Source organism: Capsicum annuum, chromosome 4 (genome assembly GCF_002878395.1).
Source record: "Capsicum annuum cultivar UCD-10X-F1 chromosome 4, UCD10Xv1.1, whole genome shotgun sequence".
NCBI classification, from domain to species: Eukaryota; Viridiplantae; Streptophyta; class Magnoliopsida; order Solanales; family Solanaceae; genus Capsicum; species Capsicum annuum.
In genome coordinates, this window is record NC_061114.1 from 17,960,260 (window position 1) to 18,032,348 (window position 72,089).

Here is a 72,089-nt window from a genome sequence, read left to right on the forward strand (position 1 = left end):
TATTGACTTAGAAGACCTTGAAAGCTTCAAGGTTACCAAAGAACAACAAGAGGTAGTCCAAACTAACGCACATGCTACAAGTTTACTTTTATGTACAGTTAATGGGAAAGAATACGATAAGATATCAACCTGTAAACCGCAAAAGAAATGTGGGACAAACTGGAGGAAACCTATGAAGAAACCACCAAAGTCAAGAAGTCAAAAATTGTTGCCTTGATCAATGAATACGAGTTATTTAAAATGAAAGAAAATGAGGACATCGAAATAATGTTTTTCCAGATTCAGTAAAATTGTGTGTGAACTGAAATCACTAGGGATCATCTATCCACACAGCCTGTAAGTCCAAAACCAGGTCCAAAGCCTTCCAAAGAATTAGGAAATCAAAGTTGTCATTCTGAAATATGGAGATCTTCACAAAAATTATATCAACAGATTTTACAAGGATGAAAATAAAAAACTAGTAGCCTTCAATGCTGCTCCAATCAAAGAGGAGGATATTCTGGAAGATGTCAATAGTGAAGGAATGACCTTCATCAACTGTGGGGTAAGGTAGATCATGAGACAGAGAGAACAATGATCCCAAAGAGGAAAAAATAATGATCCCATCAGAAGTGATGAACGCTGCTACTACTATGGAAAGCCTGGCCACTTCAAACAGAATTGTCCAGAATTTAAAAGAAGAACATCCAGGAAGAATCAAAATTTTGGAGCCTGAAGTGATAAAGATGAAACTGAAGAAGAAGTATAAGCCTTAAATATGTGTTTCATGGCAATAGGTGAATCTAGCGAGCTAAGACTACACAATTGTTATAATTGTAACATTGAATCTAACTTAGATATGATTATTAACGAACTTCAAGAAGTTATAGATGAATATAACTAACTCACTCAAGAGAAGAAAAATTACAAAGCTCGATTTAAATGAAAACTCAAAGAGGAACGACGAAACTGGCAATAGAAATTGAGACATGTCAAATTGAGATTGACCTACTCAATGAAGAGCTTGATGAGGCAAAAATAAAATTAAACAATTTTAAGGCATCCCCAAGACATAGTTTTGTAAGATCAAACTCCTTCAGAAACTATTTGAGTTCCTCATCAGGGTCATTTAAATCAGCTAAGAACTTTTTCCCCTATCAAGGGCCAGTTTGTTTCATTTGTAGATAGAGAGAGCACAAATCCTACAGCAGCAGGCATAACCCTAGAAGTATGTGAGTTTGGAATCCCAAAGGAAGTACATCTAACCTGCAAGAACCCAGGACTGTTTGGGTACCTAAGCAGAATTAATTTTCTTATTTTGCAAGAACATGTCTGCAAAATCTATAAAAAAGAGTGATTGATCGCGAATGTTCTAGAAGTATAGCTAGAAAGAAAAAAGTTTCTTCTATTTTAAATTACAGGCAAAAAAATTGTCAGATTCAGTGACAACGCCGAAGGCAATGTCGCCAGCATCGACTATACCCCCTTCAGATTTTACTCTTGCATCTAAAATGATAAAATAGAGATAAAGATAGATTCCCTCTAGGAGGATAATGACCTCAATAAAAAATTTTATTCCTATGACAAGGTCAGAATCAAATACGAATTGTCCTTATCTATTCTTACTCTCAAATATTTTAAGCTGCTTCATTTTTAAGAATTTTTCATGAAACAATCTCTAGAATTTAAAAATCTATTTTAAAATTTTCTTCAACAAGTGGGGGGGCAATTTCTTTAAGTTTTTTTTAAAATCAATTATTGTTCTTACTACATGCTTTAACATTATTCCTGATAATTCTAACATTTTCTTGTGAGAATTTTGACATTCTGATGAAAGCTTCATCTCATGAGTAGTGCCCCAAACTTTAGTTGACTCACCAACAACCGAAGCAGTATACACAACTCTTAGAAGTTGTAGCTCTAAAATTCTCTAAATCCTGCGTCAACTACTTAATTTTAATCTGTCTCTTGAGATTGTTCCGAGAACGTGTGATAATGCAGTGCTGATCTCATATTTAATTATTCTGTGTAATTAGGGAAAATTATGTTAGTGTTAAGTACTTTATGTCCATGATCTTGAAGAAAAATGGATCTTATCAAAAAGTCTTGATTTCTCAAAAAATTTGGTGTTAATAGCTTGTGTGTCAAATTTTTGGTCACGATATTTTTTACTTAGTCCAATTTTACCCACTTTTTAGAAAAATATCTTTCATATATTGTTGATAATTTTGTTTGTAGAAAAACTCGGTGCCATATATTTTACTGAATCTCTAAAGGATTTCTAAAGACTTATTTTTGGCACAAAAATCGTCAACTACCTTCTGCCCCCCCCCCCCCGGTCCTTTCATTTCAAATCTTTCCCTTCGCACGCCACTTTTTTCTCTTCCTTCATAATTACCTTCTCTGCCCTTCTCACTTCCCAACACTTCTCCGCCCTTTTATCTTCAACCCTAACCCTCGGTTCTACTCTTTCAATTTATCTCTTCCCCTCCTACTTTTCCCTTTATACTCATTCATCCCCATTTCCTCTACTATGACAAAAAACATAATCAATGGCTAATCTCACTAAAACTTCTCCTAACCTAAATTCCTCCAAATTTGACCCTGTTCTTCTCTCTGAATCCGCTGAAGAATCCTTCTCACTCTATCCAGTCGACTGTGTCCAAGAAATGCACCGCTCCTAGTCCTGTGTCGTTCTCTAACAAAAAGGATCCTCTTCTCTAGAGTTTCTTTCTTCGGACAACATGCATAAATTCTGGACTCTCACTCACAAGGAAAAGTTTCTCACCTTCAAGAACCGCTCTATTGTTTCTAAGCGAGTCATCAATCTCTCTCTCCTAAGGAATCCCACTGCAATATCTATCACTTTCTCAAAGCTCTAGACTTGTCGATGATGTTTTGGCGATATGGCCTAGAAGTCTTTGAGGATCCTATCCGTATGTTTTTCGCCAATCTTTGCCTTTTTCCTAACAACGAGGAATTGGAAACCCTGGTTCGTGCTACTCATATTGTTCTAAATGACTTTTTATTTAAGAAGGTATTTGACACCAAATTCCCTGGCGTTGTCCCTTTCATGAATGGAATCTGGCCTGATAATTTTAAAGTTAGTTTTGATAAAGCAAAGAAGATTGTCTAAGACCATGACATAAACTGCTCTTCTTTTGGTCCTCTGTCCCTCAACTTCCGCAATAGAATTTTGGTTCATATAGTTCCAACCACCTTGATTCCTCAAAAGGGTTCTCTTAGTAATGTGATTTGTAGAGATGTAATTGTTCTCTACTGCCTGATCAAAAAGTACAAAATCAACTAGAGTGCCTGGATTCATGAATACATGATAGAAAGTGCAGTTGACTCTCATGCCTCATCAAGTTTACTCTACGGTTTTCTCATCACTAGGATTCTTTTTCACTATGGAATTGATCTTTCAGCCTATACAGTAGTAGAAGTCTCTGTCACTTATAATTCAAAGACCTTCGCAAGCATGTGCTATGTTCTGGTTAAAAAAGAATGGTGTAAAAAGAAGTCTATCAAGAGCCGACCTGACACATCCAGGGTAAGTAAACCTGTGCCAAAATGTCAGGGAATAAGGAGAGGCGGGATAAGAAACTAGGTCGGCCAATTAAAATGTCAGTTTGCAGCAGGGTGGAAAATGGGGTAGGTAGTGGTCTAAGAAGAAAATTTGGAGTAATGCTCACACTTCAGCTACTGTGCCTGCACCAGACCTTCAGGTGAGCAGAGGTTTCATTCAAGTGGCGGGCCACGAAATCAGGGCACTCAATCTCAGGGAAGTGTGACCCAGCCCTCTAGACTTTATCCACACTGCAATATTTAAGGGAAGAATCATTCTGAGAAGTGTTATTTTGAGATTAGGACATGCTATTCATGCGGGAGGACAAGCCATATCCATAGAGATTGTCCCTCATCTAAGGGAAACCCAATGGGTTTGAAGGTCTAAAATACTTCCTCAACTCCTCCAGCTAAGGGTACTATTTCTGCTACAAGGGGTGGTCGTAACCGTATGTATTCCCTAGCTACTCACCAGGACTCAGAGGCTTCACTAAATATAGTTGCTGGTATATTACAGATTTTCTCCTGTGATGTGTATGTTTTACTTGATTTCGGTTCTACCTTATCTTATGTGACCCCTCATGTGGCAGTAATTTTTGGTTTTAAGCTCGAAAATATTTTTGAACCTTCTCCGTCGCTACCCTTGTTGGTGACTATATTGTTGCTAGAAGAGTTTATAGAAATTAGGTGGTGTCTGTTTTTCATCAAGATACAATGGCTGATCTTATAGAACTCAACATGGTTGATTTTAATGCTATTCTGAGATGGATTGGCTCCATTAATGTTATGGTACATTAGACTGTAGAACTAGAAAGGTCAGCTTCTGTTTTTCTAAAGAGCCAGTAATAAAGTGGAAAGTGTATTCTCTTACACCTAGAGGGAAGTTCATATCTTATCTTAGAGCTCGGAAGCTCATATCTAAGGGTTGTTTGAATCATCTTATTTGGGTTAAAGATTCTAGTGCTGAAAATCATACCCTTCAGTCAATTCCAGTATTTAATGAATTCCTAAAAGTATTTTCGGATGACCTCCCTGGAATATTCCCAGATAGGGAGATAGACTTTGGTATTGACCTGCTGCCGAACACCCAACTATTTCTATTTCGCCATATAGGATGACTCCTACAGAAATGAAGGAGTTGGAATAGCAGTTAAAAAACCTTCTTGACAAAGACTTTATTCATCCTAGTGTCTCCCTTTGGGGTGCTCTTGTACTCTTCGTACGTAAGAAAGATGGCTCTCTCTGTATGTGCATAGATTATCATCAGTTGAACAAAGTCATAGTCAAGAATAAGTGCCCACTTGCCAGAATCGATGATTTTTTTTACCAACTTTAGGGTGCTAAATGTTTCTCTAAGATATACCTTCGTTCGGGCCATCATTAATTAAAGGTTAGGGAGGCTCACATCCTCAAAACAGCTTTTCAAACTTGATATGGTCACTATGAGTTCTTAGTCATGTACTTCAGACTAACTAATGCCACTGCAGTATTTATGGATCTCATGAATAGGATGTTTCGTAAGTTCTTGGATATTTTTGTCATAGTTTTCATTGATGATTTTTTTATTTATTCTAAGAGTGAGAAAGTTTATGCCAATCACCTTTGAATCATTCTTCAGACTTTTAAGGATCATGAGTTGTATGTCAAGTTTTCTAAGTATGAGTTCTTGTTTAGTGCAATAGATTTTTTGGGGCATATTATTTCTAGTGAGGTAATTAAGGTTGATCCCCAAAAGGTTGAGGCAGTAAGGAAATGGCCCAGACCAACGACTCCAACTGACATTTAGAGCTTCTTAGATTTGGGGGATATTATTTCATCCATAACTGCTCCACTTACCAAATTGACTTATAAAAAGGTAAAATTCTTGTGGTCTGACTCTTGTGAGAATAGTTTTGAGATATTGAAAGACAAGTTGACTACTGCATTGGTGTTGACCCTTCTTAAGGGTACAGAAGGTTTTGTGGTATATTATGATGCATCCCGAGTAGGACTTGGGTGTGTACTTACGCAACATGGTAAGGTGGTAACCTATACATCCAAGAAGTTAAAGGTCCATAAGAAACTATCCCACTCATGATTTAGAGTTGGCAGCTATAATGCTTGAACTCGAGATTTAGCGTCATTATCTTTATGGGGTGCATGTTGACATCTTTACTAATCATAAGTGTTCGTAGTATGTATTCACTTAGAAAGAGTTGAATCTCAAGCAGAGGCGATGGTTGGAACTATTGAAGAATCATGACATGAGCATGCACTATCATCCAGGTAAAGCTAATGTGGTTGTTGATACTCTAAGTAGGTTGACCATGGGTAGTCTTTTTCATGTGGATGAAGGAAAGAAGAGTTTGGTCAAGGATATTCATAGGCTTTCTAATTTGGGAGTTAAACTTCTAGACTCCGAGGATGGAGGTGTATTTGTATAAGAGGTAGCTAAGTCATCCCTATGTGTAGAAGTTAAGGAATAGCAGGTCAGGGATCCCATATTAATGCAGATTAAGAAAGATGTTAGTCAACAAAGGGTGATGGCTTTTGAGATTGGAGGAGATGGTATTTTGAGATACCAAGATAGGTTGTGTGTGTCGGATGTAGATGGGTTACAAGACAGGATTCTTGATGAAGTTCACACTTGTAGGTATGTCTTTCACCCTGGCTTCACTAAGATCATCATGACCTAAAAGAGAATTATTGGTGGAACAACATGAAAAGAGATATTGCTAACTTTGTAGCTAAGTGTTTAAATTGTCAAAAAGTTAAGGTGGAGCATTTGAGGCCAGGTGACACTTTCCAAGACAAAGCCTTGCCTTTATGGAGATAGGAGATGATCAACATAGATTTTATTACAGGACTTCCGCAATCCCGAAACCAATACGACTCTATTTGGGTAATTGTAGATAGGATGACCAAGTCTGCTCACTTTTTCCTAGTGAAGACTAATTATTCGAGGGATGATTATGCAAAGTTGTACATTCAAGAAATAGTTTGATTGCATGAGGATTTGGTATCTATTATATCTGATCGAGGTACACAATTTTCTTTCTAGTTTTGGCGATCCTTTCAGATAGGTTTGGGTACCCAAATAAACCTTAGCATCACTTTCCACACTCAAACGGATGGGCAAGAGAAGCATACCATATAGACTGTAAAAAATATGTTAAGGGATTGCGTGATTGACTTTAAGGGTGGTTAGGTTGATCATTTTCCTCTAGTAGAATTCGCCTATAACAATAGCTACCACTCTAGTATCAAGATGGCCCCGCTTGAGGCTCTTTATGAAAGAAGGTGTAGGTCACTGATTGGTGTGAAGGATTCTTTATCATATGAAGAAGTACCCAGAGTTGTACTAGATTGGCAAGTTCATAAGTTGAGAAGTAAAGAAATAGTTTCAATTAAGGTATTATAAAAGAATCAAAAAGATGAGAAAGCTATTTGGGAGTCGTACGATGATATGCGCGCAAGATACCCATCACTCTTTGAATTCGCTGATGATGATATGGAAGGTATTGATCTTATCTTACTCATTTAGTTATGTAACGCTTTAAATCGTGCTTGACGTATTTCGAGTCATCATTCGGGGATGAATAATCCCAAGGAGGGATAATGTAACATCTCGAATTTTTATGTCACTCAAATGACGCATAAAATTAGCCTTTAGGACCCCTACATCGATGGTAAATCATGTTAAGTTAGGATGGAATGCATTGGGGGTGTTTTTATACGTTGAAAAGGGGTTGGTGTTACAAAGGGATGCTCCACAAAGGCTCTGCACTGCGGAGAGATCGCGAAGGGCCACTAAAATGGGTTCGCTTTGGCCTCATGCCATGGACAATGGGGTTTGCAATGGCCCCGCTCCACGAACCTTGTGGTTCGCGATGGCCCCACACCGCGGACCCCCTCCGTACGTCAAAAAAATATTCTGTTTTTTATATCTTAAGGGAATTAAGGTCTTTTCATATCCCTAAACCATTTCCAACCCCTTGTTAACGAATATAGGGTCTTAAAACATGTTATTTCACCTCTTCAAATCCTTAAATATCATTTCATAAGCAAGGAAAAACTACCTAGGGTTTGAGGATTTTAATCTGCAAGGGTCAAATTTCTTTACGTTCTTTGTTTTCAAGATATGTGGGACTATCCTAACTCTCATGGGTGTAAGTTTATCATTTTAACAATCTTTAAGGATATATAATTATTATATGTGATGGATTTTGGAAATTGTTTGAAGAGCATGCATTCATGAACCCATTTTGATGAAAGTATGTATTTATCATGAGGTTTTTCCATAAACTTGAGTTATAGTCATGTACATATATGTTATGAGTTTTGAAAAGTGATTGATGAGCATGAATTATGAAATTCCCTCTCTTGTAATGAAATCTGTTGACTTAACATGTTATGGGTCATTCAAATGCATGATTAAAAGATTGAATTTAAATGTTTTACTATCATTTATGAATTGGCATTGTTTTATGATCCAATGAGAGGGTATTTTATTATTTTATAAATATTCCTTATGTTCAATGGAAGAATTACATGTGATTTATGGAAAAGATGACCATAATATGTTAAAGCCTTGAAAAAGGAGACCATTTTTGCATAAGATTCTATGTGCTTTCGAAATAAGAGCTCTCATGCGATATGATAAATCTTTTGGTGGTCATTAACATGCTTTGAATGAGAAGAACAATAAATATGATGTGATAGGATATGACTTGCAAGTTTAGGTATGACGAATACCTATTATGGAATACCCTTAATATGAAAGATGTGAATGTTTATAAGTATGAACTATGATTGTCTAAAACTGGGCTTAAAGAGAGTTAGATGGTTACCCAAAAAAAGCACGAGTTGAAAGACTCATCATTGGAAATCCTATTTTTGCCAACATGGGATTATGGTACCCTGTTGTATGATCTTGTGTGCTTTTAATTCATGTCATCCCAATTTGGGACTGTGGTTAGGAGCCCTATTATATGATCTTGTGCACTACTGTGAAATGTTGACTTGATTGGGGATTACGGTACCCTGTTGTGTGATCATGTGTACTCTCCTTACAGAAAACTCCAATCCTTGCGACAAACTTGGATTGGAGGTTTGGACGACGAGTTAATGATGGATCTCATATAGCCCATGGTATTATAGAGATGTAGGGCGTACAATCTAGCTCAGAAGTAAAGTAAAGAGTTGAGTCAATGTTTATGCAAGAATGTTTTGAAACTCATTGATTATGCCCATATGTTTTTATCTATATACTGAACTAAATTATGTTTTTTATAATGCTCTCTATTATGTTACTTGAAATATATGTTATTTTTGGTTAGTTACACATACCAATACTCTCCAAGTATTGACCCCCTATAATACAGGTTTTGAGGCACAGTCCCGTGGTCCAGTTCAGCAGTAGATTACCCTCAGATATTCAGAGTTGGTGAGCCTTCCTTACTTTGGAAGGCATTTTATATATATGTTAGTTTCAGTCAATTCTATGGTCCAGTTGGGGGGGGTTTTCCCGGCTTAGATAGGCTAGTATTTCAATAGAGGCTTCATAAATGGTTTGGACGAGATTTGGGTTTTTCATGGATTTGTCTTAGAGCCCATCTGGATGAGCTTATTTTTTTGGCTTATAAGCCAAAAGTCAAAAACTAAAAAATCTAGCTTTTGGCTTTTGGCTTATTTATGCCTTTTTTTAGCTTAAAATAAAGTGCTTGTAAGCACTTTAAAAATTTATCCAAACACTATTTTTGGCTTAAAATCTATTTTTGGCTTTAAAGCTCTTAAAATAAGCCTATCCAAACGGGCCCTAATGTATTAAGTACGATTATGGACCCTTTGTATTTTTTAGTTTATCTTCTGCACCTGTACTTATTATGGATTATGCTTATGATCGTATGCTAAGGGGTTCTCGGACCTCTGTGGTTCAGGATATTCATAAATAGGAGATGCTATGAAGGCTAACAAAACAGCAACAACAAAAAAAAATAAGGATGAAAAAGATAATAGTTATAGAGGATAAAGATGTAGATGTTGTAGATGTAATTGAGGAGGGGGAAATTGACACTAATATTGTTGTTGTAACAACCAAAAGGAAGAAGGAAGCATAAGAAGACAGGAAGACCAGGTCCTCTGGGGAAAAACCGAAAAACACTACTCCTAAAAAGCATATAGTAGTGAAGAGAAATGTATCTGAGGGACCTGATCCCTCGCAAGCAAGTTTAGCAGAAGAAGAATAGAGTAGTGCATCCAAGAGAAGAAAAGTACTGAAAGAAGGAAAGGTCTTGTCTAGGAAACAAGGAAATGAGATGTTGAAATCTTAAAAAGTGTTGTTATGAAGGGTGTTTGACCCAAGAATTTTTGGTTGAGGAATGGTTGAGTTAGTTGAATCTGTTAGGCATCAGGAGTGGATACACTTATTTAAAGAATCAGTTCCTTCATTATTTGAAAAGAAGGTAAGGGATTTCTACACCATCAAGTTTACATAGGATGGGTTGAGTTTGACAGCAATGGTGCAATGGATAAAAATGGAGTTGAATGAGAAAATTCTTGGGAATATTTTTGTCAATAAGGTTTTACTGTTCAGGTCTGAGAAGAGAACTGTGGCCTCAGCAGTAGACCTTTTCTTGATTGAGTGCTTGAGTAAGTTTGAGTTAATAAGCCTGCCTTTCTTGATGATTGAGCACATGCATAAAATTATACATATGAAGGATGAAAATATGGGATGTCGTATGGTTATTTTTTTAGCAGGGTATTTAGTTATTTTAAGATAGTGTGTGAAAGAGGTGTACCTGGTACTATAAAATAAATGTTTGTATTAAACACCTTGATTAAGAATGAGTGTGTTGAAGAAAAGGTTGGGACCAAGTCTTAAGTTTCAGAATTGATAGATATGAAAGAGAAGTTGAATGTGGAGGTGGAAGAGCAGAGGATGGCACTGGTAGCCAAAGATGCAGAGATTTCATATCTCAGGTTACAGATTCAACAGTTATCAACAGATAGACCTGGTGCTTTCGAGGAGTTGAAGACTAAAAATGCAGGATTGAAAGCCCAGGTCACTACTTTATCCGATGAGGTCAAGGAACTTAATGTTGAAGTAAAGGACCTTTCAAAGCAGTTGTTGAATAATCAGATTGTTGGAAGTGCCAAAATGAAGATGCTTCGTAGATTATTTGCTCCCAAACTCCACCCTCTTAGCCTCCCTCCATAAATTGTGTTTTTTTAAATCACCCTTGTGTCAGTTTTCCCTGTTGTTCCTGTGGCTTTTATAATTTAGTTCTTTATATTTTTTTGAAAATGTTATGTATAGTAGTTATCCTAGTTGGAATGAATGGAACTCTTTAATTTGTGTCTATGATTTATTCATTCATATCAGTGTTGTCCCAGTGGACCTGAGATAGCCGACTGTGTTTTTTATTATCTTGGTTTACTGTCTTCACCTTTTTATGATACCAAAGGAGGGCAAATGAGTCTCACTTAAGAATTTAGTCCCGGGATCTAGACTCTGTGGTACTACTGATAAGGAAAAGCTAGTTAATAGGGGGAAGGGCTGGTGATAGGGGAAAGTGCTATGCTGGTGAAAGGGGAAAGTGCTGGAAAAAAGAAAAATTTGAATGGTCTTGTAAGTACGGTTTGTCATCTTCAAAAGGGTATAAAGTGTTGTTATATGTTTTGATGATGACTAATTAATACATTCAGGGACAAGGTCCGTCATATGTTACTTTATGAGGACTGTTGAAGTACAACTGTACACTGTTGCACTCTGCACGATTTTGCCATGTAGCATCATCACTATGAAGGTGGGCAGTGTATAATGTGGGACATATGGACCAATCGAATTTCCACTCAGATTATCTCACAACATATATAAGCAAAGACGATCAACTTGGTGACCTAGTTTTTGCGAAAATCATCTTCTCCAATAGTAAGCAAAAGTTGCTCTTGCTTAAGATCAAAATCTGCTCCCTAAATTTTGTTCTCTTGATTCTTGTTCTAAAATTGAGTTTACTCAAGTGATTGTGAGTACCTTTGATTATGTTGAGTGTTTGCTTAGGTAAAGTTACCTAAGGTCAATTGACTAGAGCTAGTTGATTGAGTGGAAATGTGTAGAGTTATCTCACTGATTATTAATAGAGGCATTACAAGAATTAGGATTTAGGGTTAAATCCCTTGAAGTTTGTGGAAGTCTGTAGTCAAGCGTTTGCTTGATTATAGTACAGCTTGAGGAATCCTGTGAGGATAGATCGTGGTTTTTCTCCCTTGGGCTGGAGATTTCACGTAGAAATCTTTGGTGTAGTTTTGTTTTTGTAAGTTTATTTTTAGTTTCTTTATTATAGTTGACAATTATATCATCAGGGAACTTTCCCCAACTGATGGTCAATTCATACAGTTCATCGCAATCCACCCCCAACATTAACACCCTCCTCCCTCCCCCAATTCTTTTTAAACTTCAAAAAAAAAAACTTATCCTACCAAACGCCTAACCCCAACTTTCCCTCCCACAACCAAAATAAATATATTTTATTTTATTTTATTTTTAAAAAAAAAAAAGATATTTTTCTTTACACATCCCACCCCACCTTGATACCCCTCCCAAAAAAAATATTTTATTTTTTATTTTTAAAAACTATTATTTTAAATTTCTTCTAACCACAAAAAATATTAAATTTGTTAATTTAGTTTTTAAGAATCTTTTCTCCTATCCCCACCCCAACCCTCACCTACATCCACCACTCTGCCTACTCCATACCCCTCATCTAGACCGCCCTTACCCCTCCCCCTCCTATCCCACCCCACCTTCATCATATTTATCACTCTATTTTTATTCATTTTAATTGTTCAGTATTAGATATAACAAATTCTTTTAAGAAAATATCTTGTTTGTGCAGAAAATATAAAAAAGAAAATATAAGAAGAAATTTGATTTCTTAAAATGTTTTTAATTAAAATTATTTTCCTCCATACTAAACACACCCATATAAACTGATGAAAATATCAAGTTATAAAAGATAAGAATGATGCTACACAAAATCTTAAACTTATATTCAAGATAATAATAGCATTCTTGTAACAATAATATTTATCAAACAAAATTAAAATATCAACAGTACTATTTTGTACGGACAAATAAAACATTTGTTTTGTAACTTAGAATGATCAAGATCTATGAATCTAGAATACATAAATAGATAGTACAATTGTTATACAAAATATTATATCTTTGTGATGATATCATAAACACCCACATGTTGTAATTTTCAGACAGCTTACATAGAACAGCATGTAATGCATGCATATACATTGTTCAAAAGCAACAAAAAGTTAAACTTTTATAAACTTAAAGAAAAATAGATTGATTAAATTAGTGGACCTTGAACATTAATGGAAGAAGATGAAGATGACATATCCTTCCTTCATATAACAAATAAAAATATTAAATAAAAATATTTTTTAAAAAAGAAGAATTAAAGAATGCAGTGAATAAATTCATGAATAAAACTAATAATATAGGGATATATATATAAGTGAGCCAAAAAAAGTTAGAATCCCATTGCAACTCAAATTCAAATATTATTTTTTAATTTTGTTAAAAGAAGATTAGTTTATTATTTTTTGAGAAAATAATCTACACTTTTATAAACTTAAAGAAAAACAGATTTATTAAATTGGTGGACCTTGAACATTAATGGAAGAAGACGAAGATGAAGATGGCATATCCTTCCTTCATATAACAAATAAAAATATTAAATAAAAATATTTAAAAAAAAAAAAGAAGAATTAAAGAATGCAGTGAACAAATTCAAGGGGTCAACGCCCTCGCTCAGAACTAAAGGATCCTCGCACATCGGCACTCACTGCATAAGCTCATAGGGCAAGATGAAGATCCGGAAAAAGGTTAAAGAGATCGTCAACTTCGCCTTGGCATGCTTCCATCAGCGCTGAAAAGAGAACTAAGGCAAGGCTGTTGATGTGCCACTGTATGGAGGGCTCAGAGAGAGTATAAGCACTTTCAAATATTATTTTATAATTTTGTTAAAAGAAAATTAGTTTATTATTTTTTGAGGTAATAATCTACCCCCTCCCCCTCCAAAACTTATATTCAAAATTTCACCCACACCCTCTAACTTCACGAGAATTTTTTGCCCCCCCCCCCCCCCCCCCCCCCGAAACTTCTATTTTCTATATTATTTAATCCTTAAATGCTAACATATTTACCTAAATCAAATATATACACTTGTTTAAATACACATGCTTGGCCCATTATTTTTCTCATTTAATTTTCCTCCTTAATTCTAGCCAAGTGGACCCCACTTATTTACCTCACTTCTTCACCCTTCATTATGGAAAGAACAACTTCTTCTTTACCTTACGTGCCGATACATGAAAAATTTTAAGAATATTGTTGATTTGTTGATTTTTTATACATATTTTCACATGATATTTTCCAAACATTAGAGATATTTGGATGATCCCCTAATGTATATTTTCATTAATATTTTAGCTTCTTGAAAAAATTAGTTACAAAGTTTGATTTCCTTATACAGAGAAGAAATCTCAATTATCAAATGTTTGATTGGGGAAATGGGTTTCAATGTCAGCATACATTCAAATTTTCAGAAACAGAGATCATTATTTGAGGCAAATGATTTCGACCTAGAAGACCTAATTTCATTCTTATTAAATTGGTTTAGCGAAAATGGAAACAATGGTATCATTCTTTGAGGTAAAAAATAAAGTTGAAAAAAATAGGCATCAATGGCAGTGTTAACAGCGATGTAAGTGTAAAACTTGGAGATTGTTACATTACCCTATGTGGACCCCACTTGGGCCCTAAATTTGAAATTGGAATATTACGGACCAAAAATCTTCAAGTTTTGAAGTAGAAATTACAATTAAAAGTTTTGACAACTAAATTCAAATTTTAATTTTTGAAATTGGGGGAAAAGGCAAGAAGAAGAAAGATCATTTGGGAAAAAACGATTGAGAAATTGGGGATATTTAATTGAAAAATAAAAGATACATAGGAGCCTTAATATGGGCTGATTTGGACAACCATGTGTATATTTATTAGAGAGTAGGGTATTGGATATAAGCTGTTGCGCGTGTAGAGGAGTGTTTTTACCTTCTGTGACAGGTCAGCATTTAAGGGTCAAATAATAAAGGAAATAAAAGGTTTGGAGGAGGGGGGTAGGGGAGGTAGGGGGGTTATAGAACCCCCGTGAAGTATAGGTGAGTAATTGAGATTTGGCTTATAGGTTAGAGGGGTGTTTGGTCATTTTCTATTAGTTTGTATTTCAATTCTATTTTCGCCGATGCACTTGTAGTTTTAAGAAACTATTTTATATTTGTATTTGTAAGTTGATCGCATATTGCATTATATTTTTAATTTCATTTTTTTGTAGTTGACAACATTATTTATATTTTTATGACAAAGAATTGTTATTACTCCTTTTATGAACACTTGTATTTATATTCATTGATACAAATTGCACTGCAATATTTTTATCTTTTTGCCACACTAAATCTGAACCACACTTGTAAAGTGTGGCCTAAAAGACATTTGGTTATGTTTTTGAGGCATAGCCTTAGTTTTTGGCTTTTGGCCACATTATTTTTGACAATGTTTTGAAAGTATGATCTATAATGGTATAGACCGCACTTTATAGGCGTTATCAAATCATCTAACTGGCAACACTTATTTACACATTTAACTACATGTTTAAGTGTATCTTTTTATAACTGTAAGGACAATTCTTTAAAAATGTAGCTTAAGCTTTTCACTAAAATATTTACCTCTCCCTCCAAAATTTTTAACCCTTCCTTCAATTTCTAATTGTCCAAAAATTTTAAAAAAAAAAAAAGTAAATATATCCCTCAAATAAGCATATCTCACAAACATATATCATTTTTCCTTAAAAAACATCGGCTTCAGCTCAAAAATCATAAAAATCGGCTATTAGGAATGTCCAGTTAAGGTAGGAATTTTGCTCTCTCCTATTAACTTCAAAAATTGAGACAATACTAACAATATCAATGGAGGAATTCCCCCAAATGTTGTTCGACAAAAGTGGAATTAAAGAAAATTGCCCCAATAGTGATTGAAATTGGCACCCAAAAAAAAGATAAAATAAATAAGAGTAAATTAAAAAAAAAAAAAAGGTAAAATAGGTGATTAATAATAGTATAATCATTGAATGGAATCTATATTTCCTTCATTCTCCATGTTGCTAGTACTGAGTTGGTGAATTTAGAAAAACTAGTTTAGGATACGTTCTTTGCATGGTTCATATAATAGTTGATTTTGTGATGTGAGTGAGGATCTGAGAAGCCACTATTTGCTTATTTAAATTTGAATCAAAGGTTTAAACTAAATCGTATTACAAATTTATGACTGCCTCAACATGAATAAGTGAAAAAAATTATTTTTCCTCAGAATTTTATCTTCTTTTGACTAACAGGCCTGTTCTTCAGCCTCTATAATACTTATGACCCTGTGCACAGAGAGAGCTTTAGTACTCTGGGTTGGCCCCTTTTCTTTCTTCTGCTCCTTGATTCATTAAGGGAGAAATTTTTGTTTCTTTAGCTTCAGCTTGCTAAAAGGAAATTAATGATTAATCAGTTTTTTGTGAACAAATCAGGATCCCAAAAGGAGGTTGAGGACATCCTTCGATGGGGAACGGAAGAACTTTTTAGGAATTCCTCTAGCATGGCAGAGAAAGATGCTATTGAAAACTCCAGCAACAAAGATAAAACAGTTCCTGAAGTAGAGAATAAGCGCAAGAGATCTGGTAGCCTGTGTGATATGTATAAAGATAAGTGCACCACGGGAAGCACGAAGATTGTGTGGGACGAAAGTGCTATTTTGAAATTGCTTGACTGTTCAAATCTTCAATCAGAATCACTGATAACAATGAGGCAAAACTGGAGAATGACATGCTTGGCTCAGTGAAGGTAATCACAATTCTTTCATGGATCTGCTTTATTACCATATATTTCTTAAAAGTGTTTCGTAGAAGTCATGATTTTTCAACTTTATTGTTCTAAAGTAGAATACTAACAAATTAGGATTTGAATTGTTGCTCAAACTGTGAGAATATATAGTGGACATCAGGACAGTTGAATGTTGTGAAGTAACTGAGCAAATGTGAGGGTCCAAGAACAACTAGGCCTAAACATACTAGGGTTAGCTATAAAATTTCTCACTAACCATGTCTCTCCAATTAAAATTCATATCAAGTAGCAAAATGTGAGGGTCCAAGATCACAATTTATCGTTTTTAGTCAAATGCAACCTGTTACTTTCTTGCATCACTGTAACAACAACAGAAATTGAACTTAACATAATAAATAAAGAAGAACCGGGAATTTAGGAGAGGAAGCAGACTTATGAAACTGAAAAAACATGAACGTCATAGCACAATTCTCATTTGGTGAAAGATTCAACGTAACTCTATTTTACTTGGGGGACTTAAGTTTCCAACTAAGAAAACTAGTTCTTGATATCTAATATTAGTAATTGAAATACACAAGGAAAATATAAATTCGTTTATCTAAAGACCGTAAACTAGATCTCGTGTTGTCATTGCTGGAAAGATAATAAATGACCAAACTATAGTTGGTTAGTAAAATTTAACATCAACTTAATCTGAAGTATAACTTCTATATCAATCTTAAGTAAAAAATTTCTCTGAGAACTTCCAACTGGTAATTTGTCATCTCTGAAACAGGGTATGTATTTATAGCATGAATGAAAACTTGGGGTTTGTGTTCCGACTCCATAAGTCATCATTATCCTTGTTGGGTTGTTCAAATGCTCCTTCAAAAGTTTTCTCTGATCAACCTACTAGGAAAAACATGTTGAATTTACTATAACTTAAGTTTACCTTAAGTAAATTATGTTTCAGAACTCTTTCTACTTTTCTTACCAAGTGCAGAGTTTCTATATTACTTTTGTATATTCTCGAAGATGAAGGCAGTTATAACTTATAGAGTTTGTAAGATAACTCTTAAGTAAAAAAAAATAAAGTTGCTGGAGTGGTATATGTTTTAGCTGTGTTGATATTACAAGTTTGTTTGGATTCAATCAGGTATGTCATGAATTTTTCACCGGATAAACTTGCATGCTCAAAAAGTAGAATCATTTTACTAACATAAATTGTTCTAATTATGCTTGCATGTAATGAAAAGGCCTTATGGCGAATATTTAACGCAACATATTGATTTTTTGTCTGGTATGTCATGTAATGACTATCCATGCACTTTTAGCAAGTGTCAGTGAAAATGATGAATCTTTCACTTAAAGCTCATCTTAAAAGATACAGAACTATAATAAATAATGAGTGAAAGATTCATCATTTTCACTAAAACTTGCTAAAAGTGCATGGACAGTCATTACATGACATACCAGATAAAAAATCAACTATGTCGCATTAAATATTCAGCATAAGGCCTTTTGATTACATGTGAAGCAAAATTAGAACAATTTATGTTAGTAAAGTGATTCTACCTTTTGAGCATGTAGGTTTATCCAATGAAAATTTCATGGCATGCCTGTTCGAATTCAAACAAACTTATAATGTCAACTCAGCTAAAACATATACCACTCCAGTAGCTTTATCTTTTACTTAGAGTTGATCTTACAGAATCTATCAGCTATAGAAGCCTTCATCTTCAAGAATATATAGAAGAAATATAGAAACTCTACGGTTGAAAAAAAAAGTAGAAAGAGTTTTGAAACACAATTTACTTAAGGTAAATTTAAGTTACAGTAAACTCAACATGTTTTTCCTAGTAGGTTGAATCAGAGAAAACTTCTGAAGGAGTATTTGAACAATCCAACAAGGATAATGATGACTTATGGAGTCAGAATGCAAACTTCAAGTTTTCATTCATACTATAAATACATACCCTGTTTCAGAGATGACAAATTACCAGCTGAAAGTTCTCACAGAAAATTTTCAACTTAAGATTGGTATGGAAGTTATACTTCAGATTAAGTTAATGTTAAATTTTACTAACCAACTATAGTTTGGTAATTTATTATTTTTCCAACAATGACAGCAAGAAATCTAATTTATGGTCCTTAGATAAAGAATTTATATTTTTCTTGTGTATTTCAATTGCTTATATTAGATAATAAGAACTAGTTTCCTTAGTTGGAAACTTAAGTCCCCCAAGTAAAATAGAGTTACATTGAATCTTTCACCAAATGAGAATTTTTCTATTTCATAAGTCTGCTTCAACTCTCCTAAATTCCTGCTTCTTCTTTATTTTTTATGTTAAGTTCAATTTCTGATGTTGTTATAGTAATGCAAGAAAGTAACAAGCTGCATTTTACTAAAACCCCAAAATTGTGATCTTGGGCCCTTACATTTTGCTGCTTGATATGAATTTAAATTGGAGAGACATGATTAGTGAGGATTTTATAGATGACCCTAACATGTTCAGGCCTAACCCTCACACTTGCTCAGTTACTTCATAACTTCCAACTATCCAGATGTCCGCTATCTATCCTCACTGTTTGAGCAACAATTCAAATCCTAATTTATTAGTATTAGAATAATAGAGTTGGGAAATCATGATTTCTACGAAACACTTTATGAAATATATGATAATAAAGCATATCAATGAAAGAGTTGTGATTACCTTCACTGAGCCAAGCATATCATTCTCCAGCTCTGCCTCATTGTTATCAGGTAATTCTAATTAAATATTTGAATGGTCAAGCAATTCCAAAATAGCACATTGGTCCCACACAATCTTAGTGTTGCCCGTGGTGCACTTATCTTTATACACATCACACAGCTACCAGTTTTCTTGCGCTTATTATCTACTTCAGGAACTGTTTCATCTTTGTTACTGGAGTTTTCAATAACATCTTTCTCTGCTATGCTAGAGGAATCACTAAAAAGTTCTTTTGCTCACCATCGAAGAATGTCCTCAACCACCTTTTGGGACCTTGATTTGTTCACAAAAAGTTGATCAAGCATCAACTTCCTCTTAGTAAGTTGAAGCTAAAGAAACAAAAATTGCTCCTGTAATGAATCAGGAAGCAGAATAAATACCACAGAAGAAAAAAAAGGGGGCCAACCCAGAGCACTAACACTTTGTTTGGATGGTGGTTTGCCATGGTTTCATAATGTATGGTACTGGATGGTATGGTATAGTACAGTATATTAGAATACAATGTTTGGATAGACTGTAGCGTTGACTGTTGTTTGATGACAATTTTATTGTTTGATTTAACAGTATGGTACTATATTAGAACTGGTAAGTTTACTAAAATGGCCTTAATCATTATAAATGTTAAATTTATCAATAATTGTTAATAAAATAATTTTCTTCCTACTATTTTATTATAATTATGTCATGTAGAGATATTAAGTTGTTAAATTCATGTAAATTCTAACAAAGTCAATAAAATAGTAGATCAAATAAATATAATCGAATTTATTTTTTATAGTAACAAATTTCATTTTTGTTTGGTGTTTTGAGACAAGACACCTACGACAAATACAAAGTTTGAATGCATTTTTTGTGTATGCTACGGGTGTGTTTGGTAATGGAATCCCAAACAAAAATTCAAGAAAATAAATTGTTCTTATGTATTCTTTTGTGTTTGAAACACAAAGAAAAAAATTTTCTAAAAGAATTTGTATATATTTAACACAAAATAGTGAAAAAAATATGATAAAGGGTGGCGGAGTTAAAAAATTAATTTTTAAAAAAAATATTTTGGGGTGGGGGTAGGGGTAAAAAAAGTTTTAATTTTTTTAAAATAAATTAATGAATTTTTATTCTTTTTTGTGTGTGTGGTGTGTGTGGAGGGGGGGAGGGGGGAGATGGTAGGGGGTGGGGTGGTGTAAGAAAATTTTCTTAAAAGTTTTAAGAAATAAATTTTAAAAATAAAAAAGAAATTGGTGGGGAAGGGGGCTAGAAGGTGGTAGGGGTGGGTTGGGGATGAGGGCTGGGTAAGAACAAGTTTTTAAAATATTTTTAAAAAAATATGTGGGGTGGGGAGAAGCTGGTGGGGTGGAGGTCGGAGTAGGAGGTGGAGTTAAATAATATAAGGTGAAGGGAAAAATAAGATTATATAATATTAAGTAAGGGTATAATTGAAAAAAAAAATAAGTAAACCATGGGATACCATTAGGGGTGGGCATAAAATATCAAAACCCGAATTACCGAATCGAAAAATTTGGTAATTAGTATTCGGTAATTTGGTATGTGGGATGGTATTTGGGAGTAAAATTTTAAAATTACGGTATTTGAATTCGAAATTGGTAAAAAATATTACTACCGTTTGGTATTTGGTATTTTTCAAAATTCTAATTATAGTTAAGTGACCCATAGGCCACATACCTAGTCCACACTCCAAAGGTCACATACCTGTGTGAATATTGCCCAAGCAAACTTTGAACTGTTAAACACGGTCATAAAGTAGACTCTTAACTTTACACAGCAGACTTCCTGCAACCAACATATGACAACTTTTGAAGAAAATATCATGCTAAGACTGAAAATCGGAGCGTGGAAGGGAACAACAAAAAAAGAAGTCTTCATGATATGATACATAACACCATTGGTGGCTGCACTTGCTCAACTCTAATGTTCCTAACGTAGGTCGGAATATGGATTTAACCAAGGGTACTTAGTCAAACTTTCTTAATCCTTTTGTTCATATGTCAACAGTGGATAGAAGCAAAAGTCAGGATTTGGCAGACAACATAACATATATTACTCTCCATCACATTTATAAAAAGTAATATTATGACTTTACATCACATTTACATCCAGTTCGCGTTGCATCCAATTTGATGTAAATGTTATTCGTGTTACATCCAGTTCTCCCCTTCTTGGAGCTGGATCAAACTACAATAACATAGGTTTTAAGATGTTTCATTAATTGAGTCACACGTATCAATGTGTAACAAGACCAAATAAAATTGATTTTTTCTGGTGTAAAACTATGTATTCAGAGGTGTCAAACTACCAAACAAAATTGAATTTTTCTGAAAATGTTAGTTGAAAATCACCACTATTATCACCAAATAGGATCACTACAAGCATGTCCAACTTTAATATGGTAATACCGAATTCCTTACCGAACCAAAATTTAATTTACTGATTACCGAATTACCGAATCGAAGTTTAATGGTATGGTATTTGGTATCTACTTTCAATTATCGATTATCGAATTACCGAACCAAAATTATGAAAATACCGAACCGAATACCGAATGTCCACCCCTAGATACCATCAAATCGGTGGTTACATAAAATGGGATTTCATGGTTACCAAATCATGAGATTAAACCATACCATACTATAGATTGTAAGAAATAATCGAAACAAATATGATTCTCTTAATAACTATATCATACTATACCATGAAAAATCACTATCCAAACAGAGGGTAAAGCTCCCTCTGTGCGCGGGATCCTGAGTATTATAGAGGCTGAAGAATGGAATAAAAAATAGATCTGTTAGTCAAAAGAAGATAAAATTCTAAGAAAAATCAAATCTTTTCACTTATTCATGATGAGGCAGTCACAAATTTCTAATACGATTTAGTTTAAATGTTTGATTCAAATTTAAATAAACAAGTAGTGACTTCTCAGATCCTCACTCACATCACAAAATCAACTATTATATCAAACATGCAAAGCATCTATCCTAAACTAGTTTCTCTAAATCCACCAACTCAATACCAACAAACCTTTTTCCCCAATAGTACCCGCTAACTAAAAAAAAAAAAACTCGCACAGTTATCAGAAAAAAATGATACAAGACACTGCCTTTACCTGAGCTAAGATAGCAGATATTCAATTCGCATAGAATACATAAGCTTTAGCAAACTACACATCATTCCTAATCAAAACTTACAATTCAATTTAACACAAACTAAGGCAAAGTAAATAAACATAAATTGAATACAAAAAGTAATCTAATTAAGATATGTTAATTAGAAGATTTCTATAACTAGGCTGATTAATTTATAAAAATGACAATAAATACATAAATTCAGAGCAAATTAATCAATTAATAAAGGAAAATTAATAGAGAGAATTGAGCTAGAGTTTGAGAAATTGAAAGTACCTTTTTTCACCTTAGGTGTAGTATTCTTTGGGACCATCAGAGTCGCTATCGAAATCGTGACGGGATGGACGATTCAGATTGGCAAGTGTACGAATACCATCGATGCAGTTATCAGACGTTTGCCTTGGGGGGTTTCTTCCCATCGCATAACGACATTGATTATCTCTACTCTGCTGCCGCTACTCGGAGAATGAGGGAAATATTGTAGCCCTTTGGCCATGAAAACTAAAGTTTCTCAGAATTAGAGTTGAAGTTGGAGTTGTGTTTGATTATGTTTTTTTGAATTTTTTGTTTTTTGAGTAAATACATAATTACCACTGATCTTGTTCTAGATTTGCAAAAAGACACTTAAACTTTAATTTCGATCTATTACCTCACGATTCTTCTTTATTCCGTTGTAAACACACCATTTTAACCCTCTACGTGTATACACATGCCACAGGTGCGTAAAAGGACTCGAATTTGACTTTTTGACCAATTAAAAGTTATCGCGTGTAAAATAATTGATATATAATTTATATTCTTTTTTAAAAAAATATACTTATTTATTTTTTAAAATTATTCCTACTCCCTCTCCGCCTCCTTCCCCAACCCACCCATCCTTTCTTCTTCAACACAAAATCACCACTAAAGCTCCTCCATTGAAGTTTTTTTTTTAAATCATTCATTAAAGCTCCATTTTACAATTAAATCATATCATTTAACTACCCACCATTTCTTCTTCAACACAATGTCTTCTTCAACACCATTAAAGCTCTTTAACACAATACCACCATTAAAGCTTTTTCATTGAAGTTTTTTAAAAAAAATCATATAATTAAAGCTCCATTTTCAGTTAAATCATATCATTTAACTATCTTTAAAACTCAATTCAATCATAAAACTATTTTTTGAAGTGATTTCAAAAAAAAAAAAAAAAACTGGACGAAAATGCTGATGGAGTGGAGGGTTAAGGGGGTTAGGGGGAGATGCTGATGGGGTAGGGGTGTTGGACGGGGGTGGGAGTGGAGGGGAGCTGCTGGAAGCGGGGGGAGGGTAGTTGTTGGATGGGGTGGGGTGGGGGAAGAGGAGGTGGGTGGTGTGTTAAATTAAATTAAAAAAAATTTATTAAAAAATAAAAAAAATATGAAATTAAACGTATTTAACACGTGGCAGCACCTGATTGGTGCGTGTGTTCACTCTTTTTGTTGTGACTGAGATTCAGCGAAAAGTGGTGTATTTACAACGGAATAAAGAAGAATCCTGGGATAATAGGTCGAAGTTAAAGTTTATATGTTTTTTTGCGAATCTCGGACAAGATCAGGGGGATAATTATGTATTTACTCTTTTTTTTTTTACTTTTGAAAAAACTTTTTAAAATATGATTTTATGCCCCAACTTTTATAAATTATCAAAATCACCCAACTAAAATTTATCTACTAATGGGAAAAGAACTAAATTAGCCACTTTTATAAAATAATTATATATACATGGTCATATTTAATTAATTTCAATTATAACATATATAATATTTACATTAATAACCGTTTTCTCTTATTTAAAAATTTTAAATATGGATGTTATATTAACAGATCATTGCTTCCTATTTTTTAGGTAACAAGTATTATCTTTCAAACAAATTTATTTTTTTAGGAATTTATTTAATTTATTTCCTTTATTTTCCATTCCTAAAAAATAGAAAATGATGAGTTGTTATTAAATCTTAGGGTGCCGCTAATTTATTTCTTTAATTTTCTTATACATGAAAGATTTTACTGTGTGTGAATAAATTATTTCTATGTAAAACATACTCTGCATATTCATGGTATATTATATCATACCATAAATATATAAATATGTTTAGTATGTTTCTTTATACTTTGTATATTTATGTATGTGTGTATATGGTATATACATGGTATAAACTTCATGTATAGCATACTTTGTATATTTATGTTATAAATATGCTTAGTATGTTTCTTAATACTTTGTATATTTATATATGTGTGTATATGGTATATACATGGTATAAACTTCATATATAGCATACTTTGTAAATTTATGTTATAAATATAATACTTTATATATTTATGGATATAAATATAATACTTTGTGTATAAAGATACCAAGTATTATGATATATAAAGGTAGCAGTTGCAGTTTAAAGTATACATTTGTTAAATCGGACATATTTTTTAATGAAAAATATGTATCACCAATTTATATTTTTAGCATATATATGGTATAAACTATTTATATTTGAATAGTATAATAAAGATGTACACAATATAATATATATAATCAAATTAAAAATGAGGATAATTTGTGGCAGTGGTAAACTAATCTGCTACAACTTTATTAATTTCATAAATATAGAAAATGATTATCTATTATTAATTACACGACTATAATTCCTTAAATGTTCATATCACAACAGAAAAATTATTATTATATTATAATAATTAGGATCATTAGCTGTAAAATAATGTCTTAAATAAGAGAGAAAATTAAATAAGGGAGAAAAATAATGATGAGAGATAAAAATAGATATATATTAATTAGGATAACATTAATTTTGAAATTATAATTATCTTATTCTTTAAAACTGCTATATATGTAATATTGAAAAAGTAATGTTATAAGGAAAATTTTATGTAAAAATTTAAAAAATTGGGGTTATATGTAATAATAATAAAAGTTGAAATTGGAGTTGAAAAATTGGAAAAACACCAAAAACCTGTTTCCCTTTTCAGAAAAACTTTCTGGAATTATTTTTCAAATTTTCATGGTCAAACACCATAATTTTCAACTCTGGAAAAAAAATTTGGAAAAAAGAAAAAAAAAATACATGGTCAAACGGGCTCATAGATTCCATTCAATGATATACTATTATTAATCACTTATTTTACCCCTTTTTTTTAATTTACTCTTATTTATTTTATCTTTTTTTGGGGTGCCAATTTCAGTTACTATTGGGACAATTTTCTTTAGTCCCGCTTTCATTAAACAACATTTGGGGGAATTTTCTCCATTGACACTGTTAGTATTGCCTCAATTTTCGAATTTAATTGAAGAGAGAAAATTCTACCTTACTGGACATTCATAATAGCCGAATTTTTAGGATTTTTAAGTTGAAGTATGTTTTTTTGGGGGCAAAATGATATATGTTTGTGAGATATGCTTATTTTAGGGATATATTTACGGGAAAATCACACAAATATACAATTTAAGAGTAAATATTACAAAATATACCACTAGTTTCATTTTTTCAAAATATACCACTAGAAAACTAACAAAACTTATCAAATAAGATAAAAAGAAGCAAAAAAACAGTTAAAAGAATCTTTCCTTTAATTTCTCCTAATATATTTTTCAATTTCATACCCACCTCCATAACAAAATTATTTTGAATTTTTTTTAAAATAATTACTATAAAATTAGCATACACGAAAAACACATGAAATTTGAACTGTTACTTTTCATTCAACAATTTCTTCTTCCCATTCTTTCCCTTCTATTTTATATTGGATTTATTTTTGTTTTTATCTTTTCTATTTTTTCTTCTTATTACTAATTCTGTACCTCGTTTTTATTTTTTTTATTTTCTTCGTGTGTTCTTAATTACACAAGAAGAATACATAGTCACCCATATGTAAAGATTGAATTTTTAGGATTTCTTTTGAAAAAAGATTTGGGGGAAATATAGAGTTAATACATAAAAATGACCCTAAACTTAACACCAAATTATAACTTTGACCTTAAACTTTGATAATGCACAAATATGACCTTTAACTATTCAAAACTGCACAAATATGACCTTCAATCCTACGTAGCAAAACGCGTGTTCAACACGCAAAACTGGGCACGTCCAACTTAAAATCTAAGGGCATAATACATAAATATGACCTTAAACTTTGACAGTGCACAAATATGACCTTTAACTATTCAAAACTGCACAAATATGACCTTTAAATGACTCTTCACTATTATTTTTTTATTATTTTCGGCTCAAAGATGAAAATGACATCTAATTTCTTTTGTCATTGCAAAAAAAGAGCAATATTGAAGATTTATTAATTAGACGGGTCAGCCTCATACAAAAGAATCGAGCGGGTATGTATATATATTATAAAACAGAGGACGAATTTATGTTATATAATATATCTAAATATTATTCATTTAAATATTAAATTAAAGATGAAGCTATACTAATAATAAAAAAAATTATAGTTTTAATAAAACGTTATTAAATTAATATTATTAAGGATACTAGTAGTAGTAGTATATTAAACCAACGTTATCAAATTAACGTAATTAAAATGTTATTAAATTAACGTTATTAAAACATTATTAAATTAACGAGGGGCGGACCTACGTGGTTGCCATGGGGTTCACCCGAACTCCCTCGGTAAAAAAATTACGTTGTATATATATAAGATAGAAAATGTATATTTATGTACGTATATTAAGGTTGAACCACATGAAACAAGACATTTAGATAGCCCAGTGGTGTTATTTGCTCTTCTTGGACGCTTCCTCCAGCTTACTGTGCGGGTTCGATCCCTGCTAGTGGCTAGTTTTTTTAATTTTAAAAAAAAACTAGGTGCTGCTGCTATAGAAATAAATAAAATAATAATAATAATAATAATTTTTTAAAATTAAAAAAAGTTAGGTGTTACTACTATATAAATAAATAATAAAATTATTATTGTAATAATAATAATAATAACAATAATAATAATAATAATAATAAAAACGACACCGTTTTAACACAAAAAGTAAAACTTTGACAGTGCACAAATATGACCTCTCTTCGAGTCAGCCCTTTTAACGACGTGGCACCGTGTGATTGGATTACCTTTCCACGTAGGCGTGAGTGAGACTCACGCATGGGGTTGCAAAATCGGAGGTCATATTTGTTCAGATTTTGAATAGTTAAAGGTCCTATTTGTGCACTATCAAAGTTTAAGGTTAAAGTTATAATTTGGTGTCAAGTGCAGGGTCATTTTTATGTATTAACTCTAAAATATATAGTTATCCATCCTTACATCAATTTCTATATATTTCAGATACCATAAAATTATTAATACATCTATTTCTATATATTTTAGACACCATAAAATTATTGATAAATCAATTTCTATATATTTCAAACACTATAAAATTATTATTATTGATAACCAATTTCTTATATTTCAGACACCAGAAAATTATTATTATTGATATACCAATTTCTAACTATTTCGCACACCATAAAATTATTGATACACCAATCTCTATATAATTCAAACAACACAAAATTATCCATACATCAATTTCTAAGTATTCCAAGACACTATAAATTATTGATACACATACACCAACTTTTATACAATTCATGCACCATAAAATTATAGATTCACCAATTTCTATACAATTCATGCACCATAAAAATTATTGATATCCTTCCTCCGCCGTTGTCATCGGACAAACATCAATTTCTAAGTATTTCAAGACACTGTAAAATTATTGATACACTACACCAATTTTTATACAATTTATGCACCATAAAATTATAGATTCACCAATTTCTATACAATTCATGCACCATAAAAATTATTGATATCCTTCCTCCGCCATTGTCATCGGACAAATACCAGAAGACAACAACAACAAATATTTAAGAAAAAAATCTCCATTGAAAATCATATTCACCGCTGCCACCGTCATACCGGCTTCCTTCACCGTATCTAAAATCCCAAAATTCAAAATCATACTGACTAATGAACAAATAGATCTTTGCTAGAAAGGAAAAAAATCATTCAAAATCATAAATGATCAATGAAGACTGTCAACGTTTTAATCAAAAAAAGAAAAAAAAAATTCCAAAATGTTGTTATAGTACAATATAGAGGAAAGAAGATCAGGTGGAGCTTTTCCTTTTACGAATGTACACCACTAATTTTGACAATTTCTCTTTCCATCAATGGAAAAAAATTAAAAAGTCATAAATTATGATAGAGAAAGAGAGGAGAGAAAAAAGAAAGAAGAGTAGGGGTTTTGGGATTAAATTTTTACAGAAAAAAAAAAGAAATTGAATAGTTGGTAGATTTTGTAAATAAAAAAAATTGTGGTAGATTTTGTAATATTTACTCTTAGAGTGTATATTTATGTGAATTTCCCTACTTTGTTTGTTTTTCTTAAAAAAAAATTGGGCCAATTAGAAATTGAAGGAAGGGCTAAAAATTTTGAAGGGAGAGGTAAATATTTTAGTGAAAAATTTAAGCCACATTTTTAAAGTGTAGTCCTTATAATTATAAAAAAGTCGTACTTAAACGTGTAGTTAAATGTGTAAATAAGTGTTTCCAGTCAGATTTGATAACACTTATAAAGTGTGGCCTATATCCTTATGGACCACACTTTCAAAGTGTTGTCAAAAATAATGTGGCTAAAAGCTAAAAGCTAAGGCTACGCCTCAAAAGCGTAATCAAATGTATTTTAGGCCACACTTTACAAGTGTGTTTCAGATTTAGTGTGGCCAAAAGACAGAAAAATTGTAGTGTTGTATTTTTTTGATACAAATTAAACAATGCAAATATAAATAATAAATTATACAAATATTACATTTTTATCAAATGATACTTGTTTATACAATTTGACCAATACACAACAAATGATACTTGTTTATATACAAATATAAATGAAAAATTTGACATACAAATATTAATGATACATATGTATTGAATGATACATTGCATATTTGTATATTTTAGATTCAAACAAATATAATCAATCCATATTCTTATTTATATATAAATACAAATAATAAATTATAAATATTCATGACTAAATTATTCAAATACAAATAACAAATATATTTAAAATATATAATATATGATACAAATAAATATAAAATACAACAACAACAATTAAAAATGAGAGAAAAATATAAAAATATATGAAAAATGGTGAAAATGACAAAAAATAAAAGAAGAAAAAGGAAAGAGAAAAGTACAAAAAAAAAAAACTGCAAAGAAAACAGAAATAAAAAAATAAAAAAATGAAAGAAAATGTAAAAATTTGAAAAAGGAAAAGACAGAAAAGGAAAAGGAGAAAAGAAAGAAAAAATAAGAAAAAAATTGGAAAAGAAAGAGAAATGGAAGATATAGAAAATTAAGAGAAAAAATAAAGGAGAGATATTGACAAGAGAGGTTATGAATTATAATAAATCAAAATTTAGACTAAATAGGATAATTAGCAGACAATGTTTGATAAGCCATCTAGTTATACTCCCTCCCTTTAAAAAAAATGATCTACTTTCCTTTTTAATCCGTTTAAAAAAGAATGATCCCCTTCTTTTTTAGCAGCTTCTTAACTTTAACTTTCCACGTGACATGTTTAAGACCATAAAATTGAAGGGCATTTTGATACATTTGACATATCTTTAATTTAATACCACAAGATTCAAAAATCTTTTTTATTTTCTTAAACCCCGTATCAAGTCAAATTAGGTCATTCTTTTTTAAACAAAGAGAGTACCTTTTTTTGGTTATCCTATTTTTTTAATCAATCCAAAAAAGAATGTTGTATTTTTATATTTAGTAGTGATAATTTAATTTTAGCACATCAGTTTCATCTTTAATGAGATAATTTATAATCATACAAATACAAGTTAATTAGAATTATAAATTTTAAAATATTCTATATCTAATTAAAGTGTATCAATAAATGGACACAAAACACATTAATAATTGAGAGAAAAAAAGTAAAATTATTCTTTCATTTTTTTTTGGGTGAAAATCGTTTCCCCCCGAAGTTTGTCTTAAAAATCAACCTCCCCAAAATCAATAGTAATCAACCTCCCTCCTTTGTCCATGCAATATCCATTTTGTCCTTGTAATTTTAATTTTATATTTATGTAATATCTTTTTATATTATATGTAATGAATATTTTTTTAACATGGATATTTATAGTATTTTATTTAAGTTTATTAACTTTATAAGCAAATTAATACTTCTTATAAATTTATCAAAAAACTCAATGTTATTTTTTAAGATCGTTATTTTAATATTATATTTATTAAAGAGTCATTTGGTGTGAGGCATAATTATAATAATCCAGAGATAAAGTTCATGATTATTTATCCTGTATTTAATCAGATGTATTAGGTAGTGTTAAAATTATTTGTTGCACCATTTATATCACAGTGATGAGATAAATTATCACACATACATGTTAGTACAACTTATTTTGTAATAACTAATCTCGGAATAACTTGCTTCCAAACAATCCACCCCTAAATGTGTGTATATATACATATGTATGTACATGCATATGCATATATTTTTATGTTTTATCACTCTCTTACTAAATTCGTTTTGTATTACTTAACTTGTTGTTGATATAACACAAGTACATTTTACTTAGAGGTATATTTTGCTAAATTAATCTTATTAATAATAATTTGAAACTTTAAATTTGTCTATACTGTTACTTTATATAGTTATTTAACACTAAATGGTAGAAAAAAATATAATACAATTCTTTTGATTTCACAAATTGATTAGATAAATGAAAACTTCTATTTTTAGTATGAGGATCAAGTAATAAGAAACGATATTATCTATTGTCTATATCAGTAAATAAGATGTGATTGTCATTAATAGAGTATTACATATTTTATAATTTATATAAATAATATAATCTTTAAAATTTGACCTTATTTTTATTCGAGAAAAATATCTAGTACCTTCGAACTATGACCAAATTTGCTACGACACACGTCAACTTCACGGGGGTCCTATTACCCCTTAAACTAAATTTTAGCGTATTTTTGTCAATCTTTTTGGCTAACGTGATACCCTTTGTCAATCATTTTAGATGGCGTAACACCTTTGACGTGGGCTCTATTTTATGTAATAAAGATTTTACTAGAGGCTTATTTCTTTCATTTATTGTTTATATTTTTTGTATTGAAATATGTTTATAAATTAGTATTACTTATTATTTTCACTTGTAAAATAAATATTATAATTTTGATTATTATTAATAAAATTAATTTTCTTATATCATGCTAATTTACTTCATAAAGATTGAAGATTTTGTTATATGATTTTTTTTTATTTTTAAGATAAACTTCCGGGGAAGGGGGGCCGATTTTCACCCTTTTTTTTTTTTTTTTAGTTCCGTCAATATCGGATGTTAGGTGGGAACAAATGATAACAAGGTTCAATGTTTCAACAAAACCACAAAAGGAAAACTCCGATGATATTATTTTGGAAAATAAATTTCAAAAATCTTTTTGGGGCTATTTTATCGAATTTCTTAGAGAGAGTCATCTCGTATCCCTAGGTATTTTATAGCTATCCACATGTATAGGTTTTTAATATAGGTACCCTCTTACTCAAAATCGTTCGATCTTTTTCTGAGAATATGGCATGAGTTACTTCGACGTCGTAGCAGCTAATATTCAAATATTGACTTGAGATATTTTCTCTACCCCTTCTTACCCCGAAAAAGGGGTAGGGACCTTCTTAAATTTCATATTTAATTAAACTATTATATAAATTAATACGGAAAAATTATTCGTGGAATTATCCTTTCATTTTTTTAAATTCCCCGCAATTTCATAGAAAATTCATTGTTAGGTGGCAGCTTTAGAGGTCACCGGTTCTAGTCTTGTAAACACTCGCCAATAGAAATACGAGGTAAAACAACATATATGATTTTTATGATTAGACACTTCTCCAAACTCTTTGCATAACGAAAGATTTAGTGTATCGAACGATCTTTTACGCATTGCTAGCAGGAACTGAACTAACAAATAATGCGAAAAATTTATCTAAAACATCTTTCAATAAAAAATTATACTATCTATACATGATTAAAATTATCTTTATATATGTATAACAAATGTTGAACCTTTTCATCTAATTTTTTTTCTACATTCCTATATAATAACAAATGATGACGAGGTTCAATGTTTTAACGAAACCACGAAAGGAAAAATTACAATGACGTTTTAATAACCTGACAAATATATACCCTCCTGTATCTTGCAAGTACAATAAACTACCTCAATTTATTGCCCTAAAAACGACAAAGAGTACCTCAAGCAAAACAATGAAATTAACAACGTTAGGATTAGCTTTAGTTGTTGCTTTTTTGTTGTCAGAATTAGTTACAATCTCAAATGGAATCTCAACTTCCTCTCTTCAGCAAATCAGTTCTGACAGCAAGTATTTGACCAAAGAAGAACATTGGTTTAATCAGACTCTTGATCACTTTTCTCCTTACGTAATATTATATTCCTCTTATGTTTTTTTTTTTTTTTGATTGTAGTTTATAAATTTGGGGGTGTTGAATATTAGGTAGCTTATCAATTTTGCTATTAGGACTCTCCAATCTTATGTTGTTGTTGTTGTTTTTCTTGTAAGGAAAATTCCAAGTATGTTTTCTGTTTTTTTTTTTCTAGACATATGTTTTTTGGCAAAGGGGAAAACATTTTTTGTGAAATATCCTATCTGTTTGCAGTTTTAAGGATTTAAAGAAAAAGAATTTGTTAAGTGCTGTATGATTTTATTTTATTTATAATGTTTGGTTTGATTTATGGAATTTTTATTGTGTTGTATTGAATTTTTTTTGCGTTGCTGTTTTTCTTGGAAAAAGTCAGGATATACCCTTGAAATTGTAGTTTCTGGTGATAAAAATGTTTCCTTTAGATGAATTGTTGCTATTGCTGTAACAAAAAGTTGTGATTTTTTTACTTATGTGAGACACACAAAGAGGTAAGGGAAAGAGGGAGCCTGGGGGGGAGGGAGAATAGTCCGAGACCAAATTTCAGAGGTTTATTTCTGCTGTTATCTTGGAAAGTTACCTCTGGAAACAACCTCTTGCGGAAAGGCAGGGTAAGGTTGGTTGCCTACAATAGACCCTTGTGGTCCGACCCTTTCCTAAACCCCGTGCATAGTGGGAGCTTTAGTGCACCGGGCTGCCCTTGTGTAAGACAACTATATCCACGTGAGAATGAAAGGAATCCACCCAACGCAGTTGAATGTTAATAAATGGATTTTTGTGTAAGAACTTGTATCTAAATTGGGATAATGAGTATTATAGAAAGAGAAGGTGTTTTCTTTTGTTGGTATTTTACCAGAAAAGTTCAAGATAAAAAGATGGATGAAACGTCAAGTTGCATTTGCTACAGTAGATTGGCTCATTGTATAGCTTTAACGTGGTGCTGCAATTTGTAGGATCATCGTACATTTGGACAGAGGTACTATGAGTTTCTTGACTATTTCCGATTTCCTGATGGACCGATATTTTTGAAAATTTGTGGAGAAGCTGCATGCAGTGGGATACCCAATGATTACCTCAGTGTAAGCTCATTGTCCTTATTTCTGATACTATTCTTAGTGAATGCATTCTTAAAGTTCTTGTTTCATCCTTTGATTTTGTTTATCAGGAAGTCAGTCTTTGTCCTTGTTCCTTACGGCTTCCCCTATTTTTTCTCCACTCCCAACTCAGTTTCTATCTCCCCTTTTTGCCATGGGTGGGGTTACATTGACGGTAGGGGCTGGAAAAGGAAATGGGAAAGAAAGCATTCTTCCATTTCGTGTCCCCTAAGTTCTCTAGGCAGCATTTGAATGTTACCTTTCTCAAAAAAAAAAAAAGTTCTCTAGGTAGCATTTGAGAAATTGGTTGATCTATATGTATTTTATATCTAGTTCCACATTTACTGCAGTATTACTTTTTATACTTAAGGATCACTTCAGCTCCACTAAAGTTGGTTAAAATGTTTTTCGTGTGGGTGTGAACTCAACTACCTCAGTTGATATCTATTTGAATCCGATGTATGCCTTTTCGAATTAAAGGAATCAAGTGTCTCTCACCTCAACATTTTCAGATTATGTCCTCTTTGTGGAGACTTATATGTTTGACAAGGCAATGTGCGACGAAAATTCCTGAAAGAGCATTGGAACAATTTTGACTAATTAATCATTTTGATAGATGTCCCGGAGTAGCCAAAAGGTGCAAAAGGAATCAATTTTAAATAGGTAAAAATAGTCTTGAAAAGTAAATACTTAGGGCGTGTGTTTGGTATGAAGAAAAATGTTTTCCGTGAAAAATGATTTCCTAAAACTAACTGAATTTCTTAATATTTTCTTGTGTTCGGTAAGTAAGTAGACAATATTGTCCCAAAAGCATTTATGGAAAATATAGGCAAACACTATGGGGATCAAGAATGGGATGGTGTGTGGGGATTTTGGGGTGGGTGGGTGCGTGTTGCAGGGTGGTGAGGAGACAATCAATGTGGAAGCCACTTATAGAACTTGTGTCCCTGCCTCACTAGGAAAGTTTTTTTTTTTTTTTAAGGAACTCGTTATCCTAGAGAAAATGTTCTCCAAAAATTTTGATCAACCAAACATGGGAAAGTTACCAAACGCACCCTAATACTCTGGTATAATTTTTGTATGGTATAACTGGGGAACTAGAATTTTATGATGCCTGCGAGCAAAAAGAGAGAAGGCCCTGGCATAGTTACATCACTACTGAAAATGATGAATTTTAGCTTATTTCATCTTTTAACCTATCAAACCAATGATTCTGTCAGTCTGTTAGGGGTGTTGTGGTGACGTCCAATAGGAAAGTTTTAGTGAAGCAAATGGAATAAGGAAGTGTAGTTAAGGGTGTAGCCTAGTGGTTAATGAAGTGATTGAGAACCGTGAGGTCTCGGGTTCAAATTCCAACAAAGACAAAAACACTAGGTGTTTTCTTCTCATTTTTATTGGTCGTGGTGGACAAAATTACCTGGTACTTGATGCCATGGGAGGTGCCAGGTATCCCGTGGAATTAGTTGAGGTGCCTGCAAGGTGGCCTGAACAGCATAGTTATCCACAAAACAAGCTTGCAAGGCGTTGTTTGGTGATCAAAGTTTTAATGAAAATGGTCCAGTTTTTGATATACTTCTAAACTGAAATGTGTGTGATGCCAAAGTCAAGAAGTGGCACCGAATAAGTTTTCACTTGCCGCTAAATTCAAAATATTAGGAATTTTTACCATTTAATACGATCTTGTTTTCGATTTTTATAATTAAGGTGTAAGAATGTGTTTGTCATTTCAGATGCTAGTATCTTTGTTGCTAATAGAAAGTACTCGTATTCCACGTCATGTCTGGAGTAAAATACATGATTTGTGTGGAACATGATTTTATTTATTTGAGAGACAAAAATGATAACCGAGCACCCACGTAATAATGAAGATATTATATCGATGTTATTCTGAATCCAAACAACCTCGGCATTGTGTTCCAGTTTGTAGTATTCTGTTAGTGGGCTCAAAACAAGCACATAGAAACATGTTCCGGCTGTTGACAGTGACTTGTTGTGTAGAATCATGGAAAGCTAAAACCATAACGTGACTTACTTCTACTTTGGTTTGAGGACTGCATGGGAATAAGTAATCCACCTGAAGAATACTTCTAAACCTTGCATCTCTAACAGATTTTAGCGAAGAAGTTTGGAGCTGCTGTCGTTACTCTTGAGCATCGATATTATGGGAAGAGTTCACCCTTCAAGTCTTTAACAACTGGGAATCTGAAATATCTGTCATCAAAACAGGCACTTTTTGACTTAGCAGCTTTCAGGAATTTCTATCAGGTTGGCATCTTAATCCTATTTCCTTTATCCGTGGTAATTTGTTATCAGTTCGAAGCATGCCACTTCTTACAATCTACTTCGATAGCTCGGGGTTACCTGACTGCTATCTCTAAATCTGATAGCATGATATTAGTATGATAACTGAAGACCCATAATTTAGGTGGGTAGTCTGCATCTTGGTAGTGAATGCATCTTATGTATGTTCAGAATGACTATGAAATAACTAACTTTAGAGAAACATGAATTTATGAGCCTTTTTGTTGTCACCTTAAAGCTAAGTGCTAACGACTTCGTATTCAGGTATGTACATATAAGTCATATCTTGCATCACTGATTTAGTATTCCATTTCTGAACTCAGCCTCTTACCCCTTTGCATTATGAGTTTTTGGTGGATAATATTTCTGATATGTTGCAGGAGTCTTTGAACGCGAAGCTCACCAGATCGAATATTGACAATCCATGGTTCGTCTTTGGTGTTTCATACGCTGGAGCACTTAGTGCATGGTTTCGGCTGAAGTTTCCTCACCTAACTTGTGGAAGTCTTGCAAGCTCAGCAGTAGTTCAAGCTGTTTACAGCTTCTCAGAGTTTGACAAGCAGGTAAAATTGTGCTACTTTAATTATTAATATTTATGCAGTTTTCTGCTTATCAAGAATAGATGCTTATACAGAGGAAACACTTTTGGATGTTCTTCACTATATTTCTATCTTTCGTAGGTGGTTTTTTGGACTGTGAAACAGTTTTCTGGTTCATTTTTGTCCTATTTTCTTTTTTTGACGGGCGACCTGGTCTACTTGTATGGTCTTGGGCAATTCTCACCTCATGAGCTAATTTTTGAGGTTGAGTTAGGTCCAAGGTCTATTTCATTAGATGAGAATGTTTTGATGTTTGTGGCTCTGTTTTGGCTTTTTCAGACACGATTTCTTAAGGATCAGTGAATTTGACTCCTAATTGTCCTACTGCAGGTTGGTGAATCTGCTGGTCCAGAATGTAAAGCAGCATTGCAAGAAATTACCCAACTGGTAGAAGCAAGACTTGCATCAAATGGCAAGGAACTTAAAGCGTTATTTGGCGCTGATGAGGTATTTATTTTTTGTTGTCCGTGTTGGTTGTGGTTGGCATTGAGCGTAGCACTTATTTCTGGGGTTTTACAGTTCCAACCGAGGAATCCTTGGCATAGGTGAAATGAAAAATGGGGAACACTGCCAACCATTTTTTATTTTTTTTTGGTAATTAAAATATTTCTTAATCACCAAGTGAAAGCAAATTACAACCCGAGGAGTTACACAACCTGTCAACTCCTTTCTTACATCACCTATACACCTACTATAACCAAATAACCAACTAGTCCTTACATCTACAAGGAACTAACATAAGCAAAAAGTCTACTATTAGATCTCACTCTAGTGTATTGATCAATCTTCACCTTGTGTATTAAGTCTTTCAGTGCTGTAATCTTCTGCTGGAAAATCCTAGCATTTCTTTCAATTTGAAGGACACACACTACTGCTGCTAAGCTAGCTTTGAGAATCATTCTTTTTGCTTACCATCAGATTGCTGTCTTACCCATTGCCAAACTGTATCCTATTCTCTAGTGCTATAGCTTAGTTTCTGCCAATTCAGGATGGAGAACCATATTCCGCATGTTATGGTGCATTCAAAAAATAAGTGGTCCCTAGTCTCCTGATGCCTCGGGCAAAAAACACAAGTTTCATCCACCTTCAAGCCCCATTTTACTAACCTTTCTTTGGACCTGAGTCGATTATGCATACACAACCATAAGATAAATACTTGCTTTGGTTCAGCAATGTTGTGGCAATAGACCTTTCTCCATGGAACATTTTCTGTAGCACCTCTTAATTGTTTATAGGCTTTGGCAATCTGGAACTTACCTTTCCTCATTAGCACATTAGTAAATGCCAAGCTGATTCCAATACTTCCTCATAGCAATAGCTTTCCTCGTCATCCAAGAAGCCTGCTTGGGAACTGTCATACTGAAAGCATCCTGCCTCGTTATATAATAATGGTGCGTCAAAGAGATCCATAGCTTCTCCTTGTGCTGACTTAAAGCCCATAATAATTAGCATATTGCAGCAGCATTCCAAGTATACAAGTTCAGTAGATTGAGACCCCCTGCACTCTTTGGTAGACTCTCCTTCTCTCATGCCACTAGTGCCTTATTTGTGATTCCTCTTCACCTGACCATAAATAACTCCTACAACTTGCTTCTATCAGTTTTATCACTTTCTTAGGTATCAAGAATAATTGGGACCAATAAGCTTGCACTCCAAATAAGACAGACCTGATAAGTTGTAATCTACCAGCATATGTGAGACACTTGGCCATCCAACAAGTTATTCTAGCAGCAATTTTCTCCACAAAAGGTTTGCACGTTGAACAGTGAGCCTTTTAGTTGACAGAGGCACACCTAAATACTTGAAAGGGAGATCACCTCTCTCATATCCCAGAGCATGCAGTATATCACCTTGGCTATCCATCTTTACCCCTTCAAAATAGACTTGACGCTTTGTCATATTAGCTTTTAAGCCTGAGGCCGCAGAAAACATATCAAATTTCTTTTTTAAGAGCAGCACAGATACCAAGTCACCTCTAGTGAACCTGAGAAGATCATCCACAAAGCATAAATGAGTCAAGTACATCTTTCTGCATCTAGGGTGGTAATTAAAATCACTTTCATTCCTCAGACCAGCCATGCACCTATTCAAATACTTCATAACTAGAGCAGATATATAGGGGGACATTGGGTCTCCCTGTCTCAGCCCTCTTCTTGCCTGCATCGTATCAGTAAGAGTACCATTAACAAGAAAGGTATATCTTACTGTTTGAATACATGTCATTAGCCAGGAAATCATCTGTGCAGGGAAGCCTAATTCCTCGAGAAGTTGATCAACAAAAACCCATTCCACTGTGTTATGTGTCTTCTGCAAGTCCACCTTAATCATACATCTAGATGATATGTTCTTTGTAGTATAGCCTTTTACTATCTCATGACTTAATATAATGTTATCCGATATCAGCCTTCCTGGTACGAAAGCTGATTGACACTGTCCTACAAGCCCATCCAATACTCCTTTTATTCTACCTGATATCACCTTAGAGATGACTTTATAGATGGTAGAACAGCAGGCAATAGGTCTAAATTCTTTCATAGTTTCATGTTTGGCTGTTGTAGGAACCAAAGTTACAACTGTATTATTCGCAGCCTTTAAAAGCTTATGTGTAGCAAAGAATCCCCTTACTGCATTCTGAACATCAAACTTGACAATCTTCCAAGCCTTCTTAAAGAAATGAGCTGAGAAACCCATCAATTCCAGGTGTCTTGTTACCATCAATACTAAATAAAGCGTCCTGAATTTCCAGCATAGTCACCTCCTGGTGCATAGCCTGTTGTTGCTGAATAGTGAGTCTATGCCCCATTCTCATATTTGGTATGTCAAGAGCAGGTAAATTAGTAGCAGCAGATCCTAGCAGCTGATTATAATTCCTCAGTACTTCTGCTTCTATCTCCCGTGACTTGTATATCATAACATCATAACTATTCTTCAATAGAGAGATAGTATTATTGCTTGACCTGGCCTTCATGCATTTAAAAATATAGCTATTATTGCCATCTCCTCCTTCCATCCAATGGGCTTTAGATTTTTACTTGAATACCTTCTCTTGTATCCCTAACCATTTCTGCAGTTCCAGATAGTCCTTTGTTTCCCGTTCTATCAGTTCAGGCTTGATAGCAGCAGTTAAAAGAGATTGAGTTATATGGAGATTCTCTTTAGCCTGTTCAATTTCCCTTCTAAGCTTCCTATGTAGTTAGTCTTCAGTCTTTTCAAGGGCTCTTTACATAATTGCAGCTTCCTCCACAATTTATACATACAAGTTCCTTTAATTGAAGTAGATCAGACCTGCTCCACCAGATGCAAAAAGTTTTCCTCATCTGTCAATGCATTGATAAATCTAACAGGCGCTCTAGTGGATGTTCTACCAGGAATAATGTCAATCTGAATAGGGGAGTGATCTGAAAAATAATTCTCGAGGAATTGAGTAGTAATTCCACCATGTGGCATCACCCAAAGATCATTACGGACAGCTCTGTCAATTTGCTCCATATGTGCTTATTAGTCCAAGTAAAATGCCTACCCATAGTCTTTATATCCACTAAATTCAAAACATTCATCATAGCTTGAAAGTCCCTGATCTCATTATCATTTATCAGTTGTCCTCCAATTCTATCTTCACTAGTAAGAGGTGAATTAAAATCACCACAGATACTCCAAGGCATAGTGATTGTAGATCCAATTAGCTTGAGTCCCTCCCATAACTCTCTTCTTTCCTCCATATTATTGCTACCATATATAACAGTTAAAGCACATGTAAAATCAGTGTTCCTTTCTTTAATAAGACAATGAATGAATTCGCCATGAGTCACCTGATGCATCACACAAATTTCTGTTGCCTTCAATATTAACCAAATCCTTCCATTTGCTGAGCAACCGTAGTTATTCAAGTAAGTCCAACCTTTGGCACATCTATTCAAACTATTCTGCAAATTGTGTAATGTAACTTTAGTCTCTAATAAGCCAGCTAGATTAATTTGGTGCTTCTTCAGATATTCCCCCATCTCCCTTTGCTTGAGAGGTTTATTCAACTCTTTCACATTCCATATTAACCATCTCATAGAGATATTTGTACACAGGCCCCTTATCAGGAGGCCTACCTGTATGCTGATCCACCATACCCTCTTGCGACAAAGGAGAAAAGGAATTTTGTAACTTCGTTGCAGGGCCTCCACTTTCTCTCGTGGTACCATGCCTGACCAGTGCAGCATGGGACATGCTCCCCATTCCAGTAATAGGGCTAAAAATTTCCCTTCCTTCAGTGTTTTTAGGAGTAGCTGATCCTGCATTAGCATTTGCTGCATTTACTTGTTGAACATCTACTTGCATCTTAGTCTGTCGAGTAGCGTCATCTGTAGTTTTCCCTATCCACTTCTGCGCCATCTTTTTATCTTTCTGTACTTCAATCTTCTCCTTCTGAGGCTTGGGCATTGGTCTTTGTTCAACAGGCTTAGTGTTAACCTTCTTCTTCTCATCAGGACAAACATGACCATACTTTGAGCAAGCATTACAATATAGAGGTTTCCAGTCATAGCAACTATGACAGTCTGAGTAAATGCCCTCCCAGTAGTATCTATAATCTCAATCTCCTTAGGAAGATGCTGTGTAATATTCATGTCCACCAGTACTCGAGCATATGAAATTCTAGACTGATTTTTGGTACACTCATCCGCAAATAATGGTTCATCCAACCTACTTCCAATTTTACTCCAGAGTTTTTGGCCCCAACAGTTAAGAGGAAGGTTATACAATCGAATCCACAAAGGAATTGTACTAGGAAACTCAGTCTGGAAATCGAAAGTAGGGGACCATTTTTTTAACAGCAGAGGCATCCCATTAAGAGTATATGGTCCTGAGTATAAAATATCATCCCTACCCTGAGAATTCTTAAATTTAACCACATAGAGTTCGTCCTCATGATAGAACAATTCCGTTATCTGCACAATATTCCAGGCTCTAGCTATATACGATCTCAAATAAGCACAGCTAGGAGCCTCTCCCATAGTGTAAAGAATCAGGGCATTATTCCATTCCATCGTATACTCCTCTACATCCTCTTACTCTAAAGTAACTGTAGTTTTCCCATCAATTATCATCGGAGCTACATAAGTAAGAGCCATACCATTAGCAGCATTTCGATTCTGTGAAAACAGACCAGCCCAATTCTCAACCTGCGGTTTCTCCTTCAAAGATTTTTTCTGTTTTTGAGTTTCCTTATTAGGGCTAGATTGTTCAGAATTGTGCTTCACTACTGAGCGAGCCAGCTTGCTCCATAACCTCATTTACCATAGCCTGATTACGTTTCGAACTATGCTACAGCAGATCTACAATACTTGCTTCCTCCTGCAGCTGAGTAGTTACTGTTCCATTGCCATCTCATTCAATTTCCAGAAGTTCCTCCAAATTCATACCATCTTCCTTCTCCTGGGCTTCTATAAGCTTCCTATTCGCGGTATCATCCTTCCGAGGTCGTCCTTGCCCTCGTCTCACCATTAGAGCGCATGTTAGCAAGATGAGCTACTCGTACGCCGAGAGAGGAGAATAATAAAAATCAAATGCCAACCAACCAAGTTATTTTACTGCCAACCATATAATTATGCTCTCAAGGGAATTTGGTTTGATCTAATTGGTGGCCAAGTTATATACGTGTTACATCATGTTCTCAATTAAGGAGAGGATACATAATTTTTGATCTCTTTTATTAGTCTAATAGACAAACTTTTGTTTTCTTGCAGCTGAGAAATGATGGTGACTTCCTGTATTTTGTGGCCGATGCTGCAGTTACAGCAGTATGTATGAGACACTCATAGGATATCCTCTGTTGAATGATTTTGTAATTTTCCTAATTGAGAGTTTTCAATGTTGTAGTTTCAATATGGAAGTCCAGACAAACTATGCATCCCAGTAGTTGAAGCAAAGAAGTCCGGGGAAGATATAGTGGTATGGTTTGTTTGCTGCATCCCCCGCCTGATTATTTGTCTTGTTTACCAGAAGCCGACTTGACCATTGTTTAAAGTGAAAACAGGTCTGGTTAAAATCCATCTTTCTAAAGCATTCCAAGGTTAAGTATAGCAATTGCTTGGAAAGTTAATGGTTTGTTAAAATTTGACTTCTGTAAATTGAAATAAGGGATTCATTTTAGTAGAAAAGAGAACCTTTGTTCGTAATTTACACAAACATGCTCTCGCATACAATGTAAAGACGACAGAAGAACTTGCACTAGCCTTATAACTCAGCTTTTGGAGATATTGGGCTTGAACAAACAAAATAAAAATCGTTGGCATTTTTCTTTAGGAAGCTTGTCAAAATTATTCATGAAGAGAAAGTATAAGGGAACAGAAGTTTTGTTAAGTGTAGATACCCATATTTATACACACATGCTTTTGTATTTTCTTAGAACCAGTAAGTAGTTAAACAAAACACTTATTGCCTGTTTAGCCAAGCTTTTGGGAGGCCAAAAGTGCTTATTTTTCAGAAAGTGTTTATTCTTTTTTAAAAAATGAGGTGTCTGGCCAAGCTTTTGGGAGAAAATACGTGCTTATGGGGAGTAGCAGAAGCCGTTGTTCATAAACTAAAAAAAAAGTTAGTTTTCCCAAACACTTTTGAGAAAAATACACACTTTTAAAAAGCTTGCCCAAACATTGTTGCTACTCAAAGTGCTTTTAAATTTATTGGTCGAACACCCACTGCATCTTGCCAAAAGTACTTTCTTGAAAAACGCTTTTCAGATTAAGCTGATTTTAGAAGTTTGGACAAACATGCTATTAGTTATTGAAGAACAACCAGCAATTGGATTGGGTTCCGAGAGTGTGTTTTCTCTATATTGAAACAACATAGTTGATATTAACATAGAAATTATGTTCAATAGGTAGTTCCAAAAAGTCTCTAAGTTACCTCTGTCACATTTTTTCTTGTCGATATCCTGTTATATATATGCTGGCTTTCCAGGAAGTTTTCCTTTTTATGTTTGTTTGTGTTCTGCAGTTAAAAAAGGACTTCAGCTTAATTGCAACTACATAATCTGTGAAAAGATCCAAACAACCAAAAAGAAAGAAAAGACTACATTTTGTGGTAGAGTTAGCCAATGCTATGTTTCTTTATTCATTTATTGTATTTCTTATCTGCAGAATGCATATGCCACCTATGTAAAGGAGTATTACATTAAGACTTTTGGGGTCAGTGTCAAAACATACGATCAGGAAAATCTGAAGAACACTGTTGTAAATGGTGATACTTCTGACCGCTTGTGGTGGTTCCAAGTCTGCACAGAAGTTGCATATTTTCAGGTTGCACCCATGAATGATAGTATTCGCTCTTCTAAAGTTGACACCAGGCACGTGTCTTACTCTTGGAAGTATTTAACCACTATTTCTTTGTTTTGTTTAACTGCTCTATTTCCACTTGTTTAATCCAGTGTGACCCTCTGGTGAACTGACTTCATAATGTAATAAATTCATCCGTGCAGATACCATTTGGACCTGTGCAGGAATGTCTTTGGAACCGGAATCTATCCTGACATTGATGCAACTAACTTGTACTATGGAGGCACCAAAATTGCTGGTAATCATTTGATAGTTATTTCCAGCAGTCTCGTTTCTGCCCCCCCCCAAACTCGGTTGCACTTAATCATTACCCATGTTGTTTTGTTTAATTCAGTTGGTTGAATTCTAATTTTGTTTTGGTATAAACATTATATAGCTAATCAAATTGTCTGGGGATTACTTTATGTGGTCCCAACAATCATGGCGCTTCCTGATCATTTTATGAAGTGATGAATGATTACGACATGGCATCATTGTTGGCTTAAAGTTTATTACTTGTCTTAATGGTTAAAGTTAAGAAAATAATGACCTCGACCAACGTGAAGAGGGGGAATGACTGCGTTTTAGAGTGTGGTGGGTCTCTTAAACGGAAGGTGTCTTTTTATCTTTGAAATTTTTAAAACTAGTCCTTTTTTGAGTTGATGACTCTTAGATTGGATGCAATATCTAAACTTGATCTGCATGTGATGGTGGGGTTTCGTTCCTGTTTCAATCAAAGAATGACACGTCTCTTTGCCTTGTCTTTGTTTACATAGATATCCTGTCATGCCATTTTCCCTTTTGGCTTACTTTTTCATCCCTCAAAAATGTTGGAGAGGGTGTAAGCTCTAGTTGGATGAATAGTCAATTTGTTTTTCTCTTAGTCCTGCATCAAATGTGGAATAATTAATGGAATAACAAATTTCATTATGTTAAAAATTTGTTTGTCAGGGTCAAAGATTGTATTCACCAATGGATCACAGGACCCCTGGCGACATGCGTCCAAACAGACTTCTTCCCCAGAGTGTAAGTCTTAGGCTACTATAGTAGTGAAATTCATTGTGAAACTAGACTGATTGAGTGTTGTATTTCAGGGCAGATGCATGGCCCTATGTTGCTTGGACTCTTAAAAATATCGACTTATGCATGTTGGATCCTCCAAAAGTAGGACATTTTGGAGGATCCGACACGGTGCAGCAGCATTTTGAAGAGTCTGAGAAACATGGCCTTTACTAATATATTTGTTTTAGATCTGTTTTTGATCCGGAAAAAAGAAAATGCTTGTTTTAGATCTGTTAAGTAAATGAACCTTTGATACCATTCAATAAATAAATATGCAATGAGTAAATTGGACAGTTGCTACCTTTCAATAAATATAAATATGTAATGGGTAAAATGGACTGTCGTTCATCCAAATGAAATCTTTTTATCATAAAGTAGATTGTTTTAAACTCACGTTTGGAAGCTGGTGTCCTTATTGAAGATTCATCTGCTTATGTGGTTCATAACTTCACATATTTTCCTATGAACTTGTCTGCAACATTTGTGTTTGGTTTATCTGCTTCTTGATCTTAGTATCAATATGGCTCACTAATGAATGATGACTTCTGTCATATGATTCTATCGTAGAAGTGTTTGCTTGAATTCACAGTGAGGGATCGGAAACAGCATGACCTTATGCTAAAGTACTTCTGAATGTGAATTTAGTTGAGGCTAGAGTACGCACTTTAATTTGTCGTACTGCACTTATTTTTGTTGTTTCTGAGATATCTTTTCATCTTACAGTGCCTTCTTACATAACCTCTTGCCATAACTGCGGACATGGAGCTGACCTGCGGGGCTGCCCCCAGTCTCCTTTAGTACCTGAAGGTATGCATATATCAGACCTCAATGTTAACTGTGTAGACTTCGGTGGTTTGGCATATGCACTAATATGCTGGACAAATATTCTTACTGCCTAAGTTGCTCGGACTCTTCACTTTCGGTGCTGCACCAGTGTTGACACGACATGGGTGTGGGTTCCGTACCAGATTTGGTCAACCAATTTTGGGTACTCTGACCAAAATCGAGGGATAGGTGCAATAATTTCTGTAATGAAAACAAAAGCTAGGGTGAATCTGAAGAAAATGGGATAGCTTGTATACATAAATTTCTGTCAGTCCTTTTCCTTTTTATCTTCTTCTAGGATTCTCATCTTGATCAATATTTTCTCCTGGGAATACCTTGTACAATGTCTCATAATTTAGATATGTAACTCTATTTTTTAGATGTTTGAATTATTTAAAGCTGAATCCCTGCACCCATCCCCGTACCTAGATCCGTACCCTCAAATCTTAAAATTTAAATCATGAAGGATCCGACCTCTAGATCCGCCTCATCTGTATCAGACACCTGAAGCTGAGTCCGAGCAACTTAGCTTACTTAAACCCCCATCCTTCCTTTTCCTTTGCTTGCTATTTTTCTATTTACTCTTAAATTGATCTCTTTGGTCACTGCTGCAGTTATTGGTCTTAAAATTTTTTTAACACCTCTAATTATGTTGTTGTCAACTATGACTCTGAACTTGCAATACAATGAGAAACTAATTGTGAATGTCAATGGAAGAAACTGTCAGATCCTATCACGTAGGATTATCCTAAGGGGGGTGAACAAGAGGGTGTGTGGAAAGCAATAAGCATAAGTAAGATGTCAAAGAAAATTACCTTTTTTCACCTGGTTTGCCACATAAAATGCAGTTTCTAGTGAGGGTAATCTTAGGAGCAGATGAATTTTGTAAGACGAGTTTGGAGAAGATGCAAGGCGTATTTAAGTGTAATCGTGAAAATGTTCACAGCCTTGACCATGTCTTTTTTATATTTGACATCAAGTTGGGTAATATTAGAGATTGTGGCAGAGCAGTTGCGACGTTGAGGCTAAAGAGAATTGGAAAGCCAAAGTTAAATAAAATTAGTCGATGTTTGCATCAAATCGGATAATTGTCTGAATACAGCTTCCAGTCTCCACACACGATAACAACAACAACAACCCAATTAGCTGTAGTGTGTTCCAATTCTAGATGCTTCTTTTTCATATCATGTCACAAAGTTTACCAGCGTGATTGTGTGCATTGATCGTCAACCTGTCTTTGAAATTATGGTTTGTGAAATGCATTTTATGACAATTCTTTCATATCCACAGGTGATGCTAAAAACTGCAGTTCCCCTGATGCAATTCGGAAAGTAAGGGAAAAGATTGTTGAACATATCGATTTGTGGTTGTCGCAATGCCAGGATTTAGGTAGGAGCTCAATGTGAAAACATCATCTTAGAGCTATACAAATTGACGCGTGCATACTTTATGTCGTTTTAAACAAACCACTAAATTATGTATCTCGTCCTGGACAGATTTATAGTTGGTCAGCCATGAACGATGTTATCTGTATCAGTTGATTTCGTGTACTGCGACTTGCTACTAAATATGAAAAAAATGTCTTCTCTGAGTTTCCTTTCGTAAGAGTAGTGCATTATGTAATGTGTTAGCAGAACCATGGCTCACGGCTTCACCGTGGGGTATGTGGAATCTTTCTTTGTCGCGAACCCCATACCTCTATAATAATGGCAGCGTCAGAGATGGCCTTAAGGCGGAATTGACTGGCGTTTCACTTATTTGAGTATTTTTAACATAATGCTATGGCTGGAAATCTGGTTTTCCTAGGAAAAAGGAAAGAAAATGTAAACTACACAGACATTTTGGTTTCATACCGAGTGTGCATCGGTCGATTTGATTTATTGATTTTCGATTTGTCAACATGCTAAATCGATAACCAAATCAATTAGATACTTATTATCGGTTTTCAGTTCATCGGTTGTGGTTCTTACCGGTTTCATTTATCGGTTTAATCAATAAGAAAATGTTTTCTTTATTTTTCTGCACTTCTCTTCTTATTTTTATATGTTCATATATATTCAAATACATTATTACTAAAACAATTTTTTTTTTATTAAGCAGTGAGCTTGAATGCAGTAACAACTGATAACTATTTTTCAGAAAAGAAAATCAATTTAGGTTTATAGTTTATAGTAATGGGTGGAATTACAACAAGTTTATAAAGAAAAGAACAACATTAAGATAACAACAATAACATATAAAAAATAATAGGGTATATAGTTAAAATATAAATTCACTATTATATAATTACGGATAACAATATAATTTTAATATAATCTTATTGGGTTATCGATTTAACCGTTAACTAAAATCGAAAATCAAACCGATATTTTAATAAAAAAATTCTAAAACATTTAAAAAATTGTTAATTCAATAATTCGGTATCGATAAATCAATAACAATTTTTTTGATTTGATTTATTAGTTAAATCGAGTTTTGCACAACCCTAATTTTATGCCTTGGGTGCTTTTTGGAGTGGTGACAAATATGAGTTACCTTCTTTGGTGAGTCAACCCGAAAAGCTAGGTGGGTTTTCTATTTGGATACTGGTATTTAACTTATACCCAATTTTTAAAACTTCGAAACAACATAAGGTGTCAAGCCTAAATATCTGAAGTTAGCTAGAGTTCGGACAAAAATGACTCGATATAGTCATATACTATTGAAGTTTACGTAGAAATGATTGAATTCCAGTCCTACGTTTCTCATCTTTAGCTATATGAAATTTTAGTTACCGCATATCTGAAGTTATTTCAAAGTGACTAGACTTACAAATTTTACGTACTAACCGGTGATCCCCTGATTGAATATTTGTGCACTTCAGCCAAGGTAAAAGGGCAGGTCTTAACCCATCAAATTTCAAATCGTAAGCCAACTAGCTGTTGGAGATTTCTCTTATAAAAACAAAAGAAATATAATATAAATATACATCTGTAACTTATTATACTATACAAATTTTCATCATTATAAAGTAATTACAAAAATTTTAATTAATTATGTATTTTCATTGAATGTATCGAAAGATAATTATGTATTTCGACATATTTAAATAAAAAAAAAATGTACCAGGAGTTAATTATGTATTTTTACAAAAGAAAAAATATACCTTCGTTGGATGTATTATATATCTCGATAGATTCAAAATTGGAACTATATATCGAGAGTTAAGTATGTATCCTTATAATGAAAAAATATATCATCATTAGATGTATCAAAAGTTAATTATATATATTAATAGATTTAAAATTAAAATTTTCACTAATTATATAAAATATCAAAAAAAAAAATTGCAATTAAGCTTCAAAACTGTCAATGTTTGCTCTATAAAAAGATCTATTGGATAGATGACCTTAAGTTGATCTAGTGATGGGACTGTTATAAGAACCTTTAGCACATGTTTATATGAACAAAATATTAATTGCAGGCCTATAATTATATTTGCAGTTGGCCTTGGCTACATCACTAGTTTCATCATAAAACAAATTCTTAGCTAGCGTTTGGAAATAGATTTTGAGTATAAATTTTAAAATTTTTATTTTTAAATATTATTTGACCATGAAATTTGATCAGATTTTAAAAGCTAATCTTCAAATATTTTTAAAATTTTCGAAGACCAACTCAGTTTTTTAAGAGAGTTTCACTAACAAAATTTTAAATTTCAAATACATATTCAACACAACTTTAAATTTCACAAATGACAACTTTAGAAACTTAATTTTCAATTGATAAACAAAACCTAAACGCTAAAAAAACTATGGCTTGAAAATAGGTGAAAATGTGCTTAATAGTTACTAAAAGAGTTAAATAAAAGTGAAAAGGGAGATAAAACATAAACATCATGGCGGTAAGTACTTTGCTCGTTCATAAGTCTCTTTAAAGATAGGAGTGAGTTAGGAGCTTACTTTGACTATTTATGACTTCGGTGATAACACATGACAGGCGAATGACATGGTTCTTGAGGAGTTACAAAAGATTTTCTCCCATACTTGTATGTATTAACCTTTTTTCCTACACATTCCCATTAATTTGCATACGCCTACTCTCTTGATATACAAATTTACAAACTTTATACTACATATCTTTAGGTAAATGAGTCAAGAATATCTTTGAATTATTTGAAGTAGAACATTTTGTTCTCTGTTTCATTTTTCGGAACAAAAATGTCCTTGTCATTAGTTAGATAGCTCAAAAATATTAATTTCACTCCACAAGCAAAATTCTTACAATATATATGAACTTTCACTTTTTTGGAGTCGAAAGTCTACTGAAAATAACCTCTACTAAAAAGTGATAGAAATAAGATTTATTATATCCTATCCTTTCAGACTCTGCTTATAAAACTAAACTAGTTATCGTTGTATATATGTAGTATATGAACTTACAATTAATGTTTTTTGACTCGTCTTCTATTTTTACTTTTCTTCATATCTTTAAGTAATTATTTTAGGGTTTTTGTTTGCATACTAAAGGTCTTTTTTTTTTTTTCAGTATCCAGAAAAAGGTCTTTCTTTTTTTGGTCAAATAAAAGAAGTCAAAAAAATATATTGTACATATATAAAATAATATTGTGTATATAGGTGAAAAATACTTTTTAGAGCAGTTATATATATTGAACTTTTGAATACCCTTAATTGAAATTCCAATTTTTGCCGTTGTAGTACCTCCATATATGGATATCCAAAAAGAAAAAATATTTATTCAAGGGATTCCCATCTTTGTCCAGCTTTTAAGCCTTTTTGAATAGTACTTAAGAAAATTGTTTTCTATAAGCTAAAAAAATACATAATTGAGATGTAAAGAATACTATTATTGCATGAGTTTTAGTGTTTTGACATAGATTTTGGATTACATTTTGATGATTTATCTTCAAATATCTGTTTGGCCATGAAATTTAATCAAATTTAAACTTTATCTTTAAAATAGTATCAAATATCACAAATTAGCTCTGAGCAGTTTTTGAGAGAAATTTCACTTTCGCTCACGAAACTTTAAAGTTTTTCTTTTCAAATAAAAAAATATATACCAAACACAACTTCAAATTTCAAATGTGGTGGCTAGTTTCTTGTTTCATTCTTCAACAAGGGGTCAATGATTCAATTACAAACAAATGAAGCCAAGATCCTACAATTAATATAAGCTAAATCTATTGATAGTCCCCTAAACTTGACACGATTTTTCACTTTGACACCTCAACTGGATGTTGTTCACTTTTGACACCTCAAGTAGTCATAAACTGTGTCATTTCGGCACCTTTTGCTGATTCAACAAAGAGAGTGTATTACACTCGCTTTTGGGCGCGTTTCAGAGGTATTTTCGTAATTTTTGAGGGGCATTTTTATAATTTTTTCATCTTTAGTTTTTTTTTTAAATTATACATAAAGATTTTTAAAATTTCATCTTCTCCACACAATTTTTCTTTACCTTAACCTCAATTAATGGAGGTTGAATTTTTCAAGAATCAATGGAACACACTACCACACTAACAACAACCAAATTACACCCAAAACAGCAACCCAAATTTCTCCTCTTCTACCCATGACATCATTAACACTCAAAAGAAAAAAAATATTCATTTCATCAACCCACACAAAAAACACAACAAAATACTCCTTTCTTCTCCATTTTCTTCTACTTATTGAACAAACACATACGACTTTAATAAAAAATATCCAAATTAATATTTCTCCAAAACTCCTCGAAAATGCAAAGAATCACTAAAAATTCAATGATTTACTTCTTTGGGAAATTTTATCAAACACAAAGCGTGCAAAGAAAAGTGAAATTATTTAGGAGGACAAATGCAATTTTTTTTTTTTACTTTTTCACAAGGATAGTGAATTCTTTACTAGTAGGAAAGAGTCAATGTAGATCTGAAATTCATTCTTCTCCGTATTTCATCATATATTTGGAATTTGTGAAGCTATTAATGTAGATCTATTCCATTAATGGAGGTTTAAGCTAAAAGAAAGTTGGGTGGAGAAGACAACGTGGGGTTTTTTTTGTAATTATTAGGTAATAAAACATGTGTTATTAATTCATTGGATATAATTGCCATGTAATTTGACCTTTTTAAAAAAATAAATTAATTATGAGTATATATAATGATGTGGCAATGTAAAATTAGATGGCACAAATTAATTAATCGGGTAATTCACGTTGGCAGCGAGTGAGACCCACGCACCAGAGCTGATGTCGAAAGATGCCAAAATGACATGTTTTATAGCTATTTGAGGTGTCAAAAGTGAATAACGTCCACTTGATGTATCAAAGTAAAAGATGGTGTCAAGTTTAGGAGGCAGTCGATGGGTTTGACCATTAATATAATTGGAAAAGACATCGTTTCCACCCCAAACTATAATCGAAAAGTCAAATTCACACCTAAACTATATAAGTGACATATTACACACCTTAACTATAAAAAAGTGATATTTTTTACACCCTGTCAGGCATTACACCACTTACATGTGGTGTAGTGTTTTACACGCGCTGACATGTCAGCGCCACGTCAGCATAATCCGAAAAAATAATAAATTTATTATTTTCATAATTTTTTCTTTTTTCTTTTTAATTTATTTTTTTTCCTTCTTCAATGTCTAAAACCTCCATTGTTGTCAATATCCAAAACCTCTATTACACCATATTCACCACCATAAACTTTATCCCACCAACAAAATTACCATAACAATTAATTTCTTCTAACATTGTTCTTCATCCGTAACCCATCTTCTTTTCTTAAAAAAAAAATAAAAAAATTATCAACTATAATGGTCATTATTGTTTCAAAAAATGGTCACTCGACTGTTGGCCTCTGTGTTTTAAATGGTAATGACCAACACATTTTCGTACTTTTTCTATGTGTTTTTCAGCTATAATTTTTTTTAAAAAAACCTAATATGGTAGCAAGCTCCATTTTTGGATGGATTAATAATTAACAGACAGAGAAGAGAAAGTCGACGGTGAATCTGACTTTTCTAACGAGAAACCGAAAAACATCCCTGCTACAAAATTATATATATATATTTTTTTATAAAATTTGACTTTACCCGTTTAAACATCAAATATAATTTGATTTTGTTCATTGTGAAATTGACATTGATTCGATGAAAGTGGAGAATGAATTGTGTTATTTGGGGATGGGGTTGGAATTTGGAGGTGGGGTGATGAAGAAACTGTGTTGGTTGGGGTGGGGGTGATGAAGAATATGATGGTTTGAGGGTGGAGGGTGATGAAGAAGATGATTGTTTGGGGGTGGGGGTGGGGAGATGGATGTTGGGGATTGGGGGGGGGGGGGTATTTTAATTTTTTAATTTTTTTTTACATTAATTTTAATTTAAATGCGCCATTTTTTATTTAAATAATTATGTATTTTCCACGTCAGATCTAGGGAGTAAAAAATATCACTTTTTTTTATAGTTAGGTGTGTAATAGATTACTTATATAGTTTAGGTATGAATTCGACTTTTCAACTTTTGTTATTTAATAGGTTGGGCGCGCCTAAAATAAGTGTAACATACGCGCCTTAGAATGAGGGTCGCGAGGAGGTAATAATAACACTTTTATATAATTAAGATGTGTAATAAATTATTTATATAATTTAAGTGTAGCTTTAATTTTTCTCGTATAACATAGGATGAAAATAATATTTTTTCCCTTTATATAATTAAAAAGGAAACTTCATGAATGATGATTAGTCTTGTCAAAAGTATCTTTTAGGTTGGTACAATCACAGATCATGGCAATAGTACATAATTGTGTGGATGGGAAACTAAACAAAAATGAAAAAAATTTAAAAAGTTCACTAGTTACTCATTTGGAGACCCATAAATTGCTACTGCAAAACTCTCTTTTTTGGGTATTTTAGTCGGTGTGATATTCATATTAGAATTTTGACTAATTTGAATTGCGCATTTCAAGATCCATATTTAGCGCTTCCAACAAGATTTTCTCCATACTTGGAGCTCAAACCTGAGATACTCACATTAAGGGTGAAAATGCGGAGTAATCCCACCACTACACCATAACCCATGTTGGTACTACTGCAAAACATTAGGTAAACATACGGGATCAATACATTAAATCATCAAAGTTAATCTTATTAGGCATTTGATTATAAAATTTGCAATTTCGATTTCAAATTTTAATTTAAAATCAATGTTTGTTTATGAAATATGTAGAAAATTTAACTTCAACTTTAACTTCAAATCAATCTAATTTCAAATCATATCCAAATGGGCCTTTAGGATGCGTTTGGCCATAAGAGTTGGGGTCCGAATTTGTTTATGAAATCTGCGCAAAACTTTAACTTCAATTTTAAATCGCGATTTTAATCCCAAATTCTTCAAAAAGTAGAATTTCAAGTTTCATCTCATGATTTTAAAAATTTTAAATGAAGAACTTGACTCATCAGTTTATATTTTGTAAAAAAAAGATCCATTATTCTAAAGTTTGTAAAAAAGACGCATGACTATTGACTATTGTTAACTAGCGTCGTGAGATGTCTGGTTAAAGTGTTATAAAATTCTTACTTATTTTTTGTTACAAAAGTATGAGACATATGCCTAAATTAAATCAAATAATTTCCTTAATTCAATTTATTCATTTTCTACTCTCTTTTTTCCTGTTCAATGATTTGCACCTTGCAAAATCTCATTTCCTTAAACCTTGTTTTTTTATGCAATCAATTTGGCAAAGTACATGCTTTTTATTTTCTATATATATCTAAACCTAAGCACAAATCAATAACTAATACCACATCATGTAGTACTGACTACTATTTAAACTATATAATTAATCAGGTTGGTCCATGCTACTAATTAACCAACACATATGTGACTAATTTCATTTATGAATTATTGAAATAATGATGCAAAAAATTGTGGTGATTGTCATGCCATAACAATATCATAGAGATTGTTACGATGGATAGTCTAATTTCCAAGAGACATTTTTTTTTGTCGACTTAGGGATCATTTGATAGAGTATACTGGAAAATTAATGTATGCATTAATTTAATGCGTATTAGTAGTACCTTGTTTGGTATATTTTTTTACCCTATGTGCATTAGTTATACACTCTATTGTGTATTGAGGTGTGTATTACCACTACCTCAAAATCTGTGGCATTAGTAATGCAATGGATCTAATACATGCATTAACATGCTTAAAGACACTATTATCCCTAAAAAATTTTTTGCATCCTTTCCAACATATATATTGAGGGCATTATGCACACACACAAAAAATAGAAATTATGTAATGCATGTTATTTTTAATACATCAAACCAAACAATGCATAAGAAAAATACAAGCATAACTAATGCAAGCATTACTAATACACCATATTTTACATTATTCTTATACACTCTACCAAACGACCTCTTACATGTATTGGTGATAATACATACAGTGTTGTTATGCATAAAATAATTTATATCATTTTTATATCTTATATTATTGCATTAAGGATAAAAAGAAAATTTTAAAGTTGAATTGTTTTTAATTATGAAAAGATGTCATTCTTTTGGGAAAAAAAGGGATGTGAGAACGATGAGTAACAAACTGTGCAAACACCCTCAACTAGGGTTAGTCATGGTATGGTACGATACAATATTTAAAATTTTGGTACGGTAATTTTGATATTGATTTTTAAAAAATATTACATTATTACTGTACCAAATTAATTTTGTATAGTTTGATATTTTGAAGCTTGATTTTTGATATATTGAAAAAACGATAATCATAGTTTTTTTAACTTCGATAATATACTTTAATAGCAAAATATTATGACTTCCACTTCTCAATTAACAAAATGACTCAGTTGTCACACTAAAACATCGCACATGTAGAAATGTATATTCAAAAGAAAATACAAACAACTCATTTTGTTAATCAATTAGTTTTATATTTTCTAGGTTACATATTTGTTAATATTTTAATAATATATATAAATTATTTGTGTAATTATATACTTCGGTATGATTGAGTATTTCGATATGTTATTTATAATTATTGAATATCACATTCAACAGAAAAATTTAATTTAGACCATATATCATGCCAAAAATCATAATATCAAACTCACAGTATCAAAGGGCTTTGGGCCACAGGTGACAAAAGAGTTTTAAAATGAGGTGTAGGTAACACAAGTCTTAATTATTAGTTGGGGGTGACAATTACTTTATTATGGATTAAGAAAGTTGGGGAGGTTTGAAAATAACCCACAAATTTTTAAATTTACACTTTGATCCCAATTTTACCTAAAATAACGGGAAACGGAGGAAAAAAAAGGCGTCTTTCTCTCTTTTCTCGTCCATTGTTGTTTTCTCCCTCTTAGCGATTTTTGTTGTTCATTGTTTCTATTGCTTTATTCATCATCTCCTGCTTGATTATCATCATCTTCTACTTCATTATCATCTTCATCTTCTTCTTGTCAACCATTTGTTGTTGTTGTTGGTGGTGGTACAACACTACTGCTGCTATCTGACCAATATCTTAGGTCAAATTTTGTTTACTACATCACTTTCCACTTTGACATTACTTCATAGGTGACTTTGGTAAGTAAAATTATGATTTTTATTCGTATTTGTCATCTGGGTACACTTCTATTTTTCCAACAATGGATAGAACTCCAATCATGAATCCAATATAAGTGCCCACAATTTAAATAAATCAATCATCTGGTGCATCAGATGAGTAATCTGTTGCATCAGAAGATTTATTTGTTGCATCCGACATATTATCTGATGCATCAGAATGTTTATCTATTGCATCAGACTAATTATCTGTTGCAACGAATGATTAATCTGTTTGGAACAACACAAATCAAGCCCTGCCACAAACCTTACAGATAACCAATACGTTTCAACTTTTGTTATTGCTACTGAATTCAAAATTATTCCTTACATCCAATTACTTGTTTCAAATTTTCTAATTCGATTTCTCATTTTATTTGTCTTTTTCATTAATCAAGAAAAGATTACAAAAAAAACATGTAACCCTTTGCATTAATCACTTTTTCTTCAAATTAAAATGAAAACATCATTTAATAGGGGGACTATACGCCGACCGATGTTAAAAGCTTTCTTCCCTTATAAAATTTTGATTGAATAGCAAACAGTGGTTATTTCAAACACATCTAATGTCCCACCAACTGATCAGTGGGTTATGATAAACTAGATATGTTATTAATTATTTTTCTTAATCAATGTAACATCTTAATTTGGGACGAATAATTTGAGACGAAGGGAGTACGAATTAAAACGTCAGAGCCAAGCAACAAACTAGTCATCTGTTCAAACAGACTATTTATCTGTTACATCATACTTATTACTTGTTGCAACATGAGTAATCTGTTTTGAACAACACATCAGCCCTTGCCACAAACCCAACAGATAAATCTTGCTATTGCTACTGTATTTTAAATTATTCCTTTTTACGTCGAATCGTCGACATATTTGTTGAGAATATAATAGATAGAATGAAAATTAAATATGGATTAAAACGTCAAAGATCAAATATAATTTTTTTATTAAACAAAAACAAATAAAAATACATATAATAGACTAAAAGAAAAATAATAATCTAATTATTATTATTATCATCATCATTGCCAGCCGGCCAATCTTCAACCGGAAGTAGCAAGGCCCTTCTCAGCCTGCGTATCTCACGGAGCATTCTTGCTCTAACTCCTCCCAGTTTCCATTGTAGGTCACGAACTTGATTTCGAAGTTTATTCACGGCGTCTTGCAGAAAAGCAACGTCCCACACTGGGTCAGCCATAATCTTCTAGAGTGTAATATGAAAGACGAGATGTAATAAACAAATAGAGTGTAGTTGAATGAACGATTGAGTAAGGAGGGACCTATTTATAGAGGATTGAATTTGAATGAGGCAAAAGGACGCAATAGTTCACCTCCATTCATTAATTATATTTTTTATTAAATTAAGAAAATAAATATTGTGATAAGTCATGACTTTTCAGATTATTATTATTAATTAGTTCTTTCCAAGAACCATTTTTATTGAGTCGTGGCAACCGATTCTATATCCGTTCCATCAGATAACACATATGTGTCAACAGATATATCATCTGTTGCCACATATATAAAATATGTTGCATCAGATAACCTATCTATTGCAACATATAATCTAACTGTTCACCTTCATTTATCAATTACGTTTTTTATTACTGTGAAAAGTAATGACTTAATTAAATTAAGAAATATTGTGATAAGTCATGACTTTTCAGATTATTATTATTAATTATTTCTTTCCAAGAATCATTTTTATTGAGTTGTGACAACAGATTCTATATCGATTGCATCAGATAAATCATCTGTGACAACAGATATATCATCTGTTGCAACAATAATGAACCTGCTGCCTCAGATAATATATTTGTTGCAACATATAATCTACTTTACAAAACAAACTATCATCATATCATTAATCCAAATTTGTTGACTTTTTTATTTTATAAATTAAAAAAAAATACCTTTTCAAATTCTTTAATAAAATAATAACCATTTTTATTTTCTGGCAATAGATTGTATATCTGTTGAATCTGATGAACCATCAGTTGCAACAAATATACCATCTGTAGCAAAAAATAGAAGTTCTATATTAATATCTTTTTTTATTTCTTCTAACAGCTGATACATCAGTCGCAACAGATGGAGAATTTGATGCATTAGCAACACTGTTGAATGTATGTGTTTTTGTTTTAGACAAACAGTCACTACCGATCTTCACCTTGTTTTTCTTAACAATCATCATATAAGTTAATTAATCCAATATTGTGACTTTTTTTTGTAGACACGTGATTTTTGATCCTCTCTAAATTTTAACTTGTTTATCGATATTAAATATTTTATATTTATATACTTGATCATATATTATTTTGATTCTTATTTTTATTTTTAATAAATTTTTTGTTTAAAATTAAATAATTAAATAAAGTTAATTTTGAGATATTTACAAAAATATATATATTTTTGTTTTCTAAATTTTAATAAATAAATTAGTAGTTTAAATATTATCTTATTATATTTATTTTGGTTATTTATAAATTTTCATTATGTTTTGTTAAATATAAAAAATAATTATATTTATATTTATTATTATTATTATTTATTATCTTTATTTATTTATTTATTATTATTATTATTATTATTATTCTTATCTTCTATTTTTAAAAATAAAAATTATTAATTAATTAGTTTAAATTTTAAATCCTATCTCTATCAGCCTAAAAAATAACTACTCCCCCCTAAAATAATAACTGTTCCCTTCCAAGAGTCCCATTATAAAAGGATTTTCCCCTCCTTTCAGAAAAAAGAAGAAAAAACGTACATTGACATTCATCTGGTGACAAAAGCAAAAACAATAAAAAAAAGCAGAGAGAAAAATACAAAAATGAAAACTTAGAAGGAGAAAGAAGAAAAGAAAGAGTTGTGATTCGAGTTTCGTAATTCCATTCTGAAGTTTCCTGTGACAACGTTTCTCGCTGTAGTATTTGTTTAAATCATCAGACAGGTTTTATTTCTTTTCTATAATGTTATTCTATAAATTTTGTTGATATAAACCAAAGTATGAAATTAAAATATTCAAATAAATTCATGCACTGTTTAGTATGATTTATGGATTGATTATATGAATTATCTGCAATTATATGTCATAGTATTAAGTTGTTGAATGGAAAATACATGTACACAGATAGTGAAAAAATATATCAATAAAAAATAATCAGTACTTATGCACATTCACACTATATTCACCACATGACTGATTTCATGGATATATTCCACACTACATCATACTTTATTCTTGTTTTTATTCACAAACTCACCAACTACTATTCTTATCCATATTTTACAAGTATAACATACACAGCCAATAAAACATATGTACACATCTGCGCACACAGTGAAAGATCAGAGATGAGAAAATAACAAAAAAAATAAAAAGAAGAAGAAGTAGTAATACATTGAGAGTAACATAGGATCGGAGAATCATATAATAATAAAATATATAGATTTTTTCCGACGAAATTGTCAGCCGGAATCGCCCAAAAATTGAAAAACTAGTAAACGGAACACCATACATGATGTCACCGCCTTCTCCGGCTAACCAGCCGTGCCGACGCTCCATATCTCGCTCCGTTTCCAGCGAGATCCACCAAAAACTCATCGGAAAACCATTGAAAATTCATCGAGAAACTTCAAATTTCACTAGATCGGACCTCTTTTGCCACTGCTGACCTTATTCCAGCGGCTATTTCGCCAAAAAATCTAAAAAATAATGCATTGCCCAATCCCAACCGTCGCCGGCGACGCCATTAATGGCAAAGTCATGGACAGTGACGCACAACCATCGCCGCCGTCGTTCCCTTATCTCCTTTCCCGTCGATCCCTCTTCCTTCCACTTTTTTTTTCCGATGATGCTCCGACCGCTTTACCATTGCCATAGAAATAAACGTGGAAGGATTTTCTTTAAAACAAAAACTGCAGTATTGAATATGTTATGAAAGAAAAAATAGATTTTATATGGATTTTTTTTATATTATTATTATTATTATTTTTAAGACTCCATATAATTTCTTTTTAATTAATAATTAGTAAAAATAAAGTATGAGTAAATTTGATACTAATAAAATTATTATTTATTTTGGGAATTTTCATAAATGATTTATCTTAACATATATAATTTGAGTTTATTAAAAAATAATAATATATATATATATCTATATATATATATATATATATATTTTAAATTTTAGGAATAACGTTAAATTTAGTATAATATAGGTAGATTTGTATATTCCATTATTTTATTACTAGATTTTAATAATTATTTATTGATTTAATTAATTATGTTAAAAGAATCTTATTTTAATTTATTATTAAAAGTTTAGGTAAATTTTAGACGCGTTGTTAAAAAAATTCTTTTCAATTAAGAATGCGGCATACGCATCTTTTTGGGACATTTAAAATCCAAGGATGTAATAATGCGCCTTGACAAATACTTTTCTAAAATTAATTTTTATTGATTTATTTAATATAAGAGGCATAAACAAATAATTTTAGATATTAAAAAATGAGCGAATCTAGGCTTCAACATAATTATCAAAATAGTTTAAGTTAAGATAAGTCAATAAAAGCGACCATGCTAGAACCCCGGGACTCGAGAGGTGCCTCACACCTTCTCCTAGGTCAAAAGAATTCCTTACCCGGTCTTCTATTTTTGCCGACCAATAAAGAGTCATTTCCTTTTGATTAGAGATTCAAAAAGGTGACTTGGAACACCATAACTCAATTCCAAGTGGCGACTCTATAAATAAAATAATCCCTGTTCAATATCGTCACTTTAATTGAAAAAATCCTTTCGACTCCGATCCCTCGAGTGAAAAAGGGGTGTGACATCTCTGGTGACTCTGCTGGGGATTAATAAGAATTCGAGATTTTTATATTGACTTATACTTGCTTTAATTATTGTTGATATTGTGTTTGTTGGCCTTATGTGCTACTTGTTGCTCATTTACTGCTTTGATATTATTTGAACTGTATTATATATTGTCTTCTCTCGCGTACCCCCTTTAAGTCTCTGAAATAGGACAGAGGGAATGCAACATATGCATCCCACCTTCTTTTTGAGATAGCCGGAGTGTCAAGACACCTGGTGAAGGATATAGTCACACATGTTAGGCGGAGTTCTGATCGGCAATGAAGGCGGTGTTGCCCTGCTACGGGCCAAGTTGTCCCTCCCCGGCTTGAGTGTCTGCTCGGGTAAGCCAGTCTAAACACCTATCCCTATTAAGCATAAACTTAGAAGAACTGAAAACTCAAAATCTGGTTATCCCTATTAGGTACCGCTTTATTTGCATCATATGCATTTGACTTAGCGGGACTCGGCACAGGGGCCGGGTCTGTCTAGGACTGATGACCTAATTTATAAAGACCAACATGTGCATTCTACTTGCTCTTTGACATTTGCTTAGAAGGCTATTTATTTGTTGACCGGCTTTAGGCAATTTTAAAATGCGAGAGATTAATATATCCTCAAATTTAAGTAATCATTTTTGAAAGAAAAATTTTATTTTTGAAAAAAATAAAAAATTTAAATATACAATAGCATAATTTTTACAATTTTCATGAACTACGAGGGTCTGATTTTCACTTTTTAGTGGGATACGTAGGAAGTCTTATTCGGGATACGACCTTGATTTTGAAAAAAATAAAATAATATATTTATTCACAAATTTATTGAAGGATATTTTTGAAAAAATAATAATAAGAAAGAAAAAATGACTATTTTCATGAATATTATTATCTTTATTCTACTTTTCCTTTTTATTTTTCAAAATTAATTTTAACATAAAAATCATAATAGCCTGAACCTTTAGGGGTCGTGAGCTGAATTTTTATAAAGTAATAAAATATGTAAACAAATATTTTAACAGTCCTGAACCTTTAGGGGTCGTGAGACAGAAATTTTTATACAACTTCATACATAAAATGATCATTCTATTTTTCTTTATTTCTGAGTCCTTTTATTTTATTTTTGTTCTTTTGAATGTACTTAGGGAGTATTGTCTTCAAACATATAGGTAAAATTGTCTAGAAGTCTGTTATTGCAAAGTTTTTGATAGAGTCAATTTAAATAAGTGTTTTTCTTAAAAATATTATCAGTCTTGTTTTTCTCGCTTTGATTTTTGATAAAATTGCCTTTACATTTAAGTCTCAATTTAAGAGTTACACTAGTTCTCATAAGACAAATTAAAAATCCTTTTAAAAATTAATGAATTAAGTTCATCCTAAATCTAGACATTTATTAATTTCATGTCCTTGTCAATAGGTATAAAATGTCTCCCCCTGTTCGTGGAAAGCATCCAAAGAGGAAGAGAGATGGGAGTGTACCGCTTCAGGTTATGGATTGTACCCCTTTGCAGCTCTGGTTGTGGTGGAACGAAATGGATACATTCGATTATGATGAGATACATAAGTATTTGGGTTTTTTAATGAGTATTATGACAATAAAGCCTAATAGGGAGGTGATTGATGCGTTACTAACCTTCTGGGACCCAAAGAACAATGTGTTTCGTTTTTTAAATTTTGAGTTGACTCCTATTGTAGAGGAGATAGCGGCTTATGTTGGATATGGGGATATGCATCGGAAGAAACTCATAGCCCCGAGACTCATTTCAATAAATAAATTCTGCAAACTCATGAACATAAGGAACTCAAAAGAAGAATCGATGAAAAAAGGTTGGGTTTCCTTGCAGTTTTTGTACGATAGATACGGAAGGCAAGAAGGGTTCAAAAAGTACGATAAACAGATCTGTAATAAGGGAAATTTTGAGGCCTGGAAGGTTCACAGACGATTTACATTCATGGTATCCTTTTTAGGCCCTATGGTCTTCCCAAGGAGAGAACAAAAAATTAACATTCGTTTAGCAGGAATGGTAAAGATACTGATTAAGAAAGATTACACTATGGTGTCAATGATCCTGGCAGATATCTATCGTGCTTTGACTATTTGTCGGAAAGAAAAGAGTTTTTTCGAGGGATGTAATATCCTGTTACAGATGTGGATTGTGGAGCATCTCTACCGACGTCCTACAATGGCAAGATTTAATTCAGAAAGATTCAATCGCATCAAAGATTACGAAAAGAGGTTAGAGAAATATAAATGCCCAGAAGGAGTTAGAGACTGGGATAAGCTTTTTCGTTCTCTGACAGAAGACAAAATCACTTGGAATCTCCCTTGGTTCCCTTGGAGGCAAGTCATACATAGTTCTATCATTCGGCCGTTCTTATTATTAATGGGTATTAGGGGTGTTCAACCGTATGTTCTATTAAGAGTTTTACGTCATCTAGGAAGACGTCAAATAATTTCCATCACAGAAAATATGACCGAGTTTGTATTTGAGGTCAGACCAGAGATTCCACATCCAGAAGAATTGGCCCAGCAGATTTGGGAGGGTTGCCGTATTATGGGGATTGAAAAGATGGTCATAGAGTGTAAGAAAGAAGAAGTGCACCCAGATTACTGTGAATAGTTTGAAGAACAGTCGAGTCCGCCAGTCAGACCAGAAAGATTAGTTAGGGGACCTATAGATCAGGAAGCTGCAATCAGGATAGGAATTGAGAGAGACATGCGAGAACATCATGAGGCCAACCAAGCATTGAGAGCAGAATTAGAGCCTGTCAGGGCAAAAATAGACGAACAACAAAGGGAATTTGCTGAAGAGAAAGCTAAATCAGCAGATATTGAGGTTGCACTTCAGGGACAAATCAAACTGGCTACCACTAGAGGGTCACACATTGCAGAACTTGCCGCATCTCGCCTACAACAACTGCAAGAAGTTAAAAAGAACATGTTAGAAGAAATTGATCGAGAGAGATATCAGTGGATCCGTGAAAGAGGAATATTGAGAGAATAATTAGAGGTTACTTCTGCTCGTGAACAGCGTGCAAGAGAGATGGTTGATTTTCGAGATCGATAGGCCCAGGAATGGGATCAGGCCTTCAGTTTCCTTCGAAGGAAGGTCCGCCGTGTAGCACAAGATACTGCTAGAATGGGTTTAGATTATCAGCAGTTGGATCGTGAGGACTTTTTGGCACAAGTACCAGCTTTCGCACAACGTCTCACTACTTCATTGAAGGACATATATTTGAGTTTGGGAGGACATATTAAGCCAAAGTCTCCTTGAATGGATAGTTGTTTTCTTTGTCATAGTTTTTCATTTTCAGTATTAAAACTTTTTGTTTAGATATTATGTCTTTTAGTTTTCAGATGTCAGTTAGTAGGTTTATTTTAGAAGTTGGGTCAGTTATTTTATCGTATTTATATTATCGAATGTAATGAAGTTGACTGTTTATTTCTATATATATTACATATGTTTTATTTCACTTAGTTTATTTATTTTCTTCAATAAAAAAGAGAGACAACAATCATTTTGTTAAATTCCTCCAGAACTACGCAAGATCTGATTTATGTCCTTGCATGATACGTAGGCAACCCTCCAAAGGGTTCGATCATAACTTTTGAAAAAATATGCCTAAAAAAGCCAGGATGAAACACAAAGCTTCCATGATAGGTTAAAAAATGCATATAGAAGCATGACATATAACGTGGTATTATAATGTGTTAAATATATAACACTCACTCGTTTGCTACTTGGTCACAGAAAGATAAAGTAATTGGTGGTTGGTTTGTGGTTTAAACTGGCATCACATCCGTATAACACCAGATACAAGGGTAAAAGAAGAATGACCCACAGAGAAGGTATAGGTTCTGACAGTGAAGAAGAGCAGAATCAGTTTATTTCAAAGAAAGTAGCATCGATGAAAGAAATAAAGTCATTGAAGCAACAAATGATGGAGATGTACCAAGCTTGGTTGAATGGACAAGCCCCGCCTTCTTCAATTCCTGGACTTTCGACTTCAAATGATCTAAATTCTGACCTAGCTCAAACTAGTGATCCATTCTACCCACCAGGATTTGGCCTATTTTCTAATATGTCTAGTGTTGCTGGTACTTTTACCATGCACCCACCGAATCCATCTATCGCAAATAACCCATTTTTTACTTCTGTAGCACCAGCTACTGCTGGTACTTAACCGACAGTATCAAAGAATATGGGGAAACCAAGTCATGATATGTTGTATCCTCCTGAAATGACTTTCAAATCTCAAAATCCACATTATTATGTTCATCAATGCGATACTCTTATCGTGATTAAGAAGATTGCCAAGAATGAGGAACAAGAGGAGATGGCTAGAAAAGTTAGAAGCTTGGAGTAGAGTATGAGAAATATGCAAGGATTAGGTAGACCAAAAAGTATTTCATACAAAGATTTATGTATGTTTGCGGACGTCCCTTTTTTGCTAGGGTTCAAAATGCCAAAGTTTGACAAATATGAAGGTCACGGAGATCCTGTAGCTCATTTGAAAAAGTTTTACAATTAATTAAGGGGATCAGGAGGAAAAGAAGAGTTATTTATGGCTTACTTTGAAGAAAGCCTTACAGGGATAGCTTCTGAATGGTTCATTGACCAAGACATTTCTCGTTGGCACGTATGGGATGACATGGCTCGGGATTTTGTTCAATAATTTCAATATAACATTGAGATAGTACCAGATCGCACTACGCTTGCCAACATGAGAAAAAAGATGACCAAAAGTTTTTGAGAGTATGCCATCAGATGGAGAGAGCAGGCTTTAAGAGTCAGACCATCGATAAAAGAATCTGAAATGGTTGATATTTTTCTACAAGCACAAGAACCTGATTATTTCCATCATTTGATCTCTACTATCGGAAGCACATTTGTCAAAGTTATCAAAATTGGAGAGATGGTAGAAAAAGGAATCAAGTTAGGAAAGATCATCAGCCAGGCCGCTTTGAAAGCAACAACACAGGCAATTTAAAGTAGTGCAGGAAGTTTCGGGGGAAAGAAAAGAAAAAAGGATGTAGCAACTGTTGTGATAGGTCCACGACAAAATTGGAGAGATGAGTATCAACCATACGTATAGAATCCATTATATTTTATTCCATCCCCCCAATATCCTATTTACAATGCACAACTATAAGGTCGAGCTCCTTCTTACCCGCAGTGGCGTGCACCAGTAATCCAAATCATCCAATAGCCCTGCAAGTTCAAAGAGGCCTTCCTAGGTCTAATTTTCAGCCACGAGCAGAATTCAAAAGGGATAACATGGTAAAAGATAATTTCATTCCTATTGGAATATCTTACACCAGTTTATTTCATAGGTTGAGAAAAATGAATGTTCTAAACCCAATTGAGAGAAGGATCCCGAATCCTCCTCTGAAGAGCTTGGACTATTCTAAAAGATGTGAATACTGTTCTGATGCCTCAGGGAACAACACAGAGAAATGTTGGTATCTAAAAAGAGCCATTCAAGAGTTGATTAATACCCAGCAGATTATGGTAGAAAGTCCAAATACTCCAAATGTCAATCAAAATCCGTTGTCTGATCATAATGAAACAAACATGCTCGAAGTGATACTCAGTGGTGAAGATTCTACGATTTCCTTTAAGACGATCATTAAAATTAAAACTGATTCAGAAAAATTAGCAAATGTTGTGGATTTGACAAAAGAAAAGCCTGCAAAAGTGGAGGTGGTGATAACAAAACCCGAATCATCGAATGTTCTCTTGGTGGTGGGGAAAGAGATTTCAGAAAATATTGGGTTAAGTCAAATAAAACTGAAATTCATTATTCCCGGAAGATCTAGTAAGACTCTTATAATCATAAAAGGAGCTCCCATAGCTCCTATTATTATTAAACCAGTGTCACAGCTGCCTATGGTTGATACCAAGGTAGTTCCTTAGAATTATGATCGCGTTGTGGTGATGCACAAGAGGAAAAAAGTGACTGAAGATATAGATAAAGTAAAGGGATTAACTCGATCTGGAAGATGTTATGCTCTAGTAGAGTTAAGAAAGAACAAACAAGGCGGTGAAAAATGAATGACAGTCAAGAAGCTTGTCACTGATGAAGAAGCTGAAGAATTCTTAAAGAAAATAAAATTGCCAGAACATTCTGTTGTAGAACAGTTGAAGAAGACACCAATACAAATTTTCTTATTATCTTTATTGATACATTCAGAGGAATACCGCAAGGTTATAATAAAGATTCTTAATGAAGCATGTTTTCCCAGTGAGATTAGAGTGAATCAGCTGGAAAAAGTTGTTGGAAGGATCCTTGAAGCAAATAAAATTACTTTCTTAGACGATGAATTGCCTATGAAGGTATGGAGCATAACAAAGGTCTATACATTTCTGTGAAATGTGAACATTCCATCGTCACTCGAGTGTTAATTAATGGAGGATCAGGCGCTAACATTTGTCCTATGTCAACTTTTTAAAAGTTGAATGTTAATGTGGAGAGGATCCGACCTAATAATGTATGCGTTCAAGGTTTTGATGGATCAAAAACTGATGCCATTGGTGAAATAGAGTTTATATTGACAATTGGATCTGTGGAGTTTTTTATGGATTTCCAAGTGCTGAACATTGAAACTTCATGTAATATGTTATTGGGAAGGCCACGGATTTATAGGGCTAAATCAGTCGCATCAACATTGCATCAAATAGTCAAATTTGAACATGACAGACAAGAAATAATTGTTCATGGTAAAGGAGATTTATCCATGTATATGGACTACTTTGTTTCCTCCATCGAAGAAGATACTGCAGATAATGTGTTAATTCATCAAGCTTCTGAGGTAGTGGTTGTTGAGCATATCTTCGAGGGGAATCTCATCTCAAGACCACAATTATCCTCTGCATCTATCATGGTAGTGAATGAAATGTTGAAGCATGGTTTCGAACTGGGAAAAGATTTAGGGATGTTTTTTCAAGGCATAGTTCATCCGATAAACCTCTATGAGAACTTTGGTACTTTTGGTTTGGGATACGAGCCTACTGCTGAAGATATAAAGAAGGTTAAAAAGCATAAGAAAGAGTCATAGTCACTTACCAAGTTGATACCGCCACTTCACGAGTCTTTCATCAAATTCAGTGTTGTTGGATCCTTGAAGTTACCTGCTGCAGAATCAATGAATGTTGATGATACAGAGTTGATTGGCAATTTTTAGAATATATTCATTAAAGCTGATATGGTTGAAATTGGGGAAGGTATCAGCAATGCAGATGTGCAGTTTGTCGGCCCTGATGTCCAGCTTAACAATTGGAAGGCCACTCCTCTCCCTATTATAAAAGATCTTGGTAGTTTGTTTATTTTTCTTATAGTCTTAGTAGTTTGTTTTTTCTCCTGTAATTTGAATCATTCTAGGATTGTAATTCAGAACTTTAAACTTGGTATTTTAGGTTAAAACTCTTTCTATCTATGTTTTTAATAAAGCATAGTTTCCCTTCGTTTTATTTTGAGTCTGATTTCTATTTATTTATTTTCTATGCCGATTCTAATGATATGACATGCATGAAGAAATTTCAACCATATTTTAAAACCCAATCTAATTATGAAATAATGAATAAAAAAGTTGAATACGATGAAGGAGAAGCATTTGAGGATATAAGCAAAGATTTTAAACAGTTTAAGAATAAGGCAAATCCCAATTTGGAAGAAACTGAGGTGATCAATTTAGGAGATCATGAAAATATTAGGGAGACTAAGATAAGTGTACATGTTCTACCACAATAAAAGAAAGCTATAATTGAAGCTTTGCATGAGTATAAAGACATCTTTGCGCGGTCTTATGATGATATGCTCGGTTTGAGCACTGATTTGGTAGTTCACAAGTTGCCAATTGATCCTACTTTTCTTCCTGTCAAGAAAAAGATAAGAAAGCTCAAAACTGACATAAGTGTAAAAATTAAAGAGGAAATTACAAAGAAACTTGAGGCTAAAGTCATTTGAGTGGCCAGTATCCTATTTGGTTGATAAATATTATCCCTGTTCCAAAGAAGGACGGCAAAGTTTGGATGTGTGTTAATTATCGTGATCTAAATAAGGTGAGTCCAAAAGATAATTTTTCACTTCCCAATATCAATATTTTGTTGAACAATTATTCCAAACATGATCTTGCGTCTTTTGTGGATTGTTATGCGGGGTATCACCAGATCATTATGGATCCAGAAGATGCAGAAAAGACATAATTTATCATGTCATGGGGGACATATTGTTATCGAGTCATGCCTTTTGGACTAAAGAATGTTGGGATTACTTACACGAGGGCAATGACCACCATGTTTCATGACATGATGCACAAAGAGATTGAAGTTTATGTGGACGATGTGATTATTAAGTCGAGAGAGAAATATGGTCATGTCAAAGATTTGAGAAAATTCTTTGAAAGGCTTTAGAGGTATGATCTCAAACTTAACCCAGGAAAATATGTATTTGGAGTTTCATTAGGAAAACTCTTGGGTTTTATAGTCAGTCGACGTGGTATTGAGTTAGATCCTTCAAAAATAAAAGCTATTTAAGATCTGCCTCCACCAAAAAATAAAACGGAGGTGATAAGCTTACTTGGAAGGTTGAATTATATCAGTAGATTCATTGCTCAGCTTACAACAACCTATGAGCCAATATTTCAAGTTGTTGAAGAAGAATGCTAAAGTTGAATGGACTGAAGAATGTGAAGAAGCATTTGACAGAATTAAGAGATACTTATCGAATCTACCTATTTTGGTTCCTCCAGAGCCAAGCAGACCTTTGATATTATATATGTCTGTGTTAGATAATTCTTTCGGCTGTGTATTGGGTCAACATGATGTTACAGGCAGAAAAGAACAGGCTATATGCTACCTTAGCAAAAAGTTTACCACTTATGAGGCTAAGTACACTCTTCTTGAGAAGACTTGTTGCGCTTTAACTTGGGTAGCAAAAAAGCTGAAACATTACTTGACATCTTATACTACTTACCTTATCTCTCGTATGGATCCTCTAAAATATATTTTTCAGAAGCCTATGCCCACAGGCAGACTCAAAAAATAGCAGATGTTACTCACAGAGTTTGATATTGTCTACGTGGTACGAACTACAATGAAAGCTTAAGTCTTAGTGGATCATTTGGTTAAAAATCCTATAGATGAGAAGTATGAGCCATTGAAGACTTATTTTCCAGATGAAGAGGTATTGTATGTTGATATGTTTGTTTCTGAAGATTGCCATTCAAGCTGGAAGTTGTTCTTTGATGGAGCTGCTAATGTAAAAGGAGTGGGGATAGAAGAGGTTCTTATTTTTGAATCAGGAAAATATTATCCTATAACAGCCCAACTTCGATTCTACTATACCAATAATATGGCAGAATACGAAGCTTGTATTCTGGGATTGAGATTAGCCATTGACATGGGGATCCAAGAACTGTTGGTATTAGGAGATTCAGATTTATTAGTCCACCAAATCCAAGGAGATTGGGAGACTCGTGATTCAAAACTCCAACCATATAGAGGTTATTTGCAAGATCTTTGTCAACATTTGTATCAATAAAGTTCAAACACATTCCCAAAGCTTATAATGAGATTGCTGATGCTTTGGCGACCTTATCTTCGATGCTTCAACATCCCGACAAAACTTATATTGATCCTTTGAATATACAGATTCACGATCAATATTCATATTGCAATGTGGTTTAGGAAGAACTTGATGGGGAGCCATGGTTCCATGATATCAAAGAATATATTCAGACTGGAAAATATCCTATATATGTCAATGGTAACCAAAGAGAACCATTCGATGTTTGTCTAGTGAATTTTTCTTAAGTGGAGGAATCTTGTATAAGAGGACTCCTGATTTGATACTTTTGAGGTGTACAGATGCTAAAGAAGCTTCAAAAATTATGACTGAAGTACATTCTGAGATTTGTGGACCACACATGAGTGGGTATGTTTTGGCAAAGAAAATACTCCGAGCAGGTTATTATTGGCTCACCATAGAGCGAGATTCCATCAATTTCATTTGTAAATGTCATGAATGCCAGGTTCATGGAGACTTGATACATTCCCCTCCATCTGAGTTGCATACAATGACTGCTCCATGGCCTTTTGTGGCTTTGGGAATGGATGTAATTAGACCAATTAAACCAAAGGCCTCGAATGGACATAGGTTCATCTTGGTTTAGAAGCAGCGAATTTTAATTTAGTGACCAAGAAAGTGGTGGTTGATTTTATCCACTCCAACATCATTTGTCGGTCCGGCATTCCAAAGATAATTATCACGGATAATGCTGCGAATCTCAATAGCCATATGATACAAGCAGTGTGCCAGCAATTTAAGATTATGCATCAAAATTCAACTCCTTATCGTCCAAAGGCGAATGGAGTTGTAGAAGCTGCCAACAAGAATTTAAAGAAAATGCTCCGTAAGATGGTACAGGGTTCTTGACAATGGCATGAAAGGTTACCTTTTGCTTTGTTGGGTTATCGTACTATAGTTCGTATTTCAATTGGTGCAACTCCTTACTTGTTAGTGTACGGAACTGAAGCAGTTATACTGCAGAG

General features: G+C 33.2%; 1 protein-coding gene across 1 annotated transcript; it reads left to right on the forward strand.

Annotated features, from left to right (window-relative positions):
• The first annotated feature begins 32,513 nt into the window (after positions 1 to 32,513).
• Positions 32,514 to 47,655, forward strand: LOC107868176 (probable serine protease EDA2). Its single transcript, XM_016714781.2, has 12 exons — positions 32,514 to 32,885; positions 33,839 to 33,964; positions 36,089 to 36,244; positions 36,661 to 36,843; positions 37,210 to 37,326; positions 42,612 to 42,665; positions 42,745 to 42,816; positions 44,004 to 44,209; positions 44,342 to 44,436; positions 45,129 to 45,203; positions 45,963 to 46,046; positions 47,355 to 47,655. The coding sequence occupies exons 1-12, from the start codon at positions 32,712 to 32,714 to the stop codon at positions 47,468 to 47,470; spliced, it is 1,458 nt and encodes a 485-aa protein (XP_016570267.1). The 5' UTR covers positions 32,514 to 32,711; the 3' UTR covers positions 47,471 to 47,655.
• The last annotated feature ends 24,434 nt before the right edge of the window (positions 47,656 to 72,089 follow it).

Coding starts and splice junctions, on each gene's coding strand:
- LOC107868176 (XM_016714781.2), top strand. CDS start 32,712: ATGAAATTAACAACGTTAGGATTAGCTTTAGTTGTTGCTTTTTTGTTG. Junction 33,965..36,088: donor TACCCAATGATTACCTCAGT/GTAAGCTCATTG, acceptor CATCTCTAACAG/ATTTTAGCGAAGAAGTTTGG. Junction 37,327..42,611: donor CGTTATTTGGCGCTGATGAG/GTATTTATTTTT, acceptor GTTTTCTTGCAG/CTGAGAAATGATGGTGACTT.